Source organism: Gekko japonicus, unplaced genomic scaffold (genome assembly GCF_001447785.1).
Source record: "Gekko japonicus isolate JY-2015 unplaced genomic scaffold, Gekko_japonicus_V1.1 scaffold518, whole genome shotgun sequence".
NCBI classification, from domain to species: Eukaryota; Metazoa; Chordata; class Lepidosauria; order Squamata; family Gekkonidae; genus Gekko; species Gekko japonicus.
The window spans coordinates 679,154-734,832 of NW_015169789.1; the positions used below are offsets into that span (position 1 = coordinate 679,154).

The window sequence follows — 55,679 nt, forward strand, 5'->3', positions numbered from 1 at the left end:
CATTCCTGGCTCCCATTATTTCCAATGGGCCTTCAAGTGTTTCCGATTGTTTCCAATGGGCAATCCTGTCCTTCCTTTTAGTACATCCCCTTCCAGATCTAGCCTGACACTCTAACCACTACACGATATTGCCACCATCAAATCACCATCAAATCACCGATTCCCACCAACACACACAGACAGCCCTCAACTAGATGAGCTGAACTGGACGACTAGACTACAACTAGGCACGTATTTCCTCAGCCCTCCTCCTAAATATAAATGCAACAGTAGAGTGAAGAAGGAACTTATTTTTTCTTCTTCAGTAGAAAGCTGCCCCCTCCCCCCAGACTGGTGGAATCTGTATAGACTGATCCTTGTGGTTGAACAGATTATTTTCCCCATATTCTAAATGCACACTAGACAGATGTGGTGGATAAGTACAGATGCTGCAGAAAGGATATTCAGGTGGTACTTTGGTTTGCTAGAACAATCTCATATAGCGGCAGATGTTGCCACTCAGATAATGGGAGTGAGGAATAAGAGTGGAAGATACTAAAGAGTGGGGGGGGAGCAAGGAGAGCCAGGAAGAAAAGGAGGAGGTAGCAGAAGGAAATGAGTGGAGCGGGAACAAAGTGGAATAATGGGGGATGCAGACAGTGTGAGTGGGGGGAGCAAGGGAGCAGATTCAGTGGAAATACCCCCCCAATCCACCATCCAACTAGAGAAGCCCAGGGCCAGCACTGAAACAAGGGCCAAGGCTAAGCCACGTCCCACAGCATGCCACACTGGAAACAAAAGCAAGGGAGCAGATTCAGTGGAAATACCCCCCCCCCATCCTTACGGAAACCAAGGTACTTAAAGCCAAATCATCTTGGCAATTCCAACTAGAGACACCCACTCACCCCCTGCTGCCCCCACATGAGCCCCTCTGGTCTCTACCTGGACTTGGGAGTCCTGCAGGCTGCACTCCGGTGGAGGGAGGAATGGATGCTGGAAATGCAGCAGCACAAAAATGAGGAGGTAATTCTAATCCACAAACCCCAGCCAGGCAGCCCCACAGCAAAACTCCTCCAAGACTGGCTGCTGCTGCTGAGCTGCTGAAGGTGGACAGAAGCTGAGCTGTGCTGCCAGGTCCGATGGAGGAAGAGAAGAAGGAGCTATATGGCCCAGGGCCCTGCAGGGCAGGCATAAAGGCTCACGTGGTCTCTGCTGCTGTAGTTTGCAAGGAAGAGGAAGTGGGAGCGTGGCTTAGCTAAGCTTGTATTTGCCGGGCTCTTTGCTTAGAGCCCACCCATTGGTCCAAAAGCCCAATAAGAGGCAGGGTAAGGCAGCCAATGAACTGAGATCAGGGTGGGGACTCAGGCTCCGTTCCTCTTTCTGTTTTGTCCCCTCGTCCTGCTCTTCTCCTGAGTCCTCCTGACTGTGCAAAATCATGAGGGGGGTGAGGGGGCCAGGGGGAGCCGAGGATTGGGGAGGGGGGCCCATTAAAATCACCAGGGGGCCTGCATTGTAGCCTCATGACTGTGGAAGAGAACCTTGAAAACGTTTGGGCCATGTCTGCTAATGCCACTAGTATGATGTTTCCACCAACCAAGTAGCAGAATATTTGAATGCTGTAATCCTTCTGATGCACCATCCGCCCATTTCCCTTTCCCCTACATGCACATTGTTTTTCTAAATTCTATTCACACTTCAGTCTCTGCATCAACATCTTACATTATAAAAAGTAACAATTTTGCAATATTCATATACTAGGAATGCCAACATAAAAACAAATCGGCTCATAGTATTCTGATCCCATAATCTGAATGTTCCATTGGAAGAAAGTGTACTGTTGAAGTGCAGAAATCTTATGTATACACACACACACTTTAGGACTTTAGGCTGCAGAGCAGCAACCCATAGACTTGTTCACCGCTTCTGTGCTGCAAACTATTTTCATAGACTACTAGCATCAATGTAGGTTATCACAGTAAAGTGCTGAGAAATCAATTAATGACCCTAACAACTAGGGCATATGCCAGGATACTCTGCTCTCAGAGAGCATAGTCTAGTCGGATTGAACTAGAGCCAAACCTTGCCATTCTGGGAGTAGAATCTGGAGACTGATGCTAGGGATGTTCGTATGGGGATGGAAGGGTGTGGATGAAAAGAGATGTAATACAAAATAGAGCTCACGGCTCATTCTTCAATTGCAGCACAAACCCAGCTTCCCAAATAAAATGACAGGCATGCGTGTTAGCAAACCAAACTCCAGTCAGCTATCAATCTTCCCCTCTCCCCATATGCATCATGCACGTTGCCTGTCCTGTCTGGAAAAAAAGAGCCATATTAATGTTCTATGTATTTATCTGCTCATTTGTCACCTTATTTAAAAAATGAAAAACTATTCTAGGGGTTAAAGAGGAGAAGAGGTGTCACAGGAGCCAGCCAATCAGTGCTGTGCACCGTTGGTTTCTGCTGCACACTTACAGAACTTTTTTTGTTTTTGACACTAGAGAGAAAAGTATATTTTGACTGAGGATTTAAGAGACAGCCACACTGCTCTAAAAAAGTTATGAGTGTCTTCACCCTGAAATTTACACAGCCTAAGAAGGAGAGAGGCTCCAAGACCAACAGCCAGAGCAACCTACAGTCCCATATCTATGAATTCAGAAGTGATGCATGGGCTGAGGCTATGTGGATACGGCTTTCTATGCTTATCTGACATGACAGGCAATGGACTGGGAGAATTCCAAGGTAATCATAAGGCCTGGGAGGAAATAGATAGCCATACAAGCACCAGCTGTCTGGTGCAGCATAAAGTTCCTGCTACACGTTCTAGACTTGGAACAGAGCCTGGAGACTATGCCACCCTAAGATTCAGTGCTCTCTGCTGATGACATGAAAATCAATGTCAAAAAGAAAAAAAAATATAGTATGATTGCTGTTTTCTACAGACTCTACTACAAGCCAGTGCAATGGAATGCAAGTAGAGTAAAGAGACATCTGTTGATTCTTCATGGGCCAAGTCAGCTGAGGGAAGTGAAAACAGCACAACAGTGCACATGTCTATGTAGTGACATATGCTCAAATGTGAGAGAAAGAACAGCATACAGGCACAAGAGTTGTCTTCCTGGATCAGACCATCTTACAGCACTCTGTTTCTAACAGCAACCTGCAAGATCTTCTAGGAAAGTCACATGCTGAGTAGGAAGGTAATGTCTACCCCTAGTCATTTGTTGCCAGAATCTTGAGCTCAGAGGCAGAGTGCCTCTGAACATGCAGTTTCCATTTGGCTATCATGATTAATGGCTATTAATAGACCTATGACCCACAAATTCATCTAAACTTTCTTTTAAACTAACAAATCATTTTAAAAAGCAACAGCCATGTGTTAAAAGTGTATGTGGCTGTGTAAACTGGGTCACAGCCATTTGATCCTGGCCATGACACCCCTTGGCAAAACACAACGTATCAGACTGCCCACCTGACCACTCAGAAACAGCAATGCAAGAGGCAAGCAGCAGAGATAAGGGGAAGTGCCATATACCATTTCATTTATTTCTCTCTACCATTACGTCTATTCATTTCCACAGTTTAACCACCACCCCCCGCAAAACCTTACATGCACTCAAGTTAGAGAGCTCAACATATAGACAGACATAGGGAGATTCTTCAGTGGTTATGCTGACAGTTTCCTGTCAGCATTTCTTGCCAACCCACATTTATTTCTAGGCCATTCACTGTAACTTCTATGCCTCTATTCACAACACCCTTCCACTAGCATCTTGGGAAACTGGCTGTGAACAGCAATCACCTATAAAATGAGAGCCTTTCAACTGCCAGTTCTGTGGGAAGATGTACAAAGGTAAGAATGGGAACTTCCTATCACAAAGTGTGGTTTGTAGGAATGGAATCTGGGCAGCAAAGACAGGAGAAATAAAATATCTGGCCTCATCTGACTTTCCCTGCTCCTTATCCCTGCACTCTTTCTTGTGGTCCCAGAAAGCCACCCGACTGCCTACCTGCTCAGTGATGAGAGGGGAAAGGATTTTATTCCTCTCCAATACTGGAGCTCATGTGGCTGGTTCTTTCCTCCCTCCCTTCCCCTACTCAGATATATGTTGCTGCATATTTTTTTTAGGCTTTTACCAAGGATTTCTATGCCACTTGTTCCTCATACACTGGTTCCTACTGTGACTTACACTTCCCATCTGGTTCTAAATCGATCCTTTCCCCATGGGTGGCACCCATTCTGTGATGTTTCCTCCCTTCCCTCAGGCAAAGTATCAAGGAAGCCTCCTATTGAGCCATGATGACATGGGCCTCTGTGTCTGTCTTGAGCAGCTTTTATGAGTTTTGGAAGGAAACCCCAGGAGCAGCTATCAGTAGGGTATTACATGAAAATATTATTTAATGATATAATAAAGGGTGGGGGGTCCTTCACATAAGAAGACAGCAAACACTACAACAAGATGCCTCCCGGAGCTCTTCCACCAGGCCTTCAAGTAGGAGCCGCTACCAACAAAAATTAACTGGGATAAGGCCCTCCTGACAACAGCAACTGCCTGCGATGTCAATAGTAACATACTCTGGCCACGCTTTTGCGATATCTGTTACATCATGACCACAGCTACCACCCCTAGTACTTTAACTGCTCTTAATTGTACTTATTTGTGATTTGCTATTTGTAACAAAAATGAATTTTAAGATACTTTGTATGTAATGAATTGTTGTTTTATTGTTTTTTACCTTTTAACGTGAGCCGCCCTGAGCCTGCCATGGCGGGAAGGGCAGGAGACAAATTGAATGAAATAAAATAAACAAATAAATAGCCTCATATATTGTATTCCGGTTGACAGGGCCAACTTTATGATGAGGCGATTTGAGGTAGATGCCTCAAGCAGCAGATTTTGGAGCTAGCCTCTTCTCCCACATGCTGTCTGTCTGCCTACTTGAGACCAGTCCAATGGCCACCCCCACCCTTGGAGCCACCAAAGAGAAGTCCTCTTACCTCTTTGTTCCCTCAGGCCTCTTTGAAAGCAGTGTGGCAAACCGCATGTTCCAGTTCCCCAGCTCTGAGAGATTTGCTCTTCTCATGAGAATTCAGCTCCCATTTCTGGTTGCCTGCTCCCAGGCAACAAAAATGGTGGCCAGACTCTTGTGAGAGGAAGTAATCTTATGAGAGTTCCTGCGAGAAATGCTTTGTTTTATATTCTATGGATAACCAATATTGCTTCTTTCTACTCTCTGGTTCCTATTAGGTTCTTCATTTTCCTCACTAAAACATTTGGCTTGCATTGCTATAAATTAGTCTCTGATGTGCAATTTAAGGAATACTAAAAAGAAGGAGTGAACAGGTTAAACTGCATGCTCTGATTCCAGATCTGGAAGAGTATGAGGACTCAGATTGTCCTGGCTGACTGCTGCCAGCAGCAGAGAGCCAGTGAGAAACAGTGGTTAGAGTATCAGACTGGAGGATCTGGGGGAATCCAGGTTCAAATCCTCACTCCGCTATGGAAGTTTGCTAGGTGACCTTTGGCCAGTCACTCTCTCAATCTAACTTACCTCACAGGGTTGTTGGAGTGAGGATAAAATGGAGGAAGAGAGAATAATGTAAGCCTTTTGGGATCCCTTTTGGGGAGAAAAGCAAGTAATAAATATCTAAATAAATAAACAAGAGGAGGTTTGCTCCTGAAACAGCCAGGGCTAGTGTCCCAATACCAATGTGTTTGCAAACAGGGCTCACTCCTGCTCTCTGCAGGGACCACAGGGGGCCCAATGGGGATCTAGGGATTGAAGGAGCTGTCATAAGACCCACATACAAGATTTCATATGCTCAGAATGTGTCCGCAAGGGAGAATGCAAGTAACTTATTTTCATATCTCAGAAATGTCTACTCCTATGGAAGGAAAAGATATTGGAAAGCAAATTGAAACCACAGACAGCTGCTGCTGACAGCAGCCACTCCATTTTCTGAACATCTGGGAAGGCAGCTTGGGACAGAAAGAGAGAGAGAGAGAGAGAGAGAGAGAGAAAGAGAAACAGAGAGAGAGAGAGAGAGAGAGAGAGAGAGAGAGAGAGAGAGAATATATGAGTCTGGATCTTCTAATTGACACCATCATTGTAGCAGAGTGGGTGCACTGCCAAAGTATTTCCAAATTCCATTTCTGGAGTGAGATCTGGAAGCTAGGGCCAGGGCTGTTTGTTGAATATGTTAAGATTTAATAAGGGGATTATTCATGGAAAAAGGAATTTGAGTTCCAGCCCCTGCCAGGCCCTGCCTTTTAGCAGCTTCCAAGTTGAGCAAATTGGGAAGGAAGGAGGACAACGCCTACAAATAAAGAGCAGCTGGTGAGTGACCCAGCACAAGGTGGCCAAGCTAGAAGGGCAAAGCAATCTCACTCTATTCAGCTCTTTCTGTCAATTGCCAACTGCAAAGGGACACCCGATGACATCATAAAAAGGAATGATGAAGCCCTCTTTTCAGCCTTTTGCTGAGCCGGCAGATGAAGGCTTTGATTGAATCAAGATGGAAACATGCAATACTAATTTGTCTCATAAGAGGCTGCTCAGCCATGCTTGGCTGGAGGCCATGGTGAAGACATCTCTCCATTTACACTCAGAAGATAGTACCCAACATGCATTATGTTCAGTTGCAAGAAAGGAGAGGAGGGACAGCTGTGAACAGTCTCCAAAATCCTGTAGTTCTCAAAGCTACTAAAGGCAGCAGGTAGAAGGAAAAGAGTTATCCAGCCTCCCCAAAACAGTCTTTGTTCTAAACATTACCAGAGTTGAACAGACGCTCTCGTCTCCTTTTGAGCAATAAATATCCATTGGTTTGCACCAGTTAATTTCTTAAAGGGCAAGATGTTTGAGGATCAACCCCACTTACCCAGTACGTTAGAGAAAGACATATGCTCAGAGGCACTTTCCTCATATCTTCCGGGGCTACACCTGAAAACAGGCTCTGTGGGCTTGAAGAGACTGGTCTCAAGTTACACCCTATTTGAACAACATGGTCCGACAGAGGATGCTTGGAAGACAAGAGGGTATCACACCTATTTCTCAGCTTTCTCCAAAATAAATGATTCTAAAGTAAATCCATTGACATGAGTGCTAAGCAGGCAACCTGCCAGCCCAGTCACAGCCTCTTGCGATGCAAACTTTTGCACATAGCTTGAGTTCTTAATGGAGGAATAGTGTCTTGACTTTATGCCTCCCTTCAAACAGTATGACTCAAGTTATTTCCTGGGAGAGGGAATAACCAATAAGTAGAGGCCCTGGACATGATGAAAGATGAGGGTTTTTTAAGCAACAGCGGACTCGTTTGATTGCTGCACAGGAAGGATATGTTGATGGGGCAAGGAGAGGCCTTTTGGCTACAATAAGAATGAATGCCATTTTCCTAGTAATCTGGGTATCCAGGGGTTTGCTAAATGCACCTGAAGGCAAAAGCAGGCTGGCATGAATGCAGCAAAAATGGCAACCGGGCTAAGCTGCTCCTGGGAGACAGGCTCTTAAGAGACAGAAGATATTTATATGCAGTAAGAAGATGAGAAACGAGCTTCTGCTTTGTGCCGACCCAGCTTGCTCATATCCCACAGCCTCTGCTGTTCCCATCAGCCAAGAGGTAGACTCATATCCTTCCACACCTCCCTCCATATGTCTCTCTGGTTTCCTCTGGTCTGTAGTAGGTCAAAGGCTGAAACAGCATTTCATTCTGAGGTTTTTCCAAATAGATCCATTCAAAGGGAACTGCCTTGCTTCAGGATATGCATGTGTGAGAGAATCCCAAAACAGGGATAGTGGCAATCTGCACATCAAGAGAGATAAACAAAAGCTTTTGTGCCCATGCCAATTTAAACTAGAACAGCCCAGCAGCCTGAAGGGCTGCACAAGGGTTGCCAACTGGAAGGAGGTTTGCTGGGCCCAGGTGAGACATGGGGATGCCTCCCCTTCCAATATAGAAATAGCTCCTCTCAAATGTGCATTTGTTTACATAATTAACCTATGTAAATCGGGGAGAAGCATTCTTCCCCTTTCTGCGTCTGTAGCTCTTGGAAGGTGTTCCTACTTTTCTGTGAAGTTTTGATCTCCTAATTGCTTCCCTTCCACTTTCCACCAGCTTCCAGCAGCCTCCTAGATCTTGCAGGCAGAGAGCCGTCGCCAGAAAAAAAGGAATTTGAGGCCGTGGTTGCCTTTGTGCTTTCCAGAGAATTCCTGTGGATCGGGTCAGAGGAAGCGTGTTTGGGCGTGGGGAAGGAGGCGAAAAAAGGGGGGGGGGAAAGGACCGTGTTTTATAAACGGGGGTGGGGGGTTACTCGGCGGAAGGGCAATCTGACGAAACCCTCGTTAACAATGAAAGCTAGCCGGACTTATCTGGGGCCGGGGAGAATGCACTTATCCTCCTCACTCCCCTCCCCGCACATCCGCGGTCCTTTTTTTCTTGTCTTTGCAAGGATAAAGGGGTGGGGTTGTTTTGGCTGTTAACAAGTGAGTTTGCAGGGCGAGACAAGGCAGAAAGACATACGGGGCTGGCTCACGCCACGAAAAGAAGCCACTAGGGGAGCCGCAGAGAAGGGCGGGTGGGCGTCCTTTCCTTACCTACATCTGCATTGCAAAACGCCTGTTGCGGATGCACCGGAGAGCAGCTGCAGGCGTCGGCGAGGCGGTCCGTTCTTCCCAGGAGCAAAACGGCCAGCCAGGCCACAAGGCTGGGGAGCGTAGCACTCATCTTGCAGGGCAAGCGAGGGCGGGCGAGATTCGCTGCTCACCGCTCCAGCCGCTTCATTCAGGCGCGCGCGCGCGCACACGCACGCTCGATGGCTGGGCTCTGCGTCTGCGGCGACCCTGGGGAGGGGAGGGCGGAAGCTCAGGGGTTCCAGCAGGCGAAGCCCTGAAAGTTTGACTCGCTGGGGGCCCCTCGCTGGGGAGGAGGAGAAGGATCCGGCCGCTGGGAAAGGCGCTCTCGGTAGCCGCGGCCGCTCTGCTGTTGCCTTCTATGGAGGTGTTTGCTTCGCCTGGCTTCTGCTAAGCCTGGCTTTTTAATGGGCTCTGGGGATTCGCTGCCCCTCCTCTCGGTGGCACGGGGCCAGAGCGGGCGGCTCGCCTACTCCCGTCAGCGCTCTTGAGCGTCTCTCCCTTCCTTCGCCTCCGGCCCCGGCGAGGCTCGGCTTCTGCTCCTTTACGCGGGCTTTCTTCGCTTGACAGCTGCCTCTGGCTGGAGCTCTCCGTCTAACTGCAGGCAAGCCCAGGCGCGGGAGGGGGAGTAGTCCCTACTTCGGTTTGTGCAGCGCCAAGCGCGCTGACAGATATTAGGGCAAGATTTATGGGGGACGTACTACAACTAAGGACAGCGATTGCCCATAGGGAATACATGAGTGCCCCTACAGAATAATGGAGAGTAAGCTTGCCCAGAGGAGATAGTGCAGTACATAATTGCCAATAGAGAATCCATAATGCCAATAGAGAATCCATGACTGCCCATAGGGAATAATGGAGAGGACGCTTGCCCATAGGGGATAATGGAGTACATAATTGCCAATAGAGAATCCATAATGCCAATAGAGAATCCATGACTGCCCATAGGGAATAATGGAGAGGACGCTTGCCCATAGGGGATAATGGAGTACATAATTGCCAATAGAGAATCCATGATTGTTCATAGGGACATAATTGCCAACAGAGAATCCATGATTGCCCAAAAGCAATATTGCCCAGAGGTCACTCTCGTTAGGGGCTCTTTAAAAAGCGATGGCCGCGGCCGCTGTCAGCGGCAGCTGCAATGGCCATGAGGGGGGGTGAAACATTCCCCCACCTCCGGGGTGGTGGCCTTGGACTCCTAGGGGCAAATTCCACCTCTCGCGTCAGCACACATGAGAGGTCATTCCGGCTCCCCCAGCTCTTGTTAGGGGCTCTTTTAAAAGTTATGGCTGCCACTGCTGTTGGCGGCAGCTGCAACAGCCGCAGGAGGTGGGAGGGGCAAAACGTTCCCCTGCCTCCCTGAGCCCCGGGGTGGTGGCCTTGGACTTCTAGGGGCAAATTCCACCTCTCGCGTCATCACACGCGAGAGGTCATTCCGGCTACCCCAGCTCTTCTTAGGGGCTCTTTTAAAAGTTATGGCCGCCACTGCGGTCGGCAGTAGCTGCAACGGCTGTGGGGGGGAGGGCAAAACGCTCCCCACCTCCCTGAGCCCCGGGGTGGTTGCCTTGGACTCCTAGGGGCAAATTCCACCTCTCGCCTGTGATGTCCGAGAGGTCATTCCGGCTCACCCCAGCTCTCCTTAGGGGCTCTTTAAAAAGTTATGCCCTGGGGTGGTGGCCTTGGACTTCTAGGGGCAAATTCCACCTCTCGCCTGTGATGTCCGAGTGGTAATCCCTAGGGGCAAATTCCACCTCTTGCCTGTGAGCAGCCAAGCTGGGTGGTCCATCAAATTCTGTTTTGCCATCTAGTCCTGTTTCACACACAGTGGCCAGCAAGATGGTCATGGAAGCAGGTCATGGAGGCCAAAGTCTCCTTCTGTTGTTACCCTCCCCAGTGCTGGCATTTGGGAGGTTATGGCCTTTGGAGGTTCCATTTACTAATCATGGCTAAGGCCATTGTTCCACCTGTCCTCACCTTTTAAAGACAATTTTAGTGCCACATCCTGTGGCAGTGAATTCCACAAGTGACAGCACAGTCCTGAACAGAGTTGACTTCAATGGACTTAGAAGAGTGTAACATTCCTTAGGACTGCACTGTAAATTGTCTAGGCATGCCAGAGCACAAGCTAGCATAAAAATTGCCAGACAGTAAACTTGCCTAGAAATTTTGCCCTATGACTTGGAAGCTCTCTCCAACCTAGTGAAACATGTAGCTTTCTAAAACTCCTGGTGTTGATGCACCAAAATGATGAATCTGGGTTATGTGTTATTTTTCTAGAACTCCTTTGACCAATATTCTCATCCCAGATTTTCGGAGGCTTTGTGATGGTTATACTGGTGTGAGAGAGAGGATCATTCCCATTCATTATATATCACACATTTAGAGCAGAAGCATGGCACTGAAACCAATTCCCAGGGCTAACCCCAGTGAGTCCTGGCTCCCGGGAAACTGTTGTCATTGTCACAAATCAAACTTAAAACAGGATCAGTTCCTGCCCTTACTATGCCAGGTATTGGGCTTGCTGTTTTATCTTTGTTTTAGCTGGGGATGGTTTAACTATTCTCGAAAGCTGCCTTGAACCAAGAATGAAAGTGAGATATCATTGTTTTAATAAATAGCAATAGAAGGGAAAGGTTTCATCTCTTGATCACAAGGCAGAAGCCTACACAACATTGGCTTCCAATATGCTTTCCCTATTTCTCAACCCTCAGAACAGAGTCTAAGCAGGCTTTGCAGGCTATGAAGGAGTTGAGAGTCACAGAGCCAGTTTGGTGTAGTGGTTAGGAGCATGGACTCTAATCCAGGAGAACCAGGTTTGATTCCCTACTCCTCCAGATGCAGCTGCTGATGGGATCTTGGGTCAGTTACAAGTTCTTTCAGAGAAGTTCTCTCAAGGGCAGTTCTCTCAGAGCTCTGTCAGCCCCACCTACCTCACAGGGTGTCTGTTGTGGGGAGGGGAAGGGAAAGGGATTGTAAGCCGCTCTGAGACTCCTTTGGGTAGTGAAGGATGAGATATAAATCCAATCTCCTCCTCTTCTTTCCATTTCTACAGAAGTAAACATCTCGTGCTTCTTCTGTCACAATCCTTCCCAAGCATCCCAGTTTGGTTCTGCTGAACTGAGCTTCTTAGCGGTATCAAGTGCTATAATTCTTCTTACATGTCGATAATCAGTGAATCCGAAATTCCCAAGGGAAAAAAGTTAAAGAGTCTCTGCTTTGAGCGTGATACCCTATATCCTGTTTTTGCCCTGACCTGGATAACCCAGGCTGGCCTGATCTCTACAGATCTCAGTAACTAAGCAAGGTTGGCTCTGGTTAGTATTCAGATGGGAGACCAACAAGGAAGTCCAGCGTGGCAACACAGAGAAAGGCAATGACAAACCACCTCTGAATATCTCTTGCCTTGAAACTCCTATGGGGTCACCATACGCTGGCTGTGACTTTATGGCACTTTCCACCACCACCACCACATCCTGCCTGTTACCTGTGCTTTTGCAGCAAGGGCCCGTGGCTCTTGCCTTGATGAGAAGCCTGGGCATGAAGCCTGACACCACACTATTAATGAGCAAATTCTATGGAAGAAAATGCTTGTTCTCATCATTGCCCCTTGTTCTGTGACCTTTTATTCCTTCATACTTTGGTATTCACTATTAAGCTGAAATGCTCAGAGCTCCTTTGGAGGCCTTCTTTTTAAAAACTTTCTGTATCCTTACTCCTCTGTCCTCCTATGGAATTTCATCCAGGCACTGAATCTTGCTGTCTACCCACTCCATCCATCTCTGAACTCTTAGGGTGGCATTTCCCCCTCCTCCAAGTTCTCAGTCTGAACTCAAACACAGATGCTGAGAAGCAGGTGACAGTAGACATCTTTAACATGCCCCAGTGATGTGCAGAGATTTGCTATGGGCAGAGAAAGATCTAAATTAGTGTTTTGTCAATGTGTTTTGTTACTGCTAGGGTCAGGAAGCCAGGATGGAGGCGAGTCCTGCTGACAGCCAGGGAGTGGAGCCGGCCGAATGCCCAGCAGTGAGTCATGGCTGTTGGAGTTAAATGGAAACACATGTGCAACCATTTGCGGGCTTTATTGCTCATAGCACACAAAACGTGGATACTTAGTAAACACAAGCCCACGGATGGTCCAAGCAGATGATCCACAAGTTGGTTAACACTTCTCACATTCATTATTGCCCCTGCAGAGGTGTGTTTATGCCCAAATTCCAACAATGGTTTCACCCAGTGCCAGTCTAGCTTATAACTATGTGTTCTGCACATATCGTAGGGCAAATCCTGCACTGGGAAGCAACCTGCAGCTATGGGGTACACAAACAATCCCATGAGTCAGTCCGACATTGAACCTTAGTAACTGACAATATTTGGTTTTGAGACATTTCACTTGGGGAGTGTATTGATTTCCCCCTGTGCTAATGGACAAACTTAGCTGAAAAGTACTGAGAAGCATTGAGCGATTTCAGCAAAGTACTTTTATTCGGATAGAACAAGACAAAGTGAGGCCGGTATATATGCACAGAAAACCCTTCACCAAAACACACCCCCTACTTCCCTATAGGCTATATACAGTAGCCGAGAGTCCCATAGGCTCTCGGCTGCGGACCTAGCCCTCTGATAGGTGTGGGCTAGGATCCGCTTGGCTATTGTTCTATCAGAGCGAAGCTTCAGGACTTTGCATGACTGCATGGCCCAACGGTCGCGCACATGGTCATGGCGGAGTACATTATTAGCCATACCTGGGTTCCCTTCCACTTCCAATGCCAAGAACTTCCAGATAACTGGCAATCAAAATTATAGTTTCTGTTATACATAAGTTCTGTAGAGAGATGGCATTCCCACTGTGGTGAGCCAGGTAATGTCCTTTAGAAATTCTCTGTGTGGTCATGGCTATTGCTTCTGAAAACTGGCAGAGTAAAACATGAATATGAGCTCTACTTTCCACCCCTCTGTCTTCTATCACAACTGCAGCAGAGATGCCCATTCCAAGGCAGCTGTGCCTTAGTTCTATACCTTTCTAACTTAGCTGACTAAGGAAAATATCTTTGTATGTTGGGTACAAAGTTTAAATGCAATCCACATGTTTGGAGCGGTTGAGACCAGGTTACTTGCATCACTCCAATGGGACTGATTTCAGCCCAAGCTGGGATGGGTTTAAAAAAAAAGAAAAAAGGAATACATGTCAAGCAAAATATAGAGAAGCTGTGTACACCCAGAAGCCTGTTTCAGTGTACCAAGAGTTGAATTGGCCAGACTGCATTTCAGTGGTGTGTGTCCCCTGCACAGTAGGTTCTCTCTAGGGCTTTTCTGTTTGGAAGCTTCTGCTGATTGTTGGATATATTTGAGTATAAATTTAAACTGATAATTACAGTTTCCTCTTGCTAGGGTGCTAGGAGCTGCGGTGGCTCAAGTGGTTAAGACGCTGAACTGCAGGCTGTGGAAGGTCAGTAGTTCAGCAGTTCGAGACCCGCGTGATGGAGTGATCTCCCATCTCTAGTTCCAGTTCCTGCCAACCTAGCAGTTTGAAAGCAAGAAATTGCAAGTAGACATGACCATGTGCGCCTTGGTGTTTAGTCATGCCGGCCACATGACCACAGAAACATCTTCGGACAGCACTGGCTCTTCGGCTTTGAAACGGAGATGAGCACCGCAACCCTAGAGTTGGATTCGACTGGCTTTCGATCAAGGGAACCTTTACCTTTACCTTGCTAGGGAATCTTGGGAGGTGTAATTCCATGAGGAGAGAGAGTGGTATCATCTAACAGAATTTTCAGTACTTGCACCAAACTACAATTCCCAGGACTCTTTGGAGAAAATCATGCTTATTATGTCAATGGTCGTTTCTGCACTTGGAGCTCATCCCTGGTTTTATCAGAGTTCAACTTGCAGCACAATACCTTGCATTTATCCCTAATTATAACAGCCTTCATTTATCCCGGGACAAGTGTGGGGCGAAACCGGGGTGACCTCAGTGTAATGTGGAAACAAAAAATAACCCAGGATAATTACAGGGATGAACTTACATGTAGTGTAGAATGTAAGTCTTGGGACAGGGTTGAACCAGAAATTAAGGTCTATTGCAGAAAGGACCAGTATGTGGTATCAGGTGTTCAGCCTTTTGCTTTTCTACCAGTGTTAGAGCCAGTGTGCTGTAGTGGTTAGAGTCCTGGACCAGGACTTGGGAAACCCAGGTTCAAATTCCCATTCTATCATGGAAGCTCACTTTTTCTTTTCAGAACTCTTCCAATATGGATACCAGAGACAGCTTTATTTAAGTGGCAGAAGGTCCTCACAGACTTTTTCTGGGCATACAAGAAGGCTAGAATAAATCGCCAGGTGCTAAGTAGACCATCATCCTTGGGAGGTTTAGATGTACCACTTCTGAGTGTCTACTATCAGGCAGCGATGATTGCTGCAGCAATACGGATGATGAACAATGATACCCCAACAGGTTGGATGCAAATTGAGCAATCAAATATTTATCCAGCAAGATTGCAGGATGTCTTTTGGATGACAGCTAACCAATGCCCAAAGTCAGCAAGAAACAATCACTTTTTAGAAGCAATTTTAAAAATTTGGGAGCAGAGATGAGGCCAGCTATTACCAAAAATCTCTAAATTCTCGTCTTTCATTAACCAAGTGTGGTTCCCACCTGGAATGGAGACAGGAGCCTTTTGGGACTGGACGGCAGCAGGTCTGACACGCCTCTCAAATCTAGTAAAACAAGGGAAAATACGAGACAAAACTGGTTTGGAGGAAATTCTAGGTACATCGATCCCCTGGTTCCGGTATTTACAGCTTAAGAACATGATTGATCAGCTAGCTCAAACAGATATATTCACCAGTCCAAGGACGGAATTTGAGACTCTCCTGGCTACATACAACCCTTCTATGAAAGGCTTGCTTCCAAAGGTTTATAAGATTTTAATATCTGCTGAAGGTTCCCGACCCATTCCTTGCCAAGAAAAGTGGAAAGCAGACCTGGAAACAGATTTGCAGCAGTCACACTGGCTTGATATCTGGAATTCTCCAGGGTTTTCCTCGCGTGTTTACAACATTCACATGAACACCTTCAAGATCATGCACAGATGGTATCTTACACCTAAAAGGTTGAATCAAATGAATCCGCAGTATGACCCTTTGTGCTGGAGAAATTGTGGATCTCCTGGAACATACATACACTGCTGGTGGGAGTGTCCAACTATTCAGCAATTCTGGAAGGAAATAATCTCTCAAATTAACAGCATTACACAGCAGACACTTCCTGTCACACCAGAACTCTCACTGCTTAATCTCTGGGACTCTTCATTGTGGGATGACTCCAAAAAGACCCTTACTTCCATTTTTCTTGCGGCTGCCAGGCTCACGATTGCGGCAAACTGGAAATCTCTAACATCTCCAACACTGTCATCCTGGTATGACAAGATCTGGGATCAGTTTGTGATGAATAAGATCTCTAATATTGTGGACCGAGCACAAAACAGTTCCAGCAAAACATATGATAAATTTGTACGTACCTGGTTCCCTGTACTTGACTTCATGGCTGAAAATAATGTGCTTCCTTCTAGGACGAGTTATCATACATGGCTACACTTTTGAGTTTAACCAGACTTCCACCTAACTGTCGAGACTCCTCTTGTGAATCAGAGCAGCAGACTCCTGAAGATGTTATCTTTTAAACTTGACTCAATTCTATGGGAATCATAGCTCACATAGCATCTATGTATAGGTGATCAGATTTAGTACTAACTTAGTTTGTTATGAATGTTGATATATGTTGTAAAAATCTGTATTGATCTGGTTGGTTTGTAATTTTGGATTTTCAGGACAGTTGTATACTGTTTTGCAGTTATTATATTTCTTGATATGTTATACTTCCTCTTAATAAACATTTTAAAAATGAAAAAAATTAAAAAATAAAAGGATTACATGGAAGCTCACTGGGTGACCTTAAGATAGTCACACACACATACATTCAGTCTGACCTATCTCACAGGGTCGTTGTGAAGATAAAATGGAGGAGGGTAGAGCAATATAAGCCACTTGGAGTCCTCAGTAAGGAGAAAGGTGGTGGGATTTAAATGAAGTAAATAAAAATAAATGCCATGCATACAGCCAGTGCCAAAAGTGCCACACAAGTTAGAAAGAAGAAATCCAGATTCAAAGTAGTCACAGTCTGCTTCCACATAGATGTTTTGCTCTGCTTTTACTTCCATCCTGAAGTGTGCTTGTTTTGAATATCCTCAAAAGGTTGTCCTCTAATCCTCCACTTTCTAGATTAGCCTTTATTTTGCTCTGAACTTTACCAGTACTGCTTTGCTACAATCTTTTTTGGAAAGCGGCAGTCCTAGTAGGACATTTGCACAGTGTACGGGTGGGAGAGTGTGCATTTTCAAAGGTCATTGTGCCAAATCAGTGCTATTTTCCTTCTGTTAGCCCCTTGCAGCCCTCATTTTCCCAGCTGTGCCACCAAATGCATTATAGTGCAACCTATTGCCACAGTCTACTAGTTCCTCTGAATACCCAGTGTTCATTTTTTAAAGTATGTATCTAGCCCTTTCCATTGTTGGAAATATAGGAGGAAAGGTACAGGCGGCTTTTGTCTGGATTGTCTGGAAAGGAATAGGAAGGGGAAGCTGTAAGATGGCTGGAGCAGAGGGGGGATTCACTGTTCAGTTTGTCATGTGGATACTCCATTGCTCCTGCAAATTGAGGTATTTGCAGTATCAGTGAAAGAGAATTGTTGCTTTGTAAATGCAGCCTTACACTGGATTCTCACTGGATATTACACTGGTGTAATTCACCTCCTGAATTATTTTTTGGCAGCACAAAATCAAATAGGTAAATGATTACAACAGGAAAAAAAATCCACAATAGGTAAATGATTACAACAGGAAAAAATCCAGCAATTATGTCATAGGGAATTTCTAATAGGCTCTGTGTACTGTACAGCAACATGTCTCCAGCTGGTACACTACAAGAAGTTAGTTTGATCCAAATCTCTGGGAAACTGTAAAAAACACTTTTAATTTTACTAAATTGGTATTGTTTTTAATCCAAATATTTGTACTACAGAAAACTTAAACAACACATACCTGTGGGAGCAAAACAAGCACAGGAAATATGAATGGAATTCAACTAGAGCTGAGGTGTCGAACTCATTTGTTATGAGGGCTGGATCTGACATAAATGAGCCTTTGTTGGGCCGGGCCATGTGTGTCATAAAATGTATATAAACTTTATAATGGTTTTTTTAAACTTAAAATAAAAACATAAGAACACAAGAGATGCCAATGTTGGATCAGGCCAAAGGCCCATCCAGTCCAACACTCTGTATCACAGAGTGGCCAGAAATACCAGTGCCATCAGGAGGTCCACCAGTGAGGCCAGGACATTAGAAGCCCTCCCACTGTTGACCCCCCCCCCCAAGCACCAAGAAGACAGAGCATCACTTGCCCCAGAGCCCCTATTTATATTTTGTGGCTAATAGCCACTGATGGACCTCTGCTCCATATGCTTATCTAATTCCCTTTTGAAGCCGTCCATGCTTGTAGCCACCACCATTTCCTGTGGCAGTGCTTAAAACATTAGCACTCTTGCAATATGTTGTTTATTTTACAGTGTCTGATAACTGACACCTCTTGCTCTGAATTATTGCATCAAAACGTCTGTGCTGTTGCAATCTTGAGTATGCTGTTCAGGTGTGTATCTGTAAGCTGCAAACCTACAATGATGCAGCAGCAGCAGAACTAGAAGAAGAAGCAGAAGACAGCCAGTTCCACTGTGGGCCTGATAGAAGCTCTCCAGGGGCCTGATCCGGCCCCCAGGCCGTATGTTTGACACCCCTGAACTAGAGTCTAAGGCCAGACTGTGTGGCTCATTCCTTGAAAAAGATAGGATAGCTCCTTGCCACCTTGTTATTCACAAGATGGGAATCACATGCTGAAGCAGCCTATGTTGCCAGAATAAATGACAGACAGACCTCATCTGTGTTCCTTGTATGGCACCAACACAGCTATTCTGGTTTTGCTTCTTTACAAGGCAATTGTAGGAATTCAGTATCTACAGCTCCAGGCTCTCTGTCCTACAGCGGTTGTGGTATTGCTTTCCTGCCTGAAGTGCTGATGGTGCTCATGTAATAGCCTCACACCTGAACAATGCAATCAGCTCTTAAAATGCTGGCCTTGCTCAGGAAATGACAAATTTCTGCTCTGCCCCGTGCAAACAGTCTGTTTGAGTCAGAGATGGAAACTTCTCTGGAAATCAACCCCCCACCCCACCCCAGCAACACAGCTTGTCAAGGAGTCATGAGATCATCATCACCAACAATATAAATGCATTTGGAAAGTAACTGATAAAAACCTGAGCTGAAAACACTCTGGTTTTTAACTTTGGAAGGCTGACTCATCCAAATGAAGTTGCCTTTGACTTTCAGACTCAAACCAACTAGGTCAGTTCTGTCTACTATTCTGGTGATGCTGCAATGTCCGTAGATGCACTGTGCTTTCATTCAGTTTCCACAACTATTTCCTGAAGGTGGCAAAAGGGAGGGGAGAGAGCAACTCAGAGAGGTCTCCCCTCCAGTCACACTGGTGGTTGACTGGCTTAGGAAGAGAAGTACTTTCACATATAAAATAAGAATCGGTGTGAGGATTGTTTGCTTAGAGCAATAGAGCATTTTGGCAAAGGTAGGTGAAGTTTCTGCTCTCCCATGCTTTATCTCACTATGCTGTCCAAGCAAGCCTGCCAGCTGCTTAATGGATAAGTGAGACAAGTTAGATACAGGCTTGAAGAAACACACTGAAATCAATGGACCTTAGCATAGTGTTCATGGGTATGTGCAGAGTTTGGTGCTGCTTGTTTTTTCAGTTTCAAAATAGCTCCCGTTCATCAGGATCCTGGTGCTGGAGGGAAAATAAGGAAAGAAATCACTGCCAGCTCTGCATGCCCATTCTGCAAGGGAGAATTTTAATGGACCATGAAACAGGAGTGCTTTGTCTTTTCTATCTGCTATTTAACAGGGAGAACCCCTTTGGTGGGATCTACAATCACAGAGAATTTTATCCCAGCTAGATTGCAGGAAAAGATCTGGAAATGTATTATACTTTTCATGGCATCTAGAATGGTTTCTTTTATCTGCCTGAACTTTAGGAAAGAGTCTCTTCTTAAGTACATTCTATGAGAATTTCACCCTATGTTACCCGAACTGGACCGGAACCGGTTCTGGGAGCCCGGATCGACTCTGAGTACAGAGGCGGGCGGTGCGTGAGTTCAAAACCCGTGTATACAGAGGTCGGATTGGCGCGTGCTGAAAGCCCGCTATTTCCCAGGAAGACAGACAACAGCTAGGGTTAAAATCAAGTTGTCTTTACTAAAGCAATTGTTCAGACATACCAAAAACAGATGCGTACAAATTCACACAAGCTCCTTAGTTACAATAGGGTAAGAAAACAATAAACATGAAAACAACAAAAGCATCAAACAAAGGGGATGACTCTGAGGTATACGATCATACTCATCTGAGGTCCAAGTGAGAGAAGAAATCTCCTCTTTCCAACAAGGGCAGCCAAGGCAACAGCTGGTGGACTCTAGACACACGACGGCTGGGCCAGCCACAGCCACGTGTGCGCTCCCTGGTCGCGACTCTGGGGAACTTAAGAGTTACCTGCAGCACCTTAGTGCAGACTAGGGGTAAGGGTGAGCTAGCTAGAGAACAAAGGCTTGCTTCTCCTTTTAAAAGCTGCCTTTCGGGGCAGTCTCTGTCTATCATAAAACTTGGGGTACGTCCTCTACTCCTAAGCTATTGGTTGGGCAGGGGTGACGTCCTACAAGGGAGGCAGTGGATAATATGCAGATTCTCCTATCCTACATCAAAGCGGGGCCATTTGGTGATGGTTGCACCTCCGTTTCCCTGGCAACTTCTTTGCTGCTGCCAGATGTTGGGTACCCAAGCCATAAAGGATGTTGTCTTTTCGATGCCAAGCCAGATAACGAGGTGGAATTGTACTCCTTCCCACCGTCCATCACTGCTGGTCAGATTTGTTGCTCATCCAAGCGTCTCTCTGTGTACCCCAAATGGTGACCTCGTTGGTACTGGGGCACATTGCAACATTCCAGAGCAGGCATCTGCTTTTGACCAGGGTGCAGTGGAAATGTCCATGGCAGGCAAAATACTTGGTGGCAGGCATCCCTGTCAGGCCCCCACTTGTGGGCAACCTCGGGGTGCAAGGCCTGCCATCGCAGTCCATAGCAGCACACACACACATAGCAATGAGCCTCTGGCTCTCAAAGGCACAGATATTTATACATGTAAGCAACATATCATAAGCACAATACAGGCAATATGCAACTGCAAATGGTCACATGGTAACACCCTAATTAAGTGAATGGATGGGAAAGTCAGGGGTGAGAAAGCACTTCTGACTAAAACAAATAATTTTCTCCATTATGCAATTTAAGAGTTTTCACATAAATCTGTATCTGAGTCATTCTAAAGAGTAAATACTAGCTTGTATTAATTCATTAGTGGATTGTAATTTAATTCAGTAAGTAAAGATTCTAAACAAAGCTCTAGAAGAAACTGAGAAGCCAGGGATATTGTTTTCCATACCTAGAGAGGTATCAATCCAAAGCCAGAAATCTTGGTCAAATTAATATATTGTATCAGAGGAAATGTTTTATTAAGAGAGCTAATATGGAGCAACCTGATATTATTCTGTCTCCCTATCTAACAAAAATTGTTGTTTTCTCTTGTTAGTGAACAAATTGCTTGCGAATTAGTGGTAATCTATTCTTCATTTACTAAGATATGGCAAATACGTATGATGAATTCCAGGGTTCTGTGTGTACTAAGAACATCCAGTGCACATTGCATGTGACCCTCCAAGCCTTGGAGAGAGAATGGAAGTTTCCGTTCGGCCAAGTGCAAGCCCTCCACCCATGGTGTGAGGAAGATCTTGTTTTGCATGGAGGATGTCTATGCCAGAAGGGGCAGGACTATCATATTGCCTTGCTTCATCTTGCCTACCATAGGCAACTCCCCCCATTTTATATCCACCCCAGAAACCTTGCAGTCTGTTTTTCCTCACTTATGTAGAGTTGCTAGCCTTGCTCCTTTTAAAATCCTCACACAGATTATAGTTACCATATTTACTCAAAAGGAAGACAACCCTGAATGTAGGACAATTCACCTTTCAAAAGGTTGTATACAAAAATGTTTCTTTTAATTGTACATAACTGTAATTTGCATGCAAATTTAAGATGGATCCCTCTTTGTAATGGCACATGTGGAGGAAAACTGAATCTTCTTTTCAGTTGAATAAGGTATTATGAGCGGTTCCCTGCTGCTTCCCAACATCCCATAATATAGCATTTCCCCATAAGCTTGCAAAATACATACAAGGTCATATCTGTGAAGGTTGTGAGTAACAGTGTTTGGTTCTGTACGTTTATACTGTCAATCCTGATAACACCAAAAGGTTAAGCTTTCAAACTAAGACAATTGTTGAATGTGTTTAGAAACAAGAGGAGAGACCAGAGGTCATTGTTGGAGAGCACATAGTATGCCACATTCAGTCTGTAGGAACTCCAGTGAACAGGCTCCCAGACAATTGGGTTTGAAAATACCTTGAAGAACTACTGCCAGACAATGCTGGGTAGATGAGACAATGGACTTGGATTCTAAGGCAACTTCAAATGTTGGGGAGAAGTCATAGCTCAGCTGTAGACAGATATTTTGGCAGATATTAATGATCCTTGAGTATTTGATCTCATCCGACTGATGCCAGTCAGAGTGGAGAGCAGAGGGCCATATTCAGTCCAACGCCGCTTCACAAGTACACTTCTTTAATAATGACATTATTCAATATGGTGTTCTCTGTCAGACAGGAGACTATGCAAAATACATGAATGGCATCTATCTGCTTCTCATCTTGTGGTTCCTAGTTTAACTTTGCCTAATCTGAAATAATAACAGAAGTGTTTTTTGTTCTAGACAACCTGATTAATGTACTGTATATCTAAAACACATCCTATGAAAAAGTTATTTTCCTTGATAGAAATCAATATGGGCAGTTAACTAATGTAAGTGGTGTGACAGATGCGACATGGAGGCTTGTTTTGGGCTTCAGACTGAACGGAATAAATTTTATCTGAAAACAAATTAGCAGGTTGGATCCTACTGGTTTTCTGCTCCATCTCACCCCTCCTCACTGCAGCCTCCAGCCCACTTGTTTGTATACGTCCCATAATCCCTGGCATAGCCTTTTCAGTGGTTAAAAGGGTTCCCCTCACCAGTGGAAAAGCAGGTAAAATGCAAATAAATCTTCTGACTTCTAAAATTTTCATCCTGAATTCCAATTTTTACCATTTTTAACTGGATAAAAATGTTATTTGTTAGCCTGCTGTTTTGGACTTTCTTGTATATCTGCAATTATGCTGTATTTGGTTTTCTCTAAATAAACCGTTTAATTAAGATTACAAATGCTGCTTTTCCACTTACTCAGGCTTGCCACAGACCTTGGTTGGGATGAGGGGTGGAGTAGAAGAGAACATAAAATGTATTAATTTTATGTATACTTTTCTGCTTTATTTCAGAGAAGATATTCACACAAGTCACTACCACTTACAACCAGTGTTCCCTCTAAGCTGAGTTAGGGTGAGCTGGCTCACAGTTTTTCAGCCTCCGGCTTACAGCTTTTTACCTTAGCTCAGGAAGGATGGCTCCAGAGCAAACTAATTTCTGCAGCAGCCAAATCGCCGGCTCACCACTTTAATGCCGGTCGCTCACAAAGTAGGATTTTTGCTCACAGGACTCCGCAGCTTAGAGGGAACCTTGCTTACAACTTAGGATATCTCAAACTGGTTGCTATCTGGGGACCGAAACAATCAATGGGCATGCCTGTTTTTGAAGGGACAAGACTAGGCTTAGTACACTTTAGGATTGCCAGCTACCAGGTGGTAGCTGGAGATCTCCCGCTATCACAACTGATCTCCAGATGACAAAGATCAATTCACCTGGAGAAAATGGTCGCTTTGGAAGGCCCGTTGAAGTCCCTCCCCTTGCTAAACTCTGCCCTCCTCAGACTCCACCCCCCAAATCTCCAGGTATTTCCCAACCTGGAGCTGGCTCTCCTAGCACACTTGCATGTCCCCTTTGTATAGCCTCAGACATCCCCTCCACCAGTGATTGCAGTTCTTGAAAGCTCAGAACAAGTTTGTGTGATTGTTGTAAGATAACTAGTCCAAAATGCTTTAAAAATCCAAAAAATTACTTGCAGAAGTGGTAGAACTTAACATACATGATTATATATGTTGTCCTCCCTTACCCCTATGAAATTGTTAGTCCCTTGTGTGAAACCGTGTAACTGTAAATCGCTCAGAGCCAGCAGCTCTGCCGGATTGAGCGATCAATAAATCGAAAGGTATTATTATTATTATTATTATTATTGCCAAATAATACATAGAAGTATCACACAGCCAGGGGTCATTTCCTGCAGGAGCGCACAGGAGCGGAGCTCCGGCAGTAAAGAGCCCAGGGGGCGGGCACATGCAACAAGCCCCACCCCCTGCTCCCAGCAGCCCTCAGTCAGAGCAAGAAGCAGCCAGGTAAGTTGCAGGGCTCCCCCTGGCCCCCTGGCCCAAAACAGTCCAGTGGCACCTTTAAGACCAAGTTTTATTCAGGTACAAGCTCTCCCTCCTCTGTGAGGACAGATCTGCACATTCTCCCCCCCTCCCAATAGTTAGCAATCCAAGACAGTCCAGTGGAGCTTGAGTGGTAGGTGTTGCCTTCTGACACACTTCCGGTGATGTCAGGGGGTTTGGCATATGCAAATAAGTTATGCTAATGAGTTATGCTAATGAGCTCCTGCACCTCTTTTTCTACGAAATGACCCCTGCACACAGCCAATGTAAAAGCGCAGTAAGATCTTGAGATCCTATTGGCATCTGGACAGGCATAGAATCTCTCCCATTATGGCTATTTTCATTGGACAAAAATTCTGAACCTTCAAGAGTTATGCATTAAGTAAGCATTACAATCAAGTTACAGTTACAGGAAAACAATAAAAGCAGGGATTTTACCAGATGTGCCTCAAGAGAAAGACTTCCACTCTTCTCCTGCCGCACTAGGAAGGAAATACCTAGCTCTTTATGCATTCAGCTTGTAACCAGGACGCACCAGAGCCATGACACCGGCATAGCCAGTTGGGCAAGGGAAGTCAAACATGTTGGTCTTTGGGACCACAGCTGTACCATTTTTAAAGTCAAGAATATTTATGATATAGGAGTCCTGGCAGACCATGAGTGCTTTGTTCTCGTACCAGATGGTGTCATCTTGGGAACCTGTTGGTGCAAGATGGAGAATAAGGAAAGTGTCTGATGAGCAGAAAGTATCGTTTTGGCAGCCTTGTGCAATGTCCTGGTAAGTGAAGGACCAGGATATGTTCTGAGTGTTGAAAAGAAAACTAGGGTGTTCAGGGGTTTCAAATGACTGGGAGGCACTAGATCCCTTGTGCTGTGTCAAGAGTTCATGTGTTAGGTATGTGCTCCAAGTGGAAGCAAAATAATAACGAGGGACATATGCATCACTTTTGAATTCTTGGGGTTTGTATTGCCTAAAGAATTCAAATGGTACTGTGTGGAATTCAAGGGCTTCCAGAATCTTCCTCTGGAGCGCATAATTATAGTGCCCATACAATGTCAGGTTGAAATGCAACTTAAACAGCTGTTCTGGGACGAGCATGGGAAATCTGATCTTTCTCAAAAGCCCTATCATTATTTCACCTGGCCCATTGGCCTGAGCCCAGCGGTCAAGAGCTTTCAACAGTGACCATTCACTCTCAATCACCAAATCAGTACGAGAGAGCAGAGCCTCCATATTGTCTGGTTTGAGATCCAACCAGGCCTCGGTGCGGGACAGGGCCTCACAGTTCCAGGCCAGGTACTGCAGGATGAGCTGCTGCAGGGTGCTATCTCCACTAGACAGGCTATGTTCATACAGTTCCAGTGCGCGACGGAAGGAGGGGTCCAACGGAAGAAGATACGGGAAGATCTGCCGGCAGTAAGCTTGCAGACCTGGCACCCCATAGGCTGAAGCCAACTTGTGGATGCACTTTACTGAATCCAAGGTGATTTCAATATGTCTGGAGTAGAAATATCTGAGTGGACAGACAAAAAAGATAAAAGATAAAAGAGTGAGCTGCTATTGAACATCCCAATTCTAAATTTTATTGTGCAGGCTTTGGAATGATCTTCAAGTGAAACTTTTTTATTTGTCCAAAACTTGAAACAACGAAAAAGTGAGGTTTTACTAGGATGCTCAGTTTCCATAACCTTCCACACATTAACAAAAAGTAATACAAGCAAGAGTCAGTATGGTTAAATGGATGACAGTTAAGCCTTCACTTAACTGAACTGGTTCACTTTCAGAGGGAAACCATGTGTTAACATGCAAGTAGTTGTGACTTTTTTTGGAGGAAAAGCAGCCTCAGAAGGCTACAGTTTTGAGCAGATGAATGATAAAGGGGGGATGTTTAGCTCTTTCTGTTGATCAAAGTAGCCTCCTTTGCTTTCTTCCATCCTGTGAGGTTCCAAATGCACTTGTGCAGCAGTAATTATGCAGCTGGAACCCTGTAGGTAGAAGCAGCAGTGGGGATTTTGAGTGGAAGTACTCCCATACATGCACAAAGGAAGAGAGAGAGAAATCCAAAATAGTGGATGATTTTGAGTGAAGAATATATAGGGGAAGCTGTTTTTCCTCCAGGACAAGCAGCAGTTGGATTTTTATGACAGACAGACATATCTAATTGCGTCAGGATAATGTTGCTTCCAGATGATCCTCAGCAAGTCTCTGCTGCCTGCCTTTCTGCTGACCACTTTTCTCAGTTCAACATGTTTGTTCCAAACAAACACGTGAAACAACTGTATCCAGTTATCTCAAATGATTGCAATTTGTTACACTTAAATGATTGTCCAGTCCTGGGGGCGAAGTTGGGATGCAATAATAAGTCTATCTCATATTAGCGAAACACATTAACTCAGCTTTAGAATGTTGTAGTGAGGATTTGGATGATAAGACAGTTGCATATTGACGTACTATATAAATGAAGACCAGCAGGGGAAATCTGAAGAATGTTGTGGGTTGCAGTTGGGTCCAGTCTTGTGGGGGATTGGGGGAGAAGGGAGAAGGACATAAGAAGAGCCCTGCTGGATCAGACCAATGGTCCATCTAGTCCAGCATCCTGTCTCACACAGTGGCCAACCAGTTCCTCTGGAGAGCCAACAACAGGGCATAGAGGCTGAGGCCTTCCCCTGATGTTGCCTCCTGGCTCTGGGATTCAGAGGATTAGTGCCTCTGAATGTGGAGGTTCCCCTCAGTCACGATAGCTAGTAGCCATTGATAGACTTATCCTCCATGAATCTATCTAATCCCCCTTTAAAGCTTTTTATTCCTGTGGCCATCACTACATTCTCTGGCAGCGAATCCCACATTTTCATCACCCTCTGTGTAAAGTAGTATTTCCTTTTGTCCATCCTAAATTTACTGCCCATCAGCTTCATTGGATGTCCTCAAGTTCTAGTATTTTGGGAGAGGGAGAAAAATTTCAGTTCTCTCCACCCCATGCAGGTTATCTCCACTAGGAAGGTGCATTTGAGGGGCAAAACAAAATGAACCTGGAGACACCCTTAACTCTGGCTTGGTTCAAATGTCATGTGAAACCCTTTCTTTCTTTTTTGCCACCAAGTTACAGAAGACTTATGGCAACCCCGTAGGGTTTTTAAACCAAGAGACTGACAAGGGTGGTATGCCATTGCCCGCACTGGCTGCCTCACATCACAACCATGATATTCCTTGGTGGTCTCCCATCCAAATACTGACCCTGCTTGTCTTCCAAGATCTGATGAGATCTATATTTTTATTAAACTGTGATTGTTCAGATGCAGGCCACTGTGTTTAGTTATGATATGTCAAATATAAAACCCTGGTTGGAAGTTGGTTTATTAACCACATGATAACCAGAAACCAAGCATGTCACTCTTTTATCTCTTAAAAAACATCTTCACTATTTTACATGCAAATTTAACAAGCCACACTCTATATATACAATTACTAGCCTGATACTTGTGCTTCGCTACGGTATTTAAGTTCCGTAAATCCAGTTATAATACTGATGATGTGAAGTCTGGAATGTGACATTTGTTGTAGGGATTCTAATAGAGAAGATTGTAGTGTAAGAAATGTAGTGAGACATATGTACTTTCTGTCTCTCTACTGAAGGGCCTCTCTCTAGACCACACTGGTGGTTCTGCCCTCAGGTGCTAGGATCACCAGGCTGCATGATGAGCAGGCCACATAGAACTGTCCACTTAAGAAGCAGTCGTCTGTTAAGTCAACTCCTGCTACCTTCCATGAAAGTGATGGCCTCTTTACTTGTGTTCCTGTATTGTTTTGCTGAGCACCTCAGGGTGATCTCACTGGTACTTGGCCTGCGCAGCTCAGTGCCCTGCAGGAGTACTATGTACAAATGTCTTTGCCGCATTCCTAAGTTGCCTTCTCCTTGTAGCGTTGGTGTATCTGGCTAGACATTTACCAGGAGCTTTCTTGGGGGCAGTAAGAGGTGAGAGGTGTGAGGGGGAGTTGGTGTGAGGGAATGGTGATGTGGTGGATATTTCTTCAGGTTCATGAGGGAGGCACGCATTGAAATGGCTCCTAGATATATCTTTTACTATCTCCCTATAAACATTCATACCCTGGCCCTGCTCCTACACCTGACAGACACCGGACTGTCTGGTGTTGGGGGGGATTGTATTTAAAGGCATCGGGGAGGCTGGGCCAGCAGCAGTGCTAAGCAGGGGTCATTTCGTAGAAAAAGAGCTAGGGGGACTCATTAGCATAACTCATTAGCATATGCCACACCCCCTGACATCACCGGAAGTGTGTCCTCCCCACAGCCGGTGGCGACCTCCAGCGGGCACCAGCAGGGAGCTCCAGGCCCCGCCCTCCTGCACCTCACCCGGGGGGATGGCGTCCCCCCGCGTCCCCCCCCAAATGACCCCTGGCAATCCTGGAGAGCAAACCTCCCTGGTGGCTGTAAGCATCCCACCTCCTCTCCTACACCTGATAGGCAGCTGCCTGTCCAGTGTAGGAGGGGGAGTGGGGAGGAGTATTAGAAGCCACTGTGGAGGTGGGGCTGCACCTGACAGACAACCGCCTCTTAGGTGTAGGAGGTGGGGGGAGTGTGTTGGAAGCCATCAGAGAGGCTGGGCCAGCAGCTTTGCTTCACCTCACAGGTGGTTCCTGATTTCCTCAACTGTCATTAGCTCTCTGCAGTCCCCTGTAACTGTTGGGGTTTTTTACCTCAGAACACTGAGCTCTGCAGCTGACCAATCAGAGAGTGGGGGGTGCAGGCCTGGGAGCTGCATAGGAATCAATGGGGGGAGCACATTTTACCCCTTTTGACCAACTTAGGGGTTGAATTTCTAAAAATCCCTTCTTAGCAAGCACCTGCACCACGGTAGGAGCGCCCTCGCCGAATTTGGTGTCTCTAGGTCCAGCGGTGATGATCTGTAATTCCATTTCATTGTCTGACAAAGTGTGCATGCACATGAAAGCTCACACCTTGAATAAAACTTTGTTGGTCTTAAAGGTGCCCCACTGGATTCTAACATTGTTTTCTTAGCCACAGTTAGAATTGCTGTACAGCAGCAGACATCCTGGCTTAATCCTGGCTTGTTCCCTAGCATTGCCCTCACTGCAATGCTGGCTGGGATATTAGCTGGATCTTTGTTGGAGAGATGAAACAAAGAGCAAAGGCAATGAAACCTCCATTTGTTGAATGGTCATTTGTGAGCCACATCCTGGGTTATAAAGTAACCATAAACAATGGTTTTGTGCTACAACTGAACTGAGTCTGAGGATTCATAAGATACGTAAATTCGAGGTGAACGAACCAATGTTCTGAGGTAAAACAAGCCTTTGTTAAATAAAGTTAAGGATAGTTTTAATAGTGGGTGGGGGAAGATTGCTGCAGAAACAAATAACGTACCAAACTTTATTCCAGGGACAGTTATTTCTTTCCTTCCCATAGGTGAGACAAGAGTGGCTTCCACACTTGTCTTGGAATCTTGTGGCTTCCCTGTTGCTGGTATGGCTGCAGATAAAGCGCAGCAGCAACGAGACTTCCACATGACAGGCTTCCCCCTCAGTTTCCATGCCCTAGAAGTGGCCACGCTGCCCCTGGGGCTTTTTCAATTAAAAAAAATAATCAGCACTAGAATATCATATCAATGTAATGTTGTAGCAACAGATGTAGCAAGTTCTCTGAATTCCCAGCTTTGTTCTTTTTTTAAAGTAAGTATCTAGCCCCTTCCCTAGTGAAGATATGCATTTCCACCTTATATCTCCATAAGGAAAAGGAATATATGATATTCTAGTGCCAATTCTTTTTAAAATAAAAGGGCCCTTGGTGGCAGCAGGGGTCGTTTCGTAGAAAAAGAACTAGGGGAACTCATTAGCATAACTCATTAGCATATGTCACACCCCCTGACATCACCAGAAGTGTGTAATAAGGCCACACGCCCCGCCCCCAATGGTCCCGGTTGCCGCTGCCGGCCTTGCAGCTCCACTGCCGAGCCCCATGAGGGGCCCGGCGGTGGACCTGCAAGGCCGGCGGGAGTGCAAGGAAGCCCCGCGAAGGCCCTCCCTGGCCCCAGGCAGGCAGGGGTGGGGAGAGGCAGGGAGGAAGCAACTTACCCTCCCTCTTCTCCTGCCTCCTCCTGGCTGAATGAGGGCCGGAAGCGGGGCGGCCGGAATCAGGGGGCGGGGCTTCGTCATGTGCCCCGCCCCCGTACCTCACCTGGGGGAACTGCGATCCCCCGCGTTCCCCCCCGAAATGACCTCTGGGTGGCAGGGTAAGGAAATGGCTGCCACAGGGACAGGCAGCAAGAAAAGAAAGGGCCATACCAAGCATGGAACAAACAACAAGAGACAACTGGTACAGTGGGAAAATTAGGCTTCATTAATTCTGAGACACACACCCCCTGCCATGCATTTCACATTTGCTTCATTAGAGAATCTGTAGGCTATCATACTCTGAACACTTCCCACAACAACAGTATTTGAGGGGATAAGTTCAGAAAAAAAATCTGAATTTTTCCACCCACACACTAACTTTCCAGGCTTTACAGTGATCTTTCCCAAAACTCTGAAGCAGAGCTAGTTTGAGAAAGATCAGAGAAAAGCCAGTGAAACCCTTGGCAGTTCATGAATGCTGTGGGGAAGTAGGAAACCCCAAACACACATTGAACTTGGGGCAGATAAGCTATTCAGAAATGGCCTAAGACTGTTCACCATGTAATTAAAAAAAAATGATTAAGCATCTGTTTTAACTAACTAATTAATTAATAGTTTTGATTACTTATATTTAATAAATTTCCATATTCCCCAAACCTCTGCATAGCATCTTTTTGAGTATAATATTTAATATAGTATTGAGTATAATAACAGATTGAGTATAATAACAGAGTATAATAACACGAGCCGGCCATGGCTGGGAGGGCAGTATAAATAAATACATGTTGAGATTTTGTTGTTATATTAGAAATTATCACTCATGGCTGGAAAAGAGTTTCTTTTTCATATTTACATTTTCATTTTCTATTATAGTAACAGAGCCAAAATAGCTTCAATATATATATAAATATGCCCTTCAATCTCAGGCCTACTGATTGAAATTTGTCCTCAGTGATTAATCAGCTACCATTTTAGTTGATTAGATTATTGATTTTAAAATTAATTCATGGAATCACCATTTTTACCTTTTTACTCATCCTGAATTTTATTCCTTATTTCTTCTGCCCTGGGAAGCTCTAGGTGAAATGGGAAAGTTGCTTTACTTGTTCTCTAGAAAAAGCACATACATACATGCACTATATATAGCAGGGAGGCCAATCCTCAGAAGATGACTTTCACACCAGCCTCTACTCTACAGTAGATGGGAGGCTTCCTACTAAGTTATCTGCCCAACCCTTTGGGATGCTGTTGGTGACTTCTTAAAATCAGCACAGTGAAAAAGAAAATAGTAAGTTCTGAACTGTGTGCTACACTGACTGTCTGAAAATTCCAATAGGGTTGCCAGTCTCAAGGTGGTGGCTGGAGACAGGGTCCCCTGGCCACCAGCAGGGGATGGGGGGGGGGTAGGGTTTTCAGAGCCAGGTTGGGAAACTCCTGGAGATTTGGGGATGGAGCTTGGTGAGGACCAATGTTTGAACATCCCACATAGGTTTTCAACATGACAGGGCAAATAAACGTTGCCACGTAATATTTTACAGTATTTTTCTTGCTAATTACAGCCATACTGTCCTCATGTAATCCTTATCAGTGAATTACATACATAATGCCTATTAATAGCATGATTTCCTGTTTGAAGATATCGGTACTGTAATGTTCTATAATTTGCATTAAAAATCATAATTAAAATTCGTGATTTCACACCCAGTTGCAGTGGGTGCCTAGATAGCCTCGTTCTTTCTTCTCTACCATGATGTGTTTGACACTGATAGTTACATTGCATAATTTTTAAAATCCACCTCATGCCTAAAGTAATCCTTAAAATGCATATGTGTATAGAAGATTTTCTACTCAGAAGGACATATTATTCACCTCTACAAATATTAAATGGTTTTATTTTAAAAGTGAAATAACAACTGGTTGAAAATTGGTGCAAGTAACAATAAGAATAGGAGTTCGAAAGCAAGAAATTGCAGGTAGATAAATAGGTACCACTTCGGTGGGAAGGTAACAGTATTCCGTGCACCTTGGTGTTTAGTCATGCCAGCCACATGACCACGGAAACGTCTTCGAACAGTGCTGGCTCTTCAGCTTTGAAACGGAGATGAGCACTGCAACCCTAGAGTCGGATTTGACTGGCTTTCGAGCAAGGGAACCTTTACCTTTACCTTTAACAATAAGAACAGTAAAGGAGGTAAAGGGAAAATAAATAAAACACACGAACACAACTAGCCATACAGCTCCACCCGCAGGTGAGATGTTCTTAAGGAACATGTATCAATTCACTTAAAGCGATCATGTGACACAAGATGAAGTTCAAAGCATGAAGCTTTACGCGTACTTGCTGACCACACCAAGGAAATAATAGAAGCTTTGGAAGTGTTGAGAGATGGGCCAGAAGAAACATCTGAAACCAAGAGTGATGCAGGAAGTCTGTTAGTTTGCATCATGACCTATCTTTTTCTCTTATTCTTGCATTTTTGGAGCCCAGTACTAACTGAAGTGAATGATGCTCAGATCTACCTGCAGCAAGAAAGACTTGCGCTTGATCGATGTGTGCAAGTGTTGAAAGCATTGACTCTGTTTCGCCAGGAAAAACGAGACTGTCTAGTGTCAAAGGCAACTGAGAAAGCTCTGCAGATGTGCAAAACGTATAACATTTCTACAGAGAGGAGAGTTGGAAGACGTAAGAAGATGCCTGTTGAGCAGAATTGTAATCCTGCTTGACCTTAGTACAAGAAACACGCAGAGAACAACTGGAAGCAATTGATTGGCTTAAGGCAGAAATTACGAAACGTACAATACAGATGAATACGCTTCACCAGCGATTTGCCTTCCTGCAAATCTGGACATTGTTGGATACTGAAAAAGATGATTTTATCAATGAACATATTCAGCACACATTTGCTAAGTGCACAGAGTTGAATGCTGCAGCTATGATTGCTGAAATAAATTGCCTTTGGCGCCACATTGTCTTGTATAAGGAAGTCAATCCTGATGAGCAGATTGCTAACTGGACAGCTTTAGATTTGCTTTGGTGGGTATACAAATGGAAGCTGCAAGAGAGTTTGACTAACTTTGTTGTGACATTTAGAATCTTTTAAACTATCACTGTTTCAACTGCCAGTTGTGAAAGAAGTTTCTCAAAACTTAAATTAATCAAAACGTATCAGAGATCTACAATGAGCCAAGAAAGACTGAGTAACCTAGAAATACTGTCAATTGAGAGAGATTTCAATATAGATTTCAATTCAATTTATTACAGGTCTATATGACCGAAGTCTTGACCAAGAGGATACAAAAGGGGAATATAGATTTCAATACTGTTATAGAAAAATTTGCAGAAATTAAAACCAGGTGATTTAAAATAAATTTGAGTATACTAGCATTAAATTCATTTTACTTTAATTACATCAGTATTTTCTTAAAATACAATGCATGTGCTTGGGAGGGTAAGGGGTTCAGTACTGGATTGGTGGAAGGGACTCAGTCCACAGGTTAGGGGGCGCAATACCCCACTGCTCAGTGGGGTACCATGCCATAGAGTGGGTACAATACCCTCCAAATCATCTATTTTTTCCAGGAAACCAATCTCTGTAGTCTAGAGATGAGCTGTAATTACATACATTACAGCTGTAATTCTGGGGGATCCCCCAGGTCTTACCTGGAGGCTGGCATCCCTAGCTGGAGATCTCCTCGAATTACAACTGATCTCCAGGCTACAGAGATCAGTTCCCCTGGAGAAAATGGCTGCTTTGGAGGGTGGATTCTATGGCACTGTACCCTGCTGAGGTCCCTCCCCCCAAACCCCGCCCTTCTCAGGTTCCACCCCCAAATCTCCAGGAATTTCCCAATCCAGAGGTGGCAGTCCTAAATTCCAGGAAGTTCCACTGGATTCCAGTGCTGGAGGAGAGGATAGGTGATGCACTACAAATCAAGAGAATACAAATCAAGAGAATAAGTTGGACTTAGTACTCCACATATACTTCTTACCTGAGAAAGCTTTTCATGCTAGGCAAACACTCCTTTTCCACCAGCAATGTGTATGAGTTGTTATTCCGCTCCAGTAGAATACGGGCCTCATTGTTTGTGTGGAGAATCAGGCTATGTGCACATACATGACCATGAGATTCCAGGTTGGTTGCTGCTGTCATGATTGTGATGTTGATGTCACAGTCTTGCTGGCTGTCATATAATTTACCAAAGTCCTCAGAAAAATTTCCAGAATGATCCAAAACAAAAGTCCCAGGATTGTATATAATTCCTGAAATGAGAGGCCCAATAACTGAATCAAAAATGGTATACGAGGCCTAAATAGATAAACTGATTACCCTGAATTTAAGGTCCTACAACAGATATGCCCAACAGAGTAAGAGATAACACAACTGAAACAACAATGACTGCAGATTAAGTAGGAAATCTGTAGCCACTGGAGAAACTGAGAGTTTTATTTTGATATACAAAAGTGAATGGAATTAGTCTAGATGTAAGGCCCCAGCTTTTTAAAAGAGTGCTTGAAAATTAGAGGAGAGTGGAAATAAGATCTGCAAGAATTGTGTGGGAAATCATAAATGAGGGGTTGAGAGAGAAATATTGGCTTGGTGAGGTCTTAGACAAGCAGGGCAAGAGAGTGAGTTCCCTAGTGGTATACCACAATCTGAAATTGGGCAGCTTGATCCTTCTGCCATATACATCAGTGACTGGAAGAAACCAAATAGACAAAACACGATGTTGATGACACAGCTAACAACGACCCACTGGAGACTCACTGTTGATGCACACCACCCCTGCATCCTCCCCATGTCCGCAGTTGTTGTTGAACCATCCTCCAGAACTACACTGTGTGAGAGATGTCTCTGTCCCGAGACAGTTGACGTCATCTAAAAGAATGGGTCCTGATCCTGTGTAGAAAGCAAACATACAGCTAGTCAGAATGGAATAAGAGTGCTCCAGGGAGCTGGTTCTCCTGCGCTCACACTGTTAAGGGTCTGAATTATTCCAGCTGCCAATCTGGATTTCAGAAATTCACAGCAAGCCTTTCTGAGAGAGCTTGGAACCTGAATGCAATTAAGCAGCATATGTTGGAACTCCAGATATAGAAGGCATTACTGTTATATACTAGCACTACTATGCATGGCACTTTAGGGGGAAAGGCAGATCTTTGTCCCTAAAGAATTTGTTTCGGTGCCTGAATCCAGATTGCAAATGATCTAGATACTCAGTTTCACATACAAGTACCCAAAGTTGTTCAGCCAACACCTTCTTCAAAAAGTAGGATGTATTGACCTTCCCTGCAAAATTATTGGTATCAGTGTGGAAATATATTCCCAGAACATCATGAGAGGAATGGGCACTTTGGTTCCTGGGGATATACAGGCACTTGGCTAGTCAACTTATTTATTTAATCTATACCCTACACCCTCTCCCCACAGGCAACTCAGGGCAGCTTACAGCATTTAAAATACAATAAATAAATACAAATATAAAAGTATAAAATGATAACACCAGTTAAAACCGAACTGATAAAAACCAACATCAGCTTGACAAGCGAAACTGAAAGGATCTATCTCCCCTCTCTACTCAACCTTTTATACAAATTATGGGCCCCAATCCAGGAAAGAGCAGTGCATCTTAGAGCAGTATCTGTTGACCATGGACATGTTAGATTCTCTGGTTTGGTATAGCCAGGAACTGTTAATAACTTAGCAGTGTACAAAGGCAAGTTACCTCACAACAGAAGCATCTTGTGTGTGTGTGTGTGTGTGTGTGTGTACTGGTAAAGAAACAAAAGTAACATGGAGTCCCTTTAACTATTCAAACTAATAAGAGTCCTCCTTGTTTTGGAACTCCATTCTAGACAGAATAGGGTAGAGACAGGACAGAAATCTAATCTAGCTAACTAGGATGGATGCTGATACAGGATGCATGTCCTGCATCCTGGATGCCAGAATGGAGAGTCTGGCAATGTGTGCGAGAGACACGCTAATGAACCAGTTTGTAGTGGGCCTGCGGGAACCGAAGCTCCACAGAAAATTGGCCAGCCGTGACGACCTGACGCTCAACATAGCCTTAAAGGAGGCAGTGTCCTACGAAAAGACACACGAAGACAGTCACGGCAAGACAGTACACCGCACAGACCCTTCGGCTACTTCTGATGGGTCCGACAAGGAGGAGGTTCTACAGGTTCATCATCCTTCACAGCATCCAGCATGTCTAGCGGGATCATCAGGCAACAAGGGGTTCCCGTCTTCAAACCCCTGCGCCAGCTGCGGAGAGGCACATGAGTGCAGGTTGTGCCGTTTCCGGAATGCAATCTGCAGGACCTGCAACAAGGCTGGACACCTGGCAAGAGTTTGCCGCTCCAAGGGACAACGGCAGAAGACAACAGCACAGCTTGATGCATCGGAGCGCTACACCATTTCGGACCACCACCAACGGCACCAACTAATGGTATGTAACTTACCCCCCGATGGCCTGGACAAAGTGCATGTGACTGTCCATATTGAGGGGTCCCCCTGTAAGATGGAAGTCGACTCGGGGTCGACCTATTCTATAATCTCGGCCGATACCCTCCATTTCCTATGCCCATGTGGGGGCCCCCGGTTGCACAAGCCACAGGGTCTCATGTTGTGGGACTTTAATAAGAACCCTGTGGACTGGACCCAGAACTTGGCTGGGGTAAGTTCTGGGTCCAGTTCCAGGACTTTTTGGGACTCCTGGACCTGTTGGTGGTGGAGGGGCGCTTGTCCAGTTTATTGGGACTGTCATGGTTCGTGCCCCTGGGACTGAAATTGACAGGGACTCACCAGCTCCGGACAAGGGATTTTGGGGTGGTTTGCAAGGAGTTCCCCAAGGTGTTTGATGGGTCCCTAGGGTGGTACACCGGGGCCCCGATATCTCTGGATCTTGATCCAAACATATGCCCCATCCGCATTAAGGCACGGCTCCCTCCCATAGCAATGAGGGCCAAAATAGAGGCTGAGCTTGACTGCCTCGTAGAGCAAGGGGTGTTGGAACGGGTCGCGCTGGGAGACCCCCATTGTCACGCCAGTCAAACCGAACAGTGACGTCCCTATATGTGCCGATTATAAGTGCACTATCAACAAAGCCTTGCAGGACCACACTTACCCGGTCCCAGTGGTAAGCCACATCTTAGCTTCCCTTGCGGGGGCCAAGGTCTTTGGTAAGCTAGATTTGGTGCAAGCTTACCAGCAGTTGCTGGTAGATGCGGCCGCCGCTGAGGCACAAACCATCGCTACGCACAAGGGGGCGTTTCAGGTGACTAGGCTGCAGTTCGGTGTATGTGTAGCCCCTGGGATTTTCCAGTCATTCAAGGATTCCCTCCTCAAAGGCATCCTTTGAGGAGGGAATCCTGAATGAGGGAGTACAACCTTTTCTAGATGATATCATCACGGCGCCGGACTCCGCCACCTTCGCTGACCGGCTCTGGGCAGTGATCCAGAGATTTGACTCCACCGGTCTCAAGGTGAAGAAAGAAAAGTGTCTCCTGCGCCTCGAGTTCCTGGAGTTTGCGGTGGACGCCCAGGGTATCCACCCCACAGACGATAAAGTTCGGGTAATTACGGGGGCCCTGACTCCCACTTCCAAATCTGAACTGCAGGCTTTCTTGGACCTGCTCAATTTTTATCACGCTTTTCTCCCCTTGAAATCTGCCATGGCGGAGACCCTGCACCATCTCCGGAACAAAGACACACCCTGAGGCTGGATGCCCACTCACGCAATGGCGTTCCAGGGGGTCAAGGATTTGCTCATTTCTAACTCCATCCTGCACCATTTCAACAAGGCGCTACCGGTGGTCCTTACCTGCGACGCTTCTCCGTACGGGGTTGGGGCGGTCCTGGGTCATCGGTTGCCGGATGGCCGGGAGGTCCCGGTCGCCTACTACTCTAGGACCTTGACTTCTGCGGAACACAACTACGCTCAGATAGACAAGGAGGCGCTAGCGATAGTGCATGGTGTAAAAAAATTCCACCACTATCTCTATGGCCGGGCCCTCACTGTGGTGACGGACCATAAGCCTCTTCTGGGTCTCCTGGCTCTGGATAATCAAACTCCGCAGATGGTCTCCCCCAGGGTTCTATGGTGGTCCATTTTCATGGCGGGGTACAGCTACGACCTTGTGCATCGCCCCGGGAAAGCCATCAGACATGCCGATGCCATCAGCTGCCTGCCGCTGCCCATCACAGACCCTGACCTCGCTCCCGTGCACTCAATTGCCCTCGTGGAGTTGCTCCCCAATCGCCCGGTTCATGTGCGGGAGTTCGCCCACTTCACGGGCCAGGACAAGGTTCTCTGTCGGGTCCTGGACTGGGTGGGGAGGGGAGGGGATGGCCTAGGGCCAAGAAGGGCCCCGAATTCATGCTGTTTGTCACCCAGAAAGACGAAATACCTACAAAGGGTGACTGATGTGGGGTGGCCAGGTGGTGATACCTGCGCCACTACAGCAGCAAGTCTTAGTGGCTCTACACGAGCACCACCTCTGGGGTCGTGAGGATGAAGGTGTTAGCACGGAGCTATGTCTGGTGGCCTGGCCTCAATCAGGACATCGAGGACATGGTAAAATGATGTCAACCTTGCCAGGTCTCTCGCCCCAACCTGCCTAGGGCTCTGGAGAGAGCCTGGGAGTCTTCACACCACCCCTGGTCTCAACTCCACCTAGACTTTGCGGGGCCGTTCCAGGGGCTGCTTTTTTAAATCCTTGTTGAGTCTTTCAGCAAGTGGCTAGAGGTCGTCCCCGTTCCGTCCACCTCCTCGAGATCCGACATCAAGGCCATGTGGCGGATCGTCAGTGCCCAGGGTATCCCGGACACCCTGGTAACGGACAATGGCACTGCATTCACGTCCAGGGAATTCCAGGACTTTACATCCTACTATGGAATTTGACATGTGCGGTTGGCTCCGTTCCACCCCGCCACAAACGGCCAAGTGGAGCAGATGGTCCAAACCACCAAGGATGTACTCCGACGGCTCGACTCAACCTTCCTCTTCGGCCAACGAACCACACCACACACAACAACGGGGCACAGTCCAGCCGAATTACTCCTGGGTCACCGCCTCACAACACGTCTAGATCGACTGCATCCGGACCAGGCCCCCGAATGTGAACCAGACATGGAGGACCAGGAAGCTGCCCGAGGATTCTTTTCTGAAGATGCAGTGTACGTGCGGAACTACGCCAAGGGCCCGCCATAGATCCCGACGCGAGTGGTGTGAGTCAAGGGGCCCTGTTCCTACGAGGTTTCCTGTGAAGACGATGAATACAAAAAGATTGCTGCGAAAGTTCACTGAAATATACAAAAGATGTTCAGTAGAAAATTCAACTTTTCATGATGTTCTTTAATTCTTGTTTCCAACAGGTGCCAACAAGATGCACAGCACAGGAACAGGACGAACACTTCTCGAGTGTATCTGCGTTCGTTTCGAGATATATTACTTTCAGGGCCGACATCCTTAAGACCTTTTCGCAGGATACCTTACCGCCGGGACACTTTAAATGCGGCCGATGTGCCGCGTGTCCTTTGATGTCAGAGACGGGTGTCTTAGATTTCCCGGACCTCAATTTCAAAAAATCCCTGACCCATTTTTCATCCTGCGCCACCAAATCTGTCATTTATCTTATCACATGTTTTTGTGCAAAAAGGTATGTTGGACAAACGTCCAGGTCCTTGCGGACCCGTGTTTTAGAACACAGATCAAAGTTAAAACATAAATGTATGACAGCTCCTATGACCCAGCATTTTGAGGAAGCTGGACATGGCCCCAATGATTTTAAATGTCTAACCTTAGAGGTAGTAAGACCTAAATCCTACACGTGTGTTGATATGCAAAAATTGCTGTTACAAAGAGAAGCTTTTTGGACTTTTGTACTAAAAACTGAACAACCTTTTGGAATGAATGCTGCTCTTGACTTGTCATGTTTTTTAGGAGAGTAAAATTGGGATCTTCACTTCAAATATTGTTCTCTCTCTTTAAATGCTGTTCTCTCTCTTTAAATATTGTTTTCACCCTTTGCTCTCTATCATTGTTGGATTCTCTCATTTTAACCATAGATAAAGTTTGTATTCAAAAAAGTATGTAGTGGTTGCTTGTAACCCTCCTGTTGTTGTATATATTGTTGTATATATTACTGTATAAATCATGATCAGTTGGCTACCTGAATGGGGAAGGCACGTGATAACATGGTGTAAATATAATGGAAGCTTTCAATTAACCACTAAGACTTGTTGTTTTCAATTTCAATTTTTATACCTAAGTGTTAGAACTTTTGTCCCTCAATAGTGTGGTTATTATGGTTATAATAATACTATGCTTTAATTTGCAGAATGTATGGATACCCTTGTGGTGATTTAAACTGTGTGAAGATCATTGAAAAGTGTATGTATAATATTTAAGCTTCTTTAAGTAGTACAATAGTGAGATTGTCTGGAGTGAATGTTTCCTATGATATTATCTTTATTATTATATTGATAGGAAGTTTGATAAAGAATATATCTCAAAACGAACGCAGATACACTCGAGAAGTGTTCGTCCTGTTCCTGTGCTGTGCATCTTGTTGGCACCTGTTGGAAACAAGAATTAAATAACATCATGAAAAGTTGAATTTTCTACTGAACATCTTTTGTATATTTCAGTGAACTTTCGCAGCAATCTTTTTGTATTCATTGTATGTTGTTGCTGTGCCCTGAGTTTATATAGATAAGTTTTCCTGTGAAGACGGTATGGTGCTCCAGAGGCACATCGACCAAATGCGCCGGCGAGTGCTGCCTCTGGAACCAGAAGACACCGAGGAGGCTGACCCAGGCGAGACTACCGAACTACCACCAGCTCCAGTGATAGCCAGCCAACCGCAGACCCCGACCCCAGTGCTCCCTAACCAGCCCGTAGCTGCACTGGCCACCTCGGACGAGCCTCTGGGAACGGCACCTGCTTCCTTAGCACCAGCCACCTCTCTGCCGAGAGCCTCGGCACTGGTGTCCCCCACAGCATCCACGAGGGAGCAGAAAGCTCTGGCATACCTAAAGGACTATACATGTGGGTGTCTTTCGGACCAAGGGGGGAGGGGTGTTGTGTCCTGGCCTAGCCATGTGTTCAATCCAGTTTCGGCTGGTTTCACATGCAGTCAGGTGAGGTACCTGAGCTTTGCTCCCAGTTCCCAGCCAATCGCGAACCTAGGCTCCCCAGGACTAATCTAATCCATGTAAATAGACCATTCACGGGTGTGTGTGGGGGTGTGTAGGCGGTTTACCTTGGGGCATATAAGCCAGCCTGCGAGCCGGCTACTTTGTTTTGTTCTTCTCCGAATAAAGTATGAGAGCTGAATTCACTAAGTAAGTCTCAGTACTTTTCACATTGTCTCCTCATTGGTTACCTCTATTTGCATAACATTGCCTTCTCATTGGTTACCTCTAGAATCCTGGTGGTCTATTGTTCCAGAGGTCCAAGCTCAGCCCGTCTCTTGGACAGACCTGGGAGATTCCAGCCCAATACATAACAGCTACTGCAAGGCAAGTTCTGCTCTACCATGCCAAACTACAGTATGACCATGCTTGTGGGAATGCTTCAACATTTGGACCAAATTTACACCACCTTCCTGGCACTGAACAATTTCTTTCCGTTCAATGTGCACCCCACATTTACATGTATCCTAAGAAAAAATTTAAAAGTAAGATGCATTTCCCTGCTCTTGCTTTCATCCTTTCTCACTACACCCAGGCACACCATTCCCAGGACACGGGCAGCTTGTACTTATATGGAAATTTGAGTTCTGATATTTCTGTTTTATAAGAACCTAAGAAGAGCCCTGATGGATCAGACCAGTGGTCCATCTGGTCCAACATCCTGTCTCACACAGTGGCCAACCAGTTCCCCTGGAGGGCCAGCATCAGGGCATAGAAGCCAAGGCCTTCCCCAATGTTGTCTCCTGGCACTGGGATTCAGAGGTTGACTGGCCCTGAATGTGGAAGTTCCCCTCAGTCACGATAGCTAGTAGCCACTGATAGACCTATCCTCCATGAATCTAATCCTCATTTAAAGCTGTCTGTTCCTGTGGCCATCACTACATCCTCCAGCAGTGAATTCCACATTTTAATCACTCTCTGTGTAAATAATTATTTCCTTTTGTCCATCCTGAACCTAGTGCCCATCAGCTTCACTTGATGTCTTCAAATTCTAGTATTTTGGGAGAGGGAGAAAATTTTCACTTTGTCAACTCTCTCCACCCCATGCATAATTTTATAAACTTCTATCATCTAGTCATCTCTTTTCTAAACTGAAAGGTCCCAAACTCTTTAGCCTTTCCTCATAGGGAAGGTGCTTCAACCTCTAATAAACTTGGTTGCCCTCTTTTGTACCTTTTCCAGCTCTGCAATGTCCTTTTTGAGATACAGTGACCAGAACTGTACGTGGTATTCCAAATGAGGCCACATCATAGATTTATATAGGAGCATTATAATATCAGTCATTTTATGTTCAATCCCTTTCCTAATAATCACCTTTTTCACTGCTGCAGCACCCTGGGTCGACACTTTCATTGAGCTATCCACTACAACACCAAGATCTTTTTCTCTGTCAGCAAGTTCAGATCCCATTAGCCTACACTTGAAATTGGGATTTTTTTTACCCAATGTGCATCTCCTTACACTTACCAACACTGAACTTCATTTGCCACACTGTCAACCACTTACCCAATTTCTGGAGGTCCTCTTGGAGCTCTTCACAGTCAACCTTGCTTCTCACCATCCTGAATAATTTTGTGTCATCTGCAAACCTGGCAACTACACTACTCACCCCTAGTTCCAGATAATTTCTGAACAAATTAAATAGTACTGGCCCCAATACTGATCCTTGTGGGACCCCACTGCTTATTTCCCTCCATTGTGAGAACTGTCAGTTTATTCCTACTCTTTGCTTCTTGTCATTTAATCAGTTTTTAAACCATAAGAGAGCCCATACTCTTATCCCATGACTGCTAAATTTACTCAGGAGTCTTTGATGAGGTACCTTGTCAAAAGCCTTTTGAAAGTGCAAGTACATAATGTCTACTGGGTCACAATTGTTTACACGCTTGTTCACTTTCTCAAAGAACTCCAAAATGTTGGTGACTTCCCCTTGCAGAAGCCATGCTGATTTCCCCCCAGCAGACTTTGTTCCTCTGTGTACCTAGTAATTCTATTTTTGATTACGGTTTCTACTAATTTGGCTGGGACAGATGTTAGGCTGACTGGCCTGTAATTTCCTGGTTCCCCTCTGGACCCCCTTTTTTTTAAAAAGGGTGTTGCATTTGCTCCTCTCCAGTCTTTTGGTACGGGAGCTGAATTAGTGATAGATTACAAATATGATTAGTAGATCAACTATCTCACATTTGAGTTCCCTAAGAATTCTTGGGTGTATGCCATCAGGACCTGGATACTTCTTGATTTTTAATTTCCCCAGTAGGTTTAGAACTTCATCTCTCATCACCTCAACTGGACTCAGTTCTTCAGACTCCCTTCCTGAAAAGAGTGGCTGTGGCATGAGCACATGTCCCACACCTTCTACAGTGAACACAGAAGCAAAAAAGTCATTGAGCTTCTCTGCCATCTCCTCACCTTCCTTTAGCAATCCCTTTATTCTTTTGTCATCCAAAGGCCCAACTGCTTCTCTGGCTGGCTTACTACTCTAGATATACCTAAATAAATTTTTATGGTTTGTCTTGATGCTTCTAGCAACCTGCTCCTCAAAATCTCTTTTTTCATGCCTAATCATTGACTTATATTTCTTTTGCCAGCGCCTGTGGTCCCTCCAATTCATTGGGGCAGACCATCCTCTTTTTAAAAGAAGCCTCTTTACTTTTTATAGCTTCCTTGACTTGTTTTGTTAACCATGCAGGCATTTTTTGGGATTTGGGAGTGCCCTTTCTAACCTATGGAATGAATTCTATTTGGGATTCACATAGTGTGGTTTTAAATAGCTCCCAAGCATCCGCTAGGGATTTGACTCTCTTGTGTTTCCTCTTCAGCTTCTTTGTTATTATTCCCCTGATTTTTGTAAAGTTCCCTCTTTTGAAATCAAACGTTACGGTTTTGGACTTCAGGGGTAACTTTTCATTGACCTGAATGCTGAACTTAATAGCATTGTGGTCACTGATCCCAATCGGTGCAATAACTTCTACATCTCTCACCAGTTCTTGAGACCTGCCTCTGTGACCAAGTATTCCAGTGCACAGTCATTTATGATGTCTAGATTTTTCTACAGTGTGATTCAAGTACATGTTTACCCAGTCAATGTGGTTAGTGTCTCCAAATACATTAAGATTTGGGGCTGGGAACTGTGTTGTGGTAAAGAGCTTGCCTCTGTATTCTGTTCTGTCGTACCTTCCCCAAATGCTGCACTCGTCTTCACTTCAGTGGCACCTGTGAAGCCCAGGGAGCGGCAGACGACATCTGCATCTGCCATGTCCCAGTTATCATCACATATCGTCCCCCACTGTCCAGCATAGTAGATCTCCACACGCCCCTCACTGAAGGAGCTTCCATCGACCAGCCGCACATCTATACCGTGGATAGCTGCAGATGCAGAAAAGGAACATAATAAAAGCACATCGTTAGTGACAAGATACCAGCACAACAGAGGCTTATATAATTTTAAAATTATAAAATTATGCATGATGTTGTGAAAGTAGATAGAGGAAACTTCCGCCCTCCCCCCCAAAAAAGTCTAGAATTCAGGAGCACATAATGAGACAGATGCACAGTAATTTCAGGACAAATTACTTCTTTACAAAGTACACAACTAGCTTGTGGAACTCACTGATATGGGATGAGATGATGTCCACTAACTTAGATGGCTTTAAAAGTGGTGTGGGCATATTCATGGAGTATGGGTTGGGAAATGGCTATTAGCCATGGCATCTAAATGGGACTCTTATGCTCAGACAGTTGTAACTATGACTGCAAAATGCTGGAATGGAGAGAATAGCAACAGAGAAAAGTTTTGGCTACTGTGACTCTGCCATGGGTCTTCCAGGACATGTGGGTACCTGCACTGCATGAAACACAATCCTGGACTAGGTGGGCTGATCCAGTGATACTCTTCTTCAGAACTGAACAACCTGAAGCATCTGCGCAGGACACCATTTCACAACCTCCTTGAACTGGACTAATGTACTTCCCCACACTTTCCACCCCAGATGCTCTAAAATTATGAACCATGATTAATCAATGTATCAAATACATTTTTATCCTAACCTTTCTCTGTGAAGGTTAGCGCAGCATACATTGTTCTCCCATTCCCATTTTATTCTCACAACAAACCTTGACAAGGCCGCCTGTGTGTCTGGTCCAAGATCACCCAGCAAGCTGCGTAGCCAGCCTCCAGGTGGGGTTGAAGTTCTCCCACAATTACAATTTATCTCCAGTCTATATAAATCACTTATGCATTCATTTCTTATTTATTTAAACCTTGTATTCCCTTTTTCCTGGAGAAAATGGCTGCTTTGGAAGGTGGACTGCAGATCCTTCCCCCCCCCCAAGATCCCTCCCCCCCCAAACCCCAGTGTCCCAGACACTACCCTCAGATCTCCAGGTATTTCTGAACCCAAAGTTTGCAGCGCTAACCCACATCTTCCAGACCCTAATCTGATAATCTAACCACTGCACTACAGTACAGTTATGTGCACTGCTAAAATTCAAGCGCCTTTAACAGGATTTACTAGGGCAGAAATGTTTTTAAATTCAAAATCTTAGTATTTTCTGGTTCTGATTGTGGTATCGAAATTTCCCCCCTAAAATGCAGCATCTGAATTTCAGAATAAAAATTTATACCACAGTTTGCAGTTTTTGTCACCTATTCATGAAGATCTCTTTCATTTGATAAATGAATAAAGTTAATAGAAAATTTATGAAATGATGTAGAAAGGAATCTGTCTGTTATTGTCTAATAACATAGACTGCTTCTGCCTGTCAGGTACAGTCTTGGCTGCTACTGAGAATCTCTGGATTCTGATGTTAAATATCAAAAATTATCTAATATTTGCTGAACAGTCACACTTTCTCCCTCAAAATTCATGGGGCAGACTTCACAGTTGCACCATCACGCACAAACTGATCACCAGCATTCCCTCTTTCAAGAAAGAAAGAGCATTCACTCCCTACAAGAAAGCTGGCCATGGCACTGTGCTGTCCATGTACTACCATATCAAGCAGATTTTGCCTGTGTCATGCTGTTGCACAGGTGGCCTAGACTCTCTGCATAATTGGCCACGGTCAGTTTGGTCTTGATGAAGTCACTGTTCAGCTGCAGGAGGTCCAGCTCCGAGGTGAGCTGCCACTGGCCTTTGACCTCCAGTGACTCCACCAGCTCCAGAGCCTTTGCACTTCCAAGGGAATGACGCCCAGGAGCCTCTGCCATGTACTTCCAGTTCCTAGATGGCCACTGCAGTAGCCCCCTCCTTTGCCTTCTCTGCCTCCAAGCTAAACAAGTAATATGGTGTCATGACTTTGCCAGCTGGGGGCTCTGTGCCACAACTAGGCATCCAAGTTAGCATCCCTGGGTATGTTGCTCTCCTCTGTTGGAGCCAGATGACAGCTCTAGTCCCAAGCCACCTTCATTAAAACACCAGCTATTATTGTTGCTGTCTCCCAGGTCTGAGCTGAGTGGCCACTGCACTTACCACTTGACTCAGCTTGCTCCAGGGCTCTTGCAACATAGACTACCCCTGTCTGAGATAGCACTGGGCTCTAGATTCCTGAAAGGTTGGTGTCCCTAAACTGGAACCTCTTGGATGTTTTGATCTGTTCCCATGTTCAAAACAGAGATAAATAGAATACTCTCTCTGTTTAAGGTACGGTAACTTTGTTAGTTGTAGATTTTCCGGGCTGAATGGCCGTGGTCTTGGCATTGTAGGACCTGATGTTTCACCAGCAGCTATGACTGGCATCCTCAGAGGTATCACACAGAAAGATGGAGTACTCTCTGTGTCAAGGTGAGAAGAACAAATGGTAGGCAGGTAATTTATATATACTCAGGAAGGTGGGGTAGGGCTGAGTCATTATCTTGTAGGAGTTTCCCAGGCTGTGACATGCTAATGGAGGAGCTTTCCTGAGGAGGTTCTGTTGCATATGGATTGGCTGTTGAAATTCTAATCTTATCTGTAGTGCTATTATAAGATGTAGAGCATTTTGTGTTTTTCAGGACAGGAAACCATGCCCTATTTATTTTTAAACTCTCTTCTTCCCTGTTGAACGTAACTTTGGTTTGATACTTCTTGCTGGCTTGCCCATATCACATTTAGGGTTGGCAATCTCGAGGTATTGGCTAGAGATCTCCTGGAATTATAGTGGATCTCCAGCCAACAGACATCAGTTCCCCTGCAAAAAGGGCTGCTTTGAAAAGTAGACTCTATGGCATTGTATTCCACTGAGGTCCCTCCTCAAACCCCACCACCCCCAGGCTCCACCCCAAAATATCTAGGAATTCCCCAACCCAGAATTGGCAACCCCAGCCACATATGCATATTGCAGAAAGTACATTGAACACAGTGTGCACTGTTGTGCATTACTACTTTAATTTTGAGAGTGTGTTGTTCTACTTAATTCTTTGGTAAATAATTGTTTGGTTAACAGAACAGCAAATGAAAGGCAAGTGCAACTTAAAGTACCAGACGTAGTAGAGGAAAACCTTGGCTGTTAATATGGCATGGTCTGCTTAATATGGCACAGGGGGAAGCTTGACAGAAGCAGAGCTGTCTGGTTTCCCCCTTCAAATCTCTAGTCACAAGGCAAAGATGCAGGAGCCTTGTCCTCAGTTGTCACTAGGCCCTGCTCACTGCAGAAGCTGTTCCTTCTTAACAAGGTGTCACTGTTCAAGACCATGAACAGCCTAACTTACCCAGTGAGTCAGTTAAGTTCGGCCACAGTAAAAGCAGACTGAGCATTAGTAGTCCAGACAGAGTCCCATGCAGCCAGCCTGATGGAAAACAACACAGTGTGAACAAGCAGGTAGGGCCAGGCACATCATGGCTAACCAGGGTTTAAAGTATATGTAAAAGTTCAGTCCAACACAAGGGGATGACTTCAGCTAATTTCCTCATGCCTCACTCTGAAGGAATCAGATTGGTTTGTAGATAGGGAAGTTGCTGGGGAACACGAGTGATGGGAAGTAAAACTGAGAGCCAACAATATGCCGTTTTGCCCAGTAGATTTTCATAATGTGGCCACATATTCCACATATGAGTCCTTTAAAAATCTGGGAAGGAATCTAAGGTTTCATTAAATTCATTCTAATTCCAGAATGCAAATTCATTGTAAAGTGTAAAGGCAGGGAATAAATTTGTATATCAACAACCCTGCATGGCCAGCAGTCAATTCAGAAATTCAATTCAAGCCCCAATACCAAGGAAGGAAGGAAGGAAGGAAGGAAGGAAGAGGGAGGGAGGGAGGGAGGGAGGGAGAGCATGGAAGCAGCAGGAGCAAGCAGAAATGTAGTCCTTTTCCTAACAGATATTTCCCCATCCCAAACTGCACCTATCAACTGTCATTTCCCTCTCCTCCACAGCAAGGAAAGAACTCTCCCATCACTGCTTCTCTGCTTTCAATCATCTAATCATAAACCCAATTTTTAAATTCACATTTATGTATCCTGTATAATTAGCATCTAATTGCACAGAATGAGGAGCATGAGAAGTTTTGCTAAGTCTGCACATACTCCCACGTCACTGTAATATTCCTCCTAGTCTTTCCAGGTGCTTTGGTTTATCTTTGGGGAACATACAGACGTAATTTTGACCCAATGTTGTGCAGTGGTTATAGTGTCAGACTTGGGTCTCATATGTATATACATGAAGCTGCCTTATACTGAATCTGACCCTTTGTCCATCAAGGTCAGTATTAGTCTACTCAGACTGGCAACATTTCTCCAGCATGTCAGACAGAAGTCTTTCACATCACCTACTGCCTGGATCTTTTAAACAGAGATCCTGGGGACTGAACTACAGTGGGGCTACTGGGGCTTCGCCCCCTTCCTTAAAGGGCTAGCCCCACAAGATTTCCTTTTGAAAATGTTTTTTAATTATTTTTAAACATTATTAATTGTCTTTTTCTCTACATGGTTTGAAATGGTTCAGGGCACAGTATCTCCCTTATAAATAAAAACCGAATGGTGATGGCACTTCTCTAGAACATTCCACACGCTCCAAAATCAGTTCGCTCTCTGATCTGTCGTTCAGAGGGTCTCCCTATCCACTGGCTGTTTGCCTCAGTCCTGCCTCCAACATTCTAAACATTTTGCTTTTCCTCTCCCCCCCATAGCCAGTCAGAACAGAGGTTATTTGCATATGCAGCCTCATTACCCTCTGCCTCGGAACACAGAGGTTATTTGCATATGCGACTTGATTGGCTTTTGCCTCTAACATTCTAAACAGTTTTGCTGTTCTGAAGTAAAATGTGTCCAATCTCCAGGTGAGAGCTGGAGATAACTCAGAATTACAACTGCTTTCCAGATGGCAGAGATCAGTTCCTCCGGAGAAAATGGTGGGCTCTGTATCCTTATATGCTGCTGAGGTGGCCCCCGTATGACAGCCAATGTGATGTAGCAGTCAGGGCTTCAGAGCATGGGAGAGGCTGCAGGTGTGTGGGGGGTGGAAGCTGGAGAGTGAGGGGGAAATAAAGGTAGGTTGATGATTGGCTGGGAAGGAGAGGGTTGCCAACTCCAGGTGGCAAATTCCTGGAGATGTGAGGGATGGAGCCTGGAGAGGGCGAGGTTTCAGGAGGCGTGGGACCTCGGACAGGTACAAAGCCATAGACTCCATCCTCCAAACCAACTATTCCCTTCTGGGGAACCATTGTTGCCAATCTCCAGGTGAGGGCTGGAGACCACTTAAAAATTACAACTGTTCTTTAGGTAGCAGAGATCAGTTCCTCTGGAGAAAATGGTAGACTCAGTGTCATTATACCCTGCTGAGGTCGCCATAGCAAATTGACACTGAGTGTCCAAGGCTGGGGCACCCGCCCAGAGCCTCTTTCTAGAGGCCGTTGTATTTATTTCCACAACGGGCCTTTTTCCTAGTCCTATAGTATTGCTATAGAACAGAAGATATACAGAGTGCATCAGAAGCAACAGTAAGTAGCTTCTGCTTCCCAGTCTTTAGCCCCTCCAAAATTTGCCCCACAAGCCACAAAATCCTGGCTATGGGGTGGGGCTGGATTGAACCTGGGATGTTCTGCATGCCAAATAGATGCTCTGCTACTTAGCCAGAGCCCCTCGCCAATCTGCTGTGGATGGAAGTTTTCTGGGTGACCTTGCTTGTGCCTGTCACACACTCTCAGGCTAACCTACCTCACAGACTTATTGTGAGGGTAAAATGGAGGAGGGGAGAATTATGTAAGTCACTTTTGGGTCCCCACTGGAGAGAAAGGCAGGATATAAATGAAGTAAGTGAAGAAATAAAATAAGTGAACCAGACAACATCAATCCAACTAATGCTTTGATTGGGGTGGAATCACCATTAGCCAGCATGCAATCTGGTAACCCACCTTTCTGGTATACTCTGATTCTTTAGCCCTCAGGAGTGTTTTGCAGTGAGGATGGAAGATGAGATAATGTCACAGCAACTGACTGTGATGTCTCCATGAAGAACCTCACCAAATCCTTTCCCCATCATATACTCAAACCATTCAGAACACCTTGCCAAGTTTAATCTGCTCCCTCTCACCACCTCATCTTTCCTTCAGAGCTGTGTATTCATTTTCCACAGGACCTGAGTGCAACTTGACTTCCTGCAACTTACAACAGTGCAGAGCTGTCACACCTGGGACGGGCGTGTTTAACACTGCCTCCTTTCATTACATTGGGGCAGCAAAATGCTAGAGATAAGTCTGTTTTAAGAGAAAGCTGCAATTGGATAATCAGAGGGAAAGCATTGGAACCAGCTCTAGTTTCTTAAACAAAAGTCTCCATGACAAGCAACTCTAGTAAAGTTCCTCCTTGCCCCGCTAATTCATTTCCACTGTAACACAAATCAGATGGAGCTGAGTTTGTCTTTGAAATCCTTTTAAGCAGCCTCCCATATGGCAGCCATTCAGCTATTAAAGGAAGAGAGTGCAGTAGGAGCACAATGAGAACAAGAGAACCAAAAGAGTGGTCAACAATGCGATGCAATTTAAGCATTCCTGTATTTTGCTTGTTTACGCACAGAGTGATTGGTTCCAGCAGAACGATTTTACTTCAGACCAGCATTTAGAGTTCATCCATAAATATGCTGGTAGATGGAAGAGAATTGTTTTTCCATAGACAGAACAGATCTTTTTCATGCTGTTTTGTATCAACTTCAACCAACAACCCCAACACATTAGCACTTTTAAAATACACTGAGAGGATACAACAGAGTTAAATTAAACTGCAGTCTCCAGTGATGCTTATCTCCAGGGATTTCCTATGCTCTTGGGTTAGTGCTCTGACACATAAGAGGAAGGTCAGATTTGAAGCTTAAACTGTCTCTCAGCGTCCTATCTGTCAGTCATGCAAGCACTACAAAAACTGCACAGCAGGACAAAAAAAGAAGAAAAGATCCATGAATAGGTGTGTATCTCCCACCCTCACCAATTACGTATACCCTTCTGTACTCACTCTCTCTTCCAACACATTTCTCTTTGCCCTGGAAGATGCCAGTTACTAGGAGACACATCGTTGACCCAGAGAGGTATAAGAGACAGAATTCTGGAACTGGTGCTTTCAAAGGAGTTGAGGAAGAGACATTTCCCTACCAAAATCACATGGCTTCAAGAACTTATCCTGGGACTTCCTTAATTCAGTGCAGGCTAGCTGTAGTTCCTGAAATGTTGTAAAGCAATAAATGCACTCATATGAGCATAGCAAGCCACACTATACTAAATCAGTCTTCTAGTCTTTCTAGCACAGTAAGATCTATCCAAACAGAAAGCAGCATTGTTTTTCCCCAGGTACTGATAGACATGATTTTGAACCTAGGGCCTTCTGCAAGGAAGGCATGAACCTTATCATTGTATCTTTGAGGTGTATTTTCTTCTGAGTTTTGTTCAGATTCAAAAGGGTTCTTGTAGTGTCAGAACTTCCCAGATAAGAAATCTTGGTATCTGCTAGTAATTTTTTCTTGGGCTTGGAAAGAGGGATGGAATAAGGTAAGTTATCGGAAGGGTTGCCAACTTCCTAGAGAAACGATTTTGTAGCTTTTTAGCTTAAATGGATGTTATTTACTGGTGATATTATTTACCTCCATGCCATGAAAAGCCTCAGATGCTGATTTCCACACATTAAGCCCCTATTAAAGAGAGAGGACATTTTTTCCCAGGCCGGCTGGCAACCCTAGCTATCAAGATTGACTGAAGGAAAGAGAAGGTGGTAACTGCTGGGCCTAGAAAACTTCCATATAAGGAAAGAGAGAGGCAGTCTCTAGTTTCATCACTGAACTGTGGCTTGTCTTTTCAATGTCAAGGACCTTAGTAGTTTAGCATAAACAAGTTATTTATTAAGTTTCCAAAAGGTACATGCCAAAGAGACCCCAGAGAGGGACTGGGAATCCCTGCTGGCATGACGGTAAGACCTGGCTGTCATAAACACAGATAGGGAAAGGGGTAAGCAGCTCTCCCAGCCTATGCTTTGCAGTATCCTTGACTGCTAGTCTTTCTTTAGTTTCTGTTTCTCTTTTGTTGCTCCTCCATTGTTCCAGCCCTTAATTAAGATTACGTTTCACTACAGGGCTTTGGCGAGAGATTGAAGAGTACTAGATCACTGTGAAGTGAGAATCTTTTAGTAGGAAAGGTTGATATATGCTTAATTCTTTGTAGGGTTGCGTTCTAGCACGCTGGAATTCTTTTGCACTAAACGCACTGATTAATGTCTGAGAGATCCTGATTAATGGTCTAACAGCCAGATAAAGGGTGGGACTTGATTTCTTTTGGTAGTTATTTTCCCCCAAAGTGGTCACAATGAAATTTAAGGTATGGTCCTGCTCTTTCTACAAGCTTTCAGCCTTTTGGATGCTAATGGGCAGAAACTGTTGGAGAGTGTGACTCAGCATGCCTGGACATTGAGGGGCACTATATCCTGCCAACCTAGCAGTTCAAAAGCAAGAAATTGCAAGTAGGTAAATAGGTACTGTTTCGGTGGAAAGGTAACAGCATTCCATGTGCCTCAGCATGTAGTCATGCTGGCCGCATGACCACAGGAAATGTCTTCGGGCATCACTGGCTCTTTGGCATGGAAATGGAGATGAGCACTTCCCCCTAGAGTCAAATTCGACTGGCTTTCGAGCAAGGGAAACCTTTACCTTTGCAACACGGAGTGTTATCTCCGTGAAAGTACTGAGACTTACTAGTGATTTCAGCTCTCATACTTTATTTCCAGTGCAGAACAAAGACAAAGTTACTGGCTCACAGGCCGGTTTATAAAGGCACACAACCCATACCCCAAGCACACCTCTACACCAGTGATAGGTTACTTACAGTGGCCGAGAGTTCCATAGGCTCTCGGCCGGAGCCTAGCCCAGCAATTGGTGTGGGCTAGGATCCACTTGGCCCATTGCTTCTGTGAGCGAAGCTTGGTTGCTTCACATGACCACATGGAGATCAAGCCTCGCACGTGGTCGGAGATGGATACATTACACTCCGTGAATATGATGCCTCTCTTTGTCTTAACCTGGGAGCTACCCTCTGATCCCTCCTCTCTATGTGTGTGCTTTTTTCTTCCCCATTCTTCATGGAGTCACATGAGTCACAATGGCCTCATATTTCCATACACATGATGCTGGAACAGCTGGCCACTTGTGATTGGGAAAATACTCTTTAGATTAGGTTTCTCTCTCATTCAGCTGCAGCTTGGATGTGAACTTGAATAAAATGTGAGTTTTACTTTTTGCAATATACTTCTTGGGAGATTTATTTACTGACATCACTACCATGCTTCTATGACTGGACAAACTCTGCTATATTAACCAAATATCCCAATAGAAACTCTGTGTAGTGTATTCAGATGCTGCCCTGAATGCATAAGGTTGAACGTAGAATCATCCCATAGAGAAGCTATGCTAAGCTTCAGACATCGGCAAGGATTCGCGCCGAAAGTATTGTGTCCAATCACATTTGAACTGTCTGTGGTGGGAACGTTTATGATTGGGCTGTAATGGGAACAACCTGATAGGTTGATGATTGTATAGTAGGTGTGGCTACGTTAGCCCGGAATGTTTAAATACCGAACAGCAACAATGAAAGCTGGTTCGGGCTATCAGAGAAGTTGTACCGTGTCAGAGAAGTTGATTGTCGAGCTGAATAAACCTGAGTTTTGCTGAAATCACTCTCTGGCTATTTTGTTAAGCATGGACTTAACAATTGGCAACGAAGTGCGGGTAGGCAGCCCCACTGGTCCCAACCCCACGACGGACAACAGCGAGCAGCAACTCGCAGTGGCAGAGCAGCAAAAGGCACCACCAGAGCCGGTGGCAGCGATTGCAGCTATGGCCAATAGCCCGAAGTTCGAGGCATTCGAACCAACGACCAAGGACTGGGACGCTTACCTGCTGAGGTTCGGGTTCCACCTCGAAGCTAACGATATCACTACGGAGGAGAAGAAGCGAGCCACCCTCCTGAGCTCTTGTGGCAAGAGCGTGTTCGATATCGCCAGGTCCCTGGTAGCACCAGCGGACATCACGACCGTGGCCTTCAAAGAGCTGACAGACAAGCTGAAGGCACACTTCTCCCCGCAGCCGTCGGAGATTGCGTGCCGACATGCATTCTTCAAGAGGAGTCAAGCGCCAACAGAGACCGTGGCAGAGTACATGGCAGCTCTGAGGAAAGCTGCAAGGCCTTGCAACTTTAAAGATGTGGAGGAGGCCCTCCGTGACCGGCTGGTGTGCGGCATGCGAGACGAACGACTGCAGCAGCGGTTGTTCGCAAAGAAGACCCTGACGTGGAGCGAAGCTTATTCTGAGGCCGTCGCCGCCGAAGCCGCTGACAAGTCGACCCGAGAGGTGAGACAGCGTTTAGCCTCCACCGAGCTGCGTGTCCACCACCAGGGGGCCGACGTGGAAGCCGATTGTGCGCATGAGGACGTCTGCGCCATCGGCAGAAAGGCGGACAAGCGGACCCCAGCGAAGACTGCAACCAACCCAACATGCACCGGCTGTGGCGGGAAGCACCCGAGGGAGAGCTGCTGGACCAGGGACGTGGACTGCAGGAAGTGTGGCAAGCGAGGCCACATCGCACGTGCCTGCAGAGGATCCAAAGCGTCTCCTCGACCGTCGCCGCCCAGG

The 55,679-nt window shown here is 45.4% G+C and overlaps 2 protein-coding genes across 2 annotated transcripts in view; both read right to left on the bottom strand.

The window, feature by feature from the left end:
• TIMP2 (TIMP metallopeptidase inhibitor 2) overlaps positions 1–9,202 on the bottom strand; it is a 47,075-nt gene extending 37,873 nt beyond the window's left edge. Inside the window, exon 1 of the mRNA XM_015416992.1 lies at positions 8,572–9,202. Within this exon, the coding sequence (XP_015272478.1) occupies positions 8,572–8,701 (130 nt within the window). The 5' untranslated portion in view covers positions 8,702–9,202. The remainder of the gene's footprint in view (positions 1–8,571) is intronic.
• Positions 9,203–24,478: 15,276 nt separating this feature from the next.
• LGALS3BP (lectin, galactoside-binding, soluble, 3 binding protein) lies at positions 24,479–52,077 on the bottom strand. Its single transcript, XM_015416997.1, has 6 exons — positions 52,025–52,077; positions 48,290–48,367; positions 44,776–44,967; positions 35,173–35,304; positions 34,397–34,667; positions 24,479–25,772 (listed from the first exon to the last, which is right to left on the bottom strand). The coding sequence occupies exons 2-6, from the start codon at positions 48,333–48,335 to the stop codon at positions 24,764–24,766; spliced, it is 1,650 nt and encodes a 549-aa protein (XP_015272483.1). The 5' UTR covers positions 48,336–48,367; positions 52,025–52,077; the 3' UTR covers positions 24,479–24,763.
• Positions 52,078–55,679: the final 3,602 nt, after the last annotated feature.

What these genes read in the sequence shown, in the direction of transcription:
- LGALS3BP (XM_015416997.1), bottom strand. Translation starts at nt 48,335, where the DNA reads ATGCTCAGTCTGCTTTTACTGTGGCCGAACTTAACTGACTCACTGG. An exon ending in GAACTTAACTGACTCACTGG is followed by an intron (nt 44,968 to 48,289) that starts GTAAGTTAGGCT and finishes CTGCATCTGCAG; the next exon opens with CTATCCACGGTATAGATGTG. An exon ending in AGCATGAAAAGCTTTCTCAG is followed by an intron (nt 25,773 to 34,396) that starts GTAAGAAGTATA and finishes CTGTCCACTCAG; the next exon opens with ATATTTCTACTCCAGACATA.